The sequence below is a fragment of the Indicator indicator genome, chromosome 18, assembly GCF_027791375.1.
Source record: "Indicator indicator isolate 239-I01 chromosome 18, UM_Iind_1.1, whole genome shotgun sequence".
Lineage (NCBI taxonomy): Eukaryota > Metazoa > Chordata > Aves > Piciformes > Indicatoridae > Indicator > Indicator indicator.
The window spans coordinates 5,000,429-5,070,340 of record NC_072027.1 but is presented as its reverse complement, the minus strand read 5'-3'; the positions used below and the strand labels follow the sequence as shown (position 1 = coordinate 5,070,340).

General features: G+C 49.6%; 3 protein-coding genes across 7 annotated transcripts in view; 1 reads left to right on the top strand and 2 right to left on the bottom strand.

The window, feature by feature from the left end:
* CNOT8 (CCR4-NOT transcription complex subunit 8) overlaps nucleotides 1–4,804 on the bottom strand; it is a 6,210-nt gene extending 1,406 nt beyond the window's left edge. The window contains exons 1-4 of one of the 2 annotated variants that reach the window (XM_054389110.1): nucleotides 4,680–4,804; nucleotides 3,159–3,352; nucleotides 1,310–1,471; nucleotides 365–509 (exon numbers count right to left, since the gene is read on the bottom strand). In XM_054389110.1, the coding sequence (XP_054245085.1) occupies nucleotides 365–509; nucleotides 1,310–1,471; nucleotides 3,159–3,352; nucleotides 4,680–4,796 (618 nt within the window). In that variant the 5' untranslated portion in view covers nucleotides 4,797–4,804. The remainder of the gene's footprint in view (nucleotides 1–364; nucleotides 510–1,309; nucleotides 1,472–3,158; nucleotides 3,353–4,679) is intronic. The other variant, XM_054389111.1, reaches the window with a different exon arrangement.
* Nucleotides 4,805–10,927: 6,123 nt separating this feature from the next.
* FAXDC2 (fatty acid hydroxylase domain containing 2) lies at nucleotides 10,928–20,412 on the top strand. Its single transcript, XM_054389367.1, has 10 exons — nucleotides 10,928–10,943; nucleotides 11,585–11,649; nucleotides 12,754–12,801; nucleotides 15,583–15,674; nucleotides 15,773–15,876; nucleotides 16,597–16,718; nucleotides 17,045–17,250; nucleotides 17,700–17,805; nucleotides 18,833–18,999; nucleotides 20,219–20,412. The coding sequence occupies exons 1-10, from the start codon at nucleotides 10,928–10,930 to the stop codon at nucleotides 20,373–20,375; spliced, it is 1,083 nt and encodes a 360-aa protein (XP_054245342.1). The 3' UTR covers nucleotides 20,376–20,412.
* Nucleotides 20,413–27,236: 6,824 nt separating this feature from the next.
* Nucleotides 27,237–68,594, bottom strand: LARP1 (La ribonucleoprotein 1, translational regulator). Of its 4 annotated transcripts, none has more exons than XM_054389440.1 (19): nucleotides 68,243–68,594; nucleotides 39,059–39,120; nucleotides 37,572–37,637; nucleotides 36,646–36,817; nucleotides 35,861–36,034; nucleotides 35,565–35,708; nucleotides 34,690–34,852; nucleotides 34,302–34,446; nucleotides 33,904–34,078; nucleotides 32,969–33,138; nucleotides 32,327–32,686; nucleotides 31,072–31,195; nucleotides 30,266–30,471; nucleotides 30,085–30,191; nucleotides 29,547–29,698; nucleotides 29,088–29,232; nucleotides 28,735–28,844; nucleotides 28,067–28,194; nucleotides 27,237–27,479 (listed from the first exon to the last, which is right to left on the bottom strand). In XM_054389440.1, exons 1-19 carry the CDS (start codon nucleotides 68,592–68,594, stop codon nucleotides 27,261–27,263), a joined length of 3,174 nt encoding a protein of 1,057 aa, XP_054245415.1. In that variant the 3' UTR covers nucleotides 27,237–27,260. The 4 variants fall into 4 exon arrangements, with proteins under 4 accessions (XP_054245415.1, XP_054245416.1, XP_054245417.1 ...); XM_054389441.1 differs by having other exon boundaries at nucleotides 35,652–35,708; XM_054389442.1 differs by lacking the exons at nucleotides 35,565–35,708; nucleotides 37,572–37,637; nucleotides 39,059–39,120; nucleotides 68,243–68,594 and having other exon boundaries at nucleotides 35,903–36,034; nucleotides 36,646–36,801.
* Nucleotides 68,595–69,912: the final 1,318 nt, after the last annotated feature.

Genomic DNA, 69,912 nt, shown 5'->3' with positions numbered 1-69,912 from the left:
GTGATTCAGTAGATAAATTACTTTCAGCCCTCTGAGTGTCTGTATCAGTTACGTCATGTAGTAGTTCATGTAAGAAACTCCACCTTGAAAAGGGAAGATAAGTATGCTGAATTATGATCAGCCTCCAGAATTACACAAACCAGAAGGCTATGGAAATGTCCCCCATATAACACACATATTGATAAGCCTAGAACTGAGGAGGCCATATCCATTAGACAAACTTAGTCACAGATGCTTGTGTGACTGCTAGGCTTTACACACGTTCCAGTTTTAAGCCTTCACATGTGCAGCAGTTCTGCCCTTGGCTTGCTGTACAGTGACAGTGGTGATACCCATCACTTGCTTACTGGGGAGATACAAGTACCTTGAGGTTTTTGCAGCTCTTCATTAAGTACTTTACATCATATATAGATGGGAAGAAAAGGTTCAAGATATGGAAAAATTCATGTTCCTCTTCCGGTAGCCTGGAATCTGTCAACAACTTCACCATGTAGCCAAAGTCATAACCACTGAGAACAAAACCATAAAGAAACCAGATTAAGCAGGCCTATTACTGACCTATACTCAGTACCAGTATCTCACTTTTCACAAGAGTTTGACATGCTGTAGCATTCAAACCTTGAGATTTTTTCTGACATTCATAGAACTCGGGATTAGAGCCAGAATTCATCCTGATCATCTATCAAAATAAGACTTTTGAATGCTCCCTGCATGTCTCCACTAACCTCTTGCAAAACAGCTAACCCACTGGGAAGAACATACCTCTCTTCCCAACACTGCAAGTTTCTGTAGCTATGGGCAAGAATGAAAAGCAGGAAACCCTGTAAGTATCTATTGCCACCACCTCCTCCTCCCTCAAGACCTTTCATTTGCAATACCAAGGACTAGAGGCTTTGTAATCAAGTTGCTTGAAACACTACAGGCAAGACATCTTAACTACACACATTGCTTCTACGTAACACTGTAAGGAAAAAGAAACAATACACCTACTTCACAATGCACACCATTTATTACATGCAGAAATCCCATTTCAACTTGTTAACAACTGTTACTGTAGAGAAGACTGTAACAGTGAAAGGAACTGCAAGCAACACATACAAAAAATTCAGACCACATTAAGCTCTAGTACAAAATGAAGGGTCCTTACTGCTTACCCTTGGCCTTTGCATCTTTTAGCTTGTTTTAACAAGAGCAAAGCTGCCAATTTGTCTCCTTAATATCTGTCTCAGCCTCCATGCAGCACAGCAGCAGCATTTCAATCAAGAAGAGATTTCTCCCTTTGCAGTGTCATTGCCCATCTCAGACCTACCTGTGGAAGGACAGCCATTTCACACTGTCACTAAGGACAACCCCAGATGTCATAAGCAGCTCAGCAAAATGCAGGGTATCGATCCCTTCTTCTTCATGCTTCTGGAACTGCAGCCCAGAGCTGGCAAGGAGGTCTATGGAATCCTGAGAGTACATGTCCTCCCTGAAGGAGAAAAGCAGCTTTGTATTCAGGGTGTTACCAAGTAAAGCTCATTATAGAAAAACTCTCCTGACACTGTACTTCAAAACCTGGCATGACCACATTTTTCTCCCTAGAAAATTCCAACTGAATCAGTTTTACTACCACTGCTGCAGCCTCCTACTTCCATCACAAGCTGCTCTGTGATCATAACTAGCTAATTCTGTTGCTAGTGCAAATTCCAAAGAATTCACCTCCACAGAACTGAGTGACACTTTGAAAAATACCACTTCTGCAAGGTGAACAGATGCACCACATATGAGAGCACAGAGAAAAGGGGAGTTCTCCCAAGCAGGAAGACATGCAACTCTAAAGCACTCAGCATCATTCCCATCTTTTTCACTTCACAGCACGCATCACCTCGTCATCAACTTCTGTTCCATCACTGCAAGTAAACAAAATTGTGTAATACTTGACTAAGGACAGGAAGGAGTGATGATGTGCTTGGTGGAGAGCTGAGGAACCTGACTTGTGTTTCATTTGAGGGTGGCAGGGGAAGGAAGGACATGACTACACAAAGTAAAATTCATGCCAACTGAGACAGTCAACTGAAGTGATCGCAATGTGAAAACCACTTCACTTCTATTTTGTTATCTTTAAGAGGCTCACAAATTTGTGGAAATAAATATTGCAACTTTGAGCTTAAAAAAAATGCACAAGCTGCACATATGAGTTTAAAAAATGTTTTCCAATGACAATTCCATAAAAAAACTGATTTCTTACTAAGGGGTGGTTTCTCCAGATAAACCCTCTCTTTATTTCCAGGCAGCTCTAATGGTGATGATGCTGAGTTTGTCTTTACATTACAGGGGAAGGGATAATGGAACCTGTATGGAGAAGACAACAAAAACTGCCACACTCCATTTAACATTCCCCTTTTCATTCCCCTGAACAGCTGTGATGGCTTTTTATTTTAGATCCCAACTTATATTTAGCATGAGTCCTTAAAGAGATACCTTCTTCTTTGCTGTAAACTGTGCAGATTTTTTTTTAGCAGAAATAGGTGGAATTTACTTAATACATAAATTGGAATATATGGAATTTATGGAATATTGGAATATATATGGAATTTATATAATATATAAAAACATTAAGAAATAAATGCATAAAGTTTAAGACCATAGCACTGTTCTAGGAAAAAAAAAAGTTTAAGGTGATATATGGAATTTATGGAATATTGGAATACATATGGAATTTATATAATATATTAAAAAAAAAAGAAATAAATGCATAAAGTTTAAGACCATAGCATTGTTCTAGGAAAAAAAAAAGTTTAAGGTGATATATGGAATTTATGGAATATTGGAATACATATGGAATTTATATAATATATTAAAAAAATAAGAAATAAATGCATAAAGTTTAAGACCATAGCATTGTTCTAAGAAAAAAAAAAGTTTAAGGCGCATACAATTGTTGGGCACAAGCTATTTATCATAGGAAAGAGTATTAAGGATAGGACTTTAGCATGCCTTTAACTTACAAGAAACATTGCAAACTTCTGTCACACCAAACCAGATTCTACATAATCTGTGTTAGAATCTGGGGGGTTTTAATTATTCAGATGAACACAAGGACACCTGCATCTGCAAAAGGAAAGTGTCACCAGCTGAAGAGACCAGGCGATTATTCCCTAACTCAAGAGACTTACGTGAGGTTGAATTTGAAGTTGAACTGCCAGGTGTTGATGCCAGAAGGATATTCTCCTTTCTCATTTGTGAAAGTCAGGCCCAGCTGGATAATTTTCAGCAGGTCAACGTTACACCGAAGGAGCTGATATTGGTAGTCTATGGAACTGCGGAATTCACCAATCGGTCTTACAACAACTCCAGGAAACTCTGTGTCCTGGGAGAGGAGGGAAAAAAAACTTATTTCAGTACTTCATTAGGACTTATTAGTATCACTCTGTTAGTGATCACACCTATTCAGTTCCACACTGGCAGGCCTCAGCACTCCACTCTGACTTCTGCTTGAAAACGTACACTTTTTTTCCCCTTTTTCACAATCACACATATTTTAAACTGCCACAAGTCAGGCACTAAAAAACCAAAAACCCCCAAACCTACACAACTCATTAACTATTGCATTCACTCATTTATTACAAGTCTCCCTTCCTGTAGTTTTGTTACAAAGCCATCCATCCAAAGTCATCCAATATACACCACAGCATAATCTTAACATCTTCCTCACAAAGGATTGACCCCTTCATTTCCCCTTAGTCTACTAAAATCAGCTTTTATTTATTAAGTATTGTTTCCTGTTCTAAACACAAGTTAAATTTAGCACTCTGATCATCTTTCAATGGTTCAGTGTCCAGACTTTTTGTAGAGCTGTCAGTCAAGCCAGACCTTAACAGAGCAACTACGTATTAGATGAAGCACATTTTACTTGGCCACTGACTATCTGATGTCTCTGGTGAAAATCAAACTTTCAGACTATTTTTCCTCACAGTCTATGTCACATAACTTGAACTAAAGCACATGCAGAAACTTGTGTGCTGTGTATGTCAGAACTTATCCATTGCCCAAGACTTTTTTTGTCCACTCTTCCAGCACAGCCACTAAAACAGGTTCTAAGGACACTTTCAGTGACACCAAACAGAAGCAAGAAGCATCTGCCCCAACACATGGTTAACAAAAAAAAAAAAAAATCACATTCACATGCACAATGATGTCCTACAGTAAAATAAAAATACTGCACACTCTGCAAGGGTGTGTGGTTTTATGCCACACTTAAGGACTTTCATTACCTTGAGGTTTAGTGTTTCTAAGCAAAGTTGGCTTAACTTACAATATCATAACTAAAACCAGTTATTTGTGTAACTAACTGGCTCCTGACAACCACATACAGACTTGCAAGGGCAGGAAGAGATTCTTACCATGCTGGTTCATGTAAATAAACTTTCCAAACATACTGCCATACCTAAATACAAAGCAAATCCAGGTTTTTAGGGTGGTCTCGCTCTTCCTCATCTTCTGTTCAATCCATACTCAACACTACTTGTATTAAATTCTATAAAGTTTCTACTGAACTAATTTTTCACCATTGAACTTCTAGCTCAGTTTGAATAGGGGCAGGAAGAAATTATTTCTCACTCAGGAATGAACTTGTCCCTTATAAAAAAAAAAAAAAAAAAACATTGATTAAGGCAGTTAGCACATAAAATATTTACCATTGCAATGTAGCTGTAACTTAGAACAATCTCTCGAATTTTCCTCATCTCTTCTTCCAGATTGTTTGCCCATACTTCACAAATAACCTGGCTGTTCTCTGCAAGGGCTGCTGGCATCTTGCAGGGAGCAGAGTAAAGTCAGATGATGCTGAATTCAGACGACAGTGTAGAACTGCCAGCTGTGTGATCTTATCTGTGTGCTGCATTAAACAGACAAATAAATAATGCTTTATAGACAGAAAGAACTTATGTGTAGGAACAAATGCTCTGTTAAGTCAGACACACTTCCGTTTCTAGTTTCAAACAGCCCATTTATAGTTTACATCAAGCTGTTTCTTGCTTTTATCACTTCCTGTAAACGAGTCGAGTAAGAAAATCTTGAGCATCCGTTTGGGTTTCAAAAGTTAGATCACAGTTAACAGTCCAGTCATTCATTCTCCCTGACTTTTTTTTTTTTCCCGGCACAAGCTCTGAAACTTTGGGTGCAAGACGTACAAGCCGAAAATCCTCACATTTAGTATCCAACTATTGCCATGCTGTTAGAAGCAGTAAAACAGAATGCTTTACAGGCTTTTATCGCATCGGCTTCTCTGACGTAAATCGGAAAACACTGATATTTCAGCTGGTACTAGCAGCAGCTCCAGCACCGCCACACCAAGACCAGATCTCCGATTGTTTGCCGCTGCCTACAACAACGCGAGGGAAACGACCCCACGTTTCGGCAGGCCGGGCTCAAGCGCTCCAACCACGGCCGGACCCTGCGCGCCCTGAGGCTGGCTGCGGCGGGACTTAAGGCAACCACAACAGCCCAGCCCGCCACGGGGGGCGTCCCGCCTCCCTCAGCCGGCGACAAAGGCCCTGTTGCCTCTGGCCCGGGCCCGTCGCGCGGCATGGAGCCTCACGCCGCGGCCTCCAGCCCCGCACAGGGCTAGGCCCGCCCGGACGCGGCTCTTCCCGGTGAGGAAGCGGGAGGACCTGCCCCCTGATCACCGTCCCCTCAGCCCGGGTCCCAGCGTCCCAAGGCCGCCCCGCCCGCACCTGCTCGCGCGCCGCCAGGCCCCGCCGCTCGCGCTCCCGGGAGCCTGGCCGCCCGGCCGCTCTAGCCCTCAGTCCCCCCTGTGACTCGTCTGCTCCGGCACTCCCCATCGCCTTCCCTGCCCCCACGCTACCTGCCCGGAAGCCGGGGCCGGGGCCTCTCGCCTCGGCGCAGGCGCGATGCGGCCTCCGGGAGGGGCGGGACTTCCGGGAAGAAGCTTTTCCTCTCGCGAGAGATATGGCGAAGCGGCCGGGGCGCGCGGAGAGGTACGTTGCTGCGCGCGAGCCGGTCTCGGGGCCAGGCGCGCTCCCGGGGTGGGGCGGGGCCAGGAAAGAGGCGGGGGAAGCGGAACGCCAGGCGGGGTTCTGCCCGAAGTGCGCCTGCGCAGAGCCGCCGGGGGTGTCTGTCTGCCGCCCGCCCCCAGCACGGGTAATGGGTTCGTCCGGCCTCGCTGTTCCGGAAGCGGCGGGCGAGTCTAAAGCCCGCCGGTGGAGGGAGCGATAGGGCAGTGAGATGCCATCCTCTCTTTGCGGGGACAGCGGCGGCGAGGCCGGATGGCCGCAGGCTGGATGAACGTAGGCTTGGTGCCACCTTGGCAATATGGGGAGCCCCTAGCAATCCCGCAAATAGGTTCCTTGGGACAGCGATAGTGCTAGGCCCTGGCTGAACGTCCCCGAAAGAAACAGCATCCACCTCTCCCTCAGCAAAGGGTCACAGCAGAGGCCCTTAGTCCGCCGCCTCTCTCAGGCTTGGGCTGCTGTGAGACAAGAGGCTCCTCGCAGCTGCCAGGCCTTGTTGCACAGGCCCAGCCACGGACGCGCGGGGCTGCGGAGCCGGGTGAGGCTGTAGTGTGTGTTTTTCAAGGCCATGCTGCTCTCTTTGGCATGCGTTGCTCATACACTGCAGTGCGTAGCAAGCTCCTTAGTCGAGAAGCTTAGAAGCTGTTGTTCCAAGTACCTCTTGCGTCTGCAAACTTAGACTGACTTGTCCTGTTCTTTCATTATACAGAAGTGCTGTGTAAGTTACATTAGCCATAGAATTTAGTATCCAGTAAAGCAGCATATAATGCAACTTCTTGTGTAACAGCTACCAACGCTTGCTTTGCTGGCTGACACTGACGGCACATACTGAATTTCTTTGAAGCTCCCTGTGATAATTAAGCTTCGACAGTGTTTAATTCCTGTGACTGATAGTCTTCTGGACAGGGTTGCATCTGTTACTGCAATTCTGCAGTGCTGGTGCAGCTACAGCATTGTGATCTACCCACCATTTGAGAGTCTGTCACTGAATCTTAGTTCCATGCCTACCGTTTTAGTACAAGTATCTGGAAAAACAGATACTCTTGGTATCTTTTACACTTCAGACATAGTTCAATGTCTCAGGTTTAATGTTCATACCTCAGCAGAAACATGACTTTTAGAAAAGATGAGCTTTTTCTGAGTACTTATCTGTCCCGAGACCTTGGTGCTATCAGCATCTTATGGTATCCCATTATTGAGCATCATCTTGATTCAAAGTTTATCTTCATATCTTTACTGCCTTCTCAGCTCTGCAGTCTCTTGTGTAATTTATCTGTTATGCAACATGCTAGGTTGGCAGAAAGTAATGACCTTTCTTTCCCTTGTCACTTGAGTTTGGGACTTTGTGCAAGAAAACATAGATGGTTAGCAGATAAATAAAGTAGGCTGGATTACAGCACATTGTAAACACAAGGCTAGAATTATTTTTATTCCCAAAGAGTTCAGTGCCTGACAGTATTTGAACCCAAGGGAAAAGGGTGGATGAGTCTTCTCAGGACACTAGAGTACCTTGTTATTCTAATAAAAAATACATTGCATGAAAGAATCACTTGTGATAAATTTCATTTGTAATGTTTAGCAGTTTGCATGCAGTTAAACAAAAACACTACTTGGGGATGTTTACAAGCACTGGTGGTGAGAGCTGGCACCATCTTTTGCTCAAGCAGATCAGAATTTTTTTCAATCATGGGTAATGAAGAATAGCTGGAAAAGGCATGCTGCTCTTTAAAAAAAAAAAAGTCCCCAAATGCTTGTATTTGGAAGTTGTTAAACTTTCTTCCAAGTCTAGCACTCCAAAACAGGTTCTTGAAGAGTCTTCACCCCCTCAACATGGTTCTGTTAAGACCAGAGTAAACAGTTTGTGTGCATAGATCTGTTACATCATAAGGTAGAATAAAGGGCTTTAGCTCAGCATTTTGACATCAGTCAGCTTGAGCTGTATGTCCTGGGTCATGCCTCCTTGAAGCAGTTGTAATTGCTTAGTTACAGCACCACAAATGCAGAAAAGTTACTCATGACAATCTCTAAATGGGACTCAAAAGATGCAAACGTGTTTGAGCCATCATTTCCATTTGCCTGACCCTTCCATTGCTCCACAGAAGTTTCCAGAGCCTATCGCTGCAGTACTAGGTGGTGGCACATGTGTGCCCTGGCAGATGGCTGGGAAAGTAGTTTAGAATTCAGGGAACTGAGGATTAGGTGAGATCTGCTGAGTTCATATTCCTTTGTAATGTTAGAGGAACTGTCAGTGTGGGCTTGTGCAGTCCTGAAGGATAATTCATTGCTTGTCTCCTAATGTATTTTGGGGTTTGGTTTTGGTTTTCGTTTTCAAACAGCGAAACAGTGACTCTTACAAGAGCTGGTGAGTGAACAGAGAAGTTAGTTTATAAAGTATCTGATCAAAAAGCTTTTCTGCTGAGAGGAAATCAGGTGTCATTCATGCCTTAGCAAAGATTGTATTAATGTTGAAGGATCTGTGGTGAAGAGGCCTCTGTGGTGAAGAGGCCAGTGCAGAGCAGGAGCTCACCACCAGACAGAAGCAGCTTTTAGATTATTGCCAGCCTGCACAAGACAGACTTGCAGCAGAAGGTAAATTACTTTTACATCCTTATGACTGATATGCTGAGCTGTCTGCACCTATTGGGTATAAGTATTTCAGAGATGACTGAACAGTGGTTGAAAAGAACCACTGAGGTCTATGAAATTCACTGGTTTATCTCTTACTTCTGGCTATTGGGTGAGCAGCCCCCCAGGTGCAAGCCCAAGTACAAAATAGAGATGGGCTCAGGGCCACATTCAGAGGGCACTCCTCCTTTGAAATGCTAATTTCCACTTCCTCCTCTGCATGTGTATAAATAGTTTGAAGGAATAGCATTCCTCTCTGTTGAGTCTGCTGCCTCTGATAAATAACAATTAGTAGCACCAGCTAAGAACTACAATCTCTTTCCCCACTAGGGAATTGTTAGTCGAGAGAAAGTGTCAATGAAAACAGCAGCACAGTCTTAAAGCTGAAATGAAGCAACAGCAAATGTTTGCCACTCTAGGTAAACTAGAGGGCAACCAGTTTGAGGTTGGGAGGGGAGTTATGGAAATGCTCTCCTTCCAGGAAGAAGTTCATTGGTAAAAGCACAGATGTTATGGTGGGTACAAGAAACCAAGAGGGCACCACCACTATTCATGCTTGCAGATGTCTCTGCAGCTCTAGCTGCTGCTTGCTTGAGATGTTGTTTCCCAAACAAGAGTGTGTGTTGCTTCACCTGTGAGAGGCCATCCAAGGCTAACTGTGAGGCTGCTGTGCCTTGTTTTGCCTTCTGTGGAAATACAAATCTGCTAAATTATGGTAACACCCTCAGTTCTCAAAAGAGTTCACAGTAGAGCTCTGTATATTAGGCAAGTAGCATAGATTAGGGCTACATTTGCATAATAAAGACTGGTGCCACTGCAATTACACCTGGCTTTCTGCAGTCCCCTAATTACAGACTTTCTGGTCTGTAAACATCATATTTGCTAACCTATTCGCATCTTATCCTTACAGCTGGAATGAATACCAGTAACAGGTTGAGTGCACGATGTAGCAACAGCACTGGTGTCATTTGTAGACTTAGCACAACACCATGAAAACTGAGCTTCTGGGCCTTTTTTTGCCAGATTCCACAGTAAGCCTTACTGCTGTCCACAAATACACACCTGACCTGTGGCAGCAGCTATTTTGTGCTCAAAACATGAGTTAGTGCCTTATAAAAACTACTGACCTTTAAGGTGTGGATGGGTTTATCTTTTTTCCTGATGAAGCAATTAACTCTTGATAAAAAAGTCTTACCTGCAGAGATGTATTCCAGATGCTTAATGCAGTGACAGCATGCACACATGCCCAGGGAACACTGCCAGTGCTAACAGTGACATGGCACTAGCCTCACATGACTTGGCTGGGAGGGGACAGCTGGCTCCTGCTTGGCAACACACCCCTGTTGCCTTTGCCTAAACCCTCATACAGTTTCCACAGCAGTAGTGAAAGGTGAGGAGTTGAACTCTGGGCTCTGAATAGACGCAAAGGACCCCTCCTAGGCTGCTATCAGCAGGAGATGGGCAAAGAATTGGCAGCCAGAGTTCAGGAGTGTATTATCTTGAAAAGATATGATAGAAACTGAGGAAATCATTAAAAGGCAACATCACATGTCTGTGTAAAGTGCAATTACAAGCTTTTCCAGGCACTGGGGTTGCCTTCAGATCTCTGCAGAGCTTGGCACAGTGGGACATCCACCAAACACAACAACTAGCACTGTGCACAGTGTGGGTGATATGCATCTTTTCAGGTGACCAGGTAAGTTGTCTTTACATTTTCCTTTCTATATGCTCTATATTTCTCTCAGGAGAAATATATGCACTATAAGCGTTGATTCCAGTGAAGTAAGGTCTATAATAGAAGATTTGAGCAGGAGTGAAAAAGGAATACCAAGAAGCTGTGGTAGGCAGCCAGTGCCTCACAGCAGACATAACCTGTTACTGAGCTGCCCCTGCCAGCAGCAGGGCTGGCTGGTGTCAGGAGGAGGAGGCATTGCAGTACAGCATTGGGTACAATATCAGCAGAGGCAGGCACTTGGGCAGCCTCAGCCTGGGATTCAACTGTTCAAGGCTCTGAACAAACTGCTAAGAAAGCTGGAATGGAGCAAAGCCCCCAGAAGGAAGGGTTTATTTCACCTTGACATACTTTGAGCATTAGTACTGTTTTCTTGCAGACAGTGGGCACGACTACCTCTGTGACAAGATAGGTATACAGTGCACATTACATAACATAAAATGCATCTCTGTGGTTGGGAGATCTTTTGAAAATGAAGATAAGATCAATTTGTCCTGTGGCATGTTATTTAGGCTGTTCTGTTCAGGCTAGCAGCTTATTTGCAATTGCTACCTCTATGTGTTCTCCATCAGGTATGTTAGAGTACATTCTTTCAACAAGGTTATGGTTGGCAAACTTGATGTATTGGAGGGAAAAGCACCACAAACAAATCTCATCAACTGGCTCCAGTAATTCACAAAATCTAATGGTGAGGAGCTCTAGGTCTGGGGAAAGACACTGACTTCATTAGCAGATCCTCATGTGAAGCAATAGCACCTTAGAGCATCTCTCACACTACTGGTTTTGTGACCAGAGGAGACAAAGTTAACTCATTTGGTGTGTTTTTTTTTTTAAAGCTGCTGTTAGCATTTCCCACAGGAGTACATGCAAGCCTAGTGTCAAAATAAGGGGTTCAAGTGTCAGATAACGTTTTGCCTGATTTGGAGGAGCTTATTTCCCAGAGCAGTTTAACATCATTTTCCTTCCATTAAAATATGTAGTTTGGTGGACTGCTTGTCCTTTTCTGCCCATGAGTAAGCAGGAGCCCAAGCTGAAAAGTGTCCAAGGCTTTTGTCTCATGCCCTTTGACCTGCATACTGACACAAAACTTAAGGAAACAGAGCTGGAAACCCCTTTAAATGAGCAGAGCTTCTTGTCAGAGTGTGCCCAGAAAGCTGTCATTTCAAAGCTTAAGTGGAACCTCCTGGCTAATACAGGGACTTCTTTTTGGCAGTGTATTCCTCCTTTCTGAAGCACTGCAAGAAGAGTGCTCCCAAGAGGTGTGCTAGCATCATAAAGGTACAGAATACCTTTCTAAAGAATCATTTCCCAGCTGTTAGACTTCATGCTTCAGGTGCCTTTCTGCCTTCTTTGTGCTTTCCTTTATTACCTTAGGCAAGAGTTTTCCTGTGCTTCAATATTCCTGTGTGTGTGAAAAGCAGAAGGGCTTAAATTCTGCAGTCCTCAGGAATATGGCCTTCATGTTATTATAATGTATGTGTTTGTTCTTAGAGACTGGGTGAAGCCAAGAAAATCTTGAGGAATGTTGTATTAGCTTTTGCTAATTATAATTTATGGTAAAAGTGCAGCAACAAGAACCCAGCTATGTAATAATCCCTAGGACAGCCACAATACCTCCCGAAACACAGAAATCTTTCCGTAGCCATGGACAGCAGTGAAGCCCCAGAAGCTACTTAAAGCTTGGGTGTGATTTTTATATTTTAACCAAAACTTGCAACAAATGGTCAAGACAGAACCAAATGCAGGGAAATTTATTACTGGCCACCTGCCAGTTTAAGGACTTTAAACCCTCAAATTGCGCATAGTGGGATATGAAACAAAGATGATTTTCTTACTTACCATGTTCTCAAGCTGTAATTTACAGTTCCTCTGCCATGTGAGCAAAGGCCATGTGGGGCTCTACTGTGTTAATCCTTCATGGCACAAACTTGCATCCTTCTAGTCAGATTTTTTATGTCATCCTCATTAGTTTAGCAGCATGACATAGTTCTGGAAGAAGGCAGGTCTCATATCACCGTTTCCTTGCAGTCTGTGAGGGGCTGGAGCTCCTACTGAGTGCAATGTATTCCTGGGCCAGATCAAAGGAGGCAGCCATACCACACCAGTGCAAAATCAGAAGCTTTGGGTTTGGCTCTTCTCCCATTTTTCTTTGTTGCCCTTGTATCCCTGTTAGTCTTGTGGGACAATACTAACTCATCAGGACATAAGGAGATTTTTCTCTCAAGAGCTCAGCTTTGTTCAATGGCCAGCATGAAGGAGGGAACAGAACAGGACAGAATAGAGTAAATACTGCAAGTTGAGGGGATCTGCTGTTGCCAGCAGCATATTCTTCCACTTTCCAGCTATACAAGGTTCACTCACTTACATCACTTTTTATTTCAGAGGAAAAAAGACTCTGGATATTCCACCATGGCTGAGCATCAGAAGCAGGTAAAGACTCAAGGTCATCTTTAAGTGTTATGCAGGTGCTTTGGAAGGATGGGGGTGCTGAACCATCTTCCAAGAGAAGCGACAGGCACATCTATGCTCTGATCACTTTAGCACAACTAGGAACTCACCTCTTAGCACTACAGCAACATCTTCCCAGCATGTTTTCCCTTCCAGTGGGCTGCAGCTACAGCACCAAGTGGAGGAGGGCCTTTTACCTTTGCTTGCATGGCAGGAGACTACAACACCCAGAAGCAGTGCCCTCTAACTGGGCCCAGTCCTCAGAAGTGGTCCTGCTAACCATTGCTTCCATACTTAAGGAATTTGCCAACCTGTACATGCCTTTTAATGCAAAATGCCAAGCAATCCACAGATCAGAGCTGGAAACTGCTGTGCTGGAACTGTTGGCACGAAGAGAAACAGGGTGGTAGACCTTGGACTTGATGAGCAAGATTTGTTTGTGTAAACTTACCAGCTTCTACAGCTCATGTAATTATACTGTAACTCTACCATAATGACTTCATTACATACAATAAAAACACAGCCTCAAAACAAGACAGTTTCTACCCAAATGGCTTTTAAAATAGCTTTTGCTATTCTCTCTCCTGTCTCAAAGCAGGACACACGTAGTGTTTGATGAGTACCAGGAGTTACTAGTTTTTGGAACTTTGAGTTGTTCAGCTGTAAGATGCTGAAGAATCTGAAATACTAATTAGTCTAACTAAAACCTCTGGCATTTGCAAAATATCAGAGGTTTTCTTTGGCACATTCTTTCTTCATCCCAGGAGAAACAAGGATTCATAGGATACAAGTCTATTAAAAAGCTCTAGGTATTTGTAGCTTTTGTATCCTTTTTTCTAAAGAATATGGGGACAGTATTCCAGGGTCTACAGATTAAGAAAGCCTTCTCTCACATAAGCATACATGAGGCATAACATGAATGCAATGGAAAATATGAAACTGCTAAGAGAGCAGATCTCCAGTCCAGAATCCATCATGCACTGCCTGAAGCTGGAACAGATGGCTTTTGCCAGCCTTGCATTTGTAGCTCAGTACACCCAGTGATGATGCTGGCAACTGATTGCATCCCTTCTACTATAAACCTACAGGGTCACAGGCATCAAAGTGTAGGTCAAGAATCCTTCAAATTACCTCTTTCACAGTTGCTAATTTGATTTAAAAAAAGAGAGAGAAAGGATAAGAGGACATAATTGTTTGTTTTGAAGTTCAGTGCTAATGAGCAAAGTTCTGTTCTGGGACAGATAAATATTGCTGACAATTTCCGGGCAATGTTCAATGTTTAACGTTCTTTAGCTGTTGCATTATCTTAGAGAAGCTCTTATCACCATGTAGAGAGGATCCCTCTGTGTTGCCTTACCCTAAACAAACCTGCATTCAAGATTTATTAGTGAGCTGCCTCTCTTGTTTGTCCTCTGCAACAGGAGACAAGCAAGCCACAGCAACTATGAATCATACTATTTTAACTTGTCTGTTTGTGCAGCACAGTTAAACACAGTTAAGAAACAGGAAGGATGGAACAAGGCACTAACTGGTTATTACGCTGTATTATTTTAGAATTGCTTTGATTCTTTACAAACCATTTATCCTGCAGATAAATATAATCATAGAATCATAGAATCATGCTTATTTATCCAAGAAAACCCAAATTGAGGTTGCTGATTTCCAGAATCAGTTCCAACTTGAGCTGTTCTAAAAAAGACAGGCACTTGATGATACATTTGTCAGGGATCTGCTAAACAACTTGGGTTTGAATATTTAAATGCTCAACTATATTGAATACTGCTTCTTGAATGTAATTAATCCTGGAATCAGGTAGTCTTACTGGCAGTTTTCTGACTCTCTTGCAGTTACTTTGTATAGTTAAATTCCTTACTGTGGCAAGAGTCACACTAACATCACAGCTGCCCTTATGCTGTACACAGCAATACCTTCTTCAGCAGATAACATTTTGGTGTCTGAGAGCAGGGATTTAGAGAAGTTCATGCTTTTGAGAAGCTGAGTGGTTTAGCTCCTTGTTAATGTGCAGTTGTTCTACATGGATGGCACATGGTACCTGCTGGCCAAGTTGTACTCTCAGTACTAGAGCCAAGTTATACCAGCAATGGCCCAAAGGCACAGCAAAGTAAATGATGCAAGGAAAGGTAATATCCTGGATTAAACCTCTGTTATACCTGGGGGGGGAAAGGCAAGCTTTTGAGCATGTGAGCCTTACTTCAGAACCTGCCTTCAAAGCAAAGAGGAAAGTTGAGAGGAATGGTGGATTAACTGGAGCTGTTAGATCTCATGAACACAACAGTTTGACTGCTGTGGGGAGAACACATACTGTACACTGGCAGGGAGAAAACAGAGAGTGCGGGAGGTGATGAGATAGAGCACCATTCCTTACCCCCAGGTCTCCCTTTCCTGCTGCTCCAAGTTATCCAGAAGCAAGTAAGAGTGCTCCAGGTACTGATAAGTCTGTGAAACGAAAACAAAGAGGGAAACAAAACCATCACTGGGCTTTTCTCTCTCTTTAGTAATGCCAGAGAATGTCCACGTCAGTGACACTTTAGGTCTCTGTAGGCCTGGCAGACAAGATGTGTGTGTGCTCTCTGCCTCAACTACACACACTGTCCTCCAACAACTTGGTTACTGTGTTCTCTTGAGAGTTTGTGGAACAAAACCAGACCATCACAGGACTGCCTTCACCTCCTGCATTTCAAATGTGAACAGTGCTGGTGCAGGACACAGCAGCATGTGCTTATTCTTGTTGCTTGTTCACAGGAAGAGAAGCTCTGGAATGCCCTAAGTATCTCTGCCTACGTCTTTGGTACAGGCCTGCTCCTGTTCACTGCCTTAGTGAACTCTGTTTCTTGGTAAGCTTCTTCAAAGGGGCTCAAGGAGAAGCTTTCTGTGGAGAGGGTGAAAAGTGGATGATGAAAAGATGAGCAACTAAGAACACATGTTCCCACAGGTTTGTGCAGAATTTCTGGAACACTCCAGGCCGGTTCTGGCAAAACACATGGCTAAAATGCTACCACCATTACGAGGGAGATGAGTGGACCATCTTTCTCCTTGGTGAGTTTTAACAGCTCTCTGCTATAGGAGGAAACATCCATGCATTACCTCTGAAAAGGGGACACGGACATGCCTCCCTAAACTCACTCTCCCTCCCACAACACCTGTAGGCTTCAAAGCCAGCCCCGGCTGGTGTGGTCCAACTGTGCTGCTTCACCATTAGACCTCCCCTAGGCAGATTAAAAAGTTTATGTTTGCACTGCTGCTGAAATGGTTTCTCTGTGAAGACACTTTGCTCCTGTGAGAACTCAGTGAGACATTAGAACTAATTACTGCAAGTTAAAGTAAAATTAGTGAATTTTACTCTTGCTGCAGCAGCTATAGAACTCTTCTCTGCCTGTGCGTAACAGCTGGTGAACAGGCGTGGCAGGGATGTTGCAAGGTCTCAGGAAGCAACTCAACCTTATCCTGCTTGTTTTTAGAACCCACCCATGACAGATTCCCCCAGCCACCCAGAAAAGACTTGTCTTAGCATCAGTTGTGACAAGTTTCAACTTAAGAGACCTTTGTCTGCTCTGATCTCCTCCTCATTCCCTGGGTCATACCTGGATGTCAGAACTTACCCATATGCCATTTGAAAGCACCTCAGGGCAGGGGATATACACCTGGCATATCTGGGCCCAGCAAGGTCCTCTGGATACTATGCTGTTGTCTTTTGTTTCCAATGTAGCTATACCTCTCAGTTTACTCACAGAGCTCTGCCCTTTCCTCACACCACAGGGGCTGCCTTGGTGCCTGCACTGGCTTTCTGGTGCTTCAATGCTCTCCTTCTGGTGGCTGACGTGACAGGAAAGCCAACTTTCATTACTCGCTATCGCATCCAGCTGGGCAAGAATGATCCTGTAAGTACTTCTCACTCTGCCTCTTCTGCTGGCTAAACACTCCCTGTAATCTCTTAGGCTAGGAGTGGAGAGAAGAACCTGTTATGCTTTTCTCTTAGAACCAGACAGGACTCAAAGAGAATCAAGCCAAGTCTTGTATATCCCTTGCAGAGAGGAAGGCAGTTTTCATAATTAGGCTACTGATCAGATCTGGGTTGACTGCTTGTTAAATAGTTAATTCTAAAACTAATATGGAAACTGCCTGCAAATCTTAAAGCCCTTTATCCTTCCAACTCAAACCTGCATTGCTTCTGACTCAGTCTCAAGTCCTGACTTCTCTTTTGCAGGTGGACACAAAGAAATTACGCCAAGCCATCTACACAGCGCTGTGTAATCAGTTCTTTGTCTCCTTTCCCATGCTTGTGCCCATGTTTTATGTCATGCAATGGTGGGGCAACAGCTTCAGCAAGGAATTACCCAGTTTCCCATGGTTTCTTGTGGAGCTAAGCATCTTTACCTTGGTAGAGGAGATTCTCTTCTATTATTCACACAGGTGAGCTGAGCACAGGAACAGAACACTGTGGGGTTTTTTCCATGCCTTTAAGCTTATACCCATCTCCTGCAACAGCAGTAGTCATATTCCCTTCTCTCCCACCAGTCTTGTATTTATATGGGAATACTTAGAGAGAGGTCCTGAAATCCACCCATACAGCATGAGGCCTTGGTGCTACCATTAACTGGAGTTAGCAAAAATGGGTAAAATTACAAAAGTGGAACAGCTCAGAAGTGAAGGAACAAAACCAGCAGGTAGCTTTCCACAAAAGCTGTGACCCAGCATTCTTTGAGAAGAATAGGGCTGACTATCCTGAAAGAATAAAAAGTTCAAGAAGTCAGTGACTGTTCACTTGTCTAGTACCTACAAGACAGGGCCTGGCCCCTGACACTGCTGTATGTTCCTTCCATGTGGAGCTCAAAACCTGCCTCTCTCTTTTCTCTGCTTAGGCTTGTTCACCACCCAGTCCTGTATAAGTACATTCACAAGAAGCACCACGAATGGACAGCCCCCATTGGTGTGGTCTCCATTTATGCTCACCCACTAGAACACATTGTAAGTGCATTCCTCTGTGATAACCCTCCAGGTTCTTCATGGAGTGTGATTTCTGTGGGATGAGGAGTGGCAACTGAAGAAAAGAAAAAGCACCCTTAGACTCTTCTTCCTTGGGAAGAGGAAGCTAATTGCATTGCCAAGAAGCTTGGCCGTAGAAGGGTTGCAGTACTTGTTTATGCTGGACTCCACTGGCTTTAAGAGCACAGATCCAGGGGCCTGCCACAGATATGGAACTGACTGAGTGGTGCCTCCTTGAGCACAGAAAAGGTTGGGAGCACAGGCAGTGCTTTCAACACAAGATGCAACATTTACACAGTTTGGGTTACTGCATAGACTCAGACTTCTGTCATGAATCTCCTGCTGGTGGCTGGCATCAGTATTTGCAGAAGTGGCTGCCAGCACTGCTCCAGTTGAGATGTCTCATGAAAACACATCTCACACCCAGAAGATTCCATTTACAAGGACTGTCTGCTGTTAACAATAGCCATGGGCTGCAGCACCAGCTCTGAGAGTCTCCCTGGCAGCCTTTGGGCAGCAGACTGAGTAAGGCTAGTTGGTGCAGTAAGCTTGGCCTGGGCAGTGACAGCCACTGGTAGGACATAACAAAGCAATGCATCCAGGATCACTGCCCTACCTGCATGGGTCCCCAGGCCATGCTCTCTTACAGCTGGTTTTCCCGAGAGCCACTGCAGCATTATTCCAAGGGGAAGCTGAAAATTCAGACCTCTGACTCCAGGGTGATTCACTGAAATCCCTTACACCCCTAGTTTGATCTCACGTCTAACTTCTGCTGTGAGCTTAGGGAGTTTGTGACTATGTTTTAAAGTGAGTCAAACTCAGTTAGCTCAGAACAAATAATTTATTTGATGATTATGTAATTTCTGTAAGATATTTGCAGAGGGATCTACCCTGTATGCTGTTGCACAAAACTGATGCAATCTATCACCCAGGTGAAACAATTCAGCTCCCAGAGGGGAGTCTGGTTGTTGTGAACCAATTAATAAAGGAGTTTGCTTCTCCTTTCCAGATCTCCAACATGCTGCCTGTGATGACTGGTCCAATGATCATGGGATCCCACATTGTCTCCATTGCTGTGTGGTTCTCCCTTGCTCTCATAACAACGAGCATTTCACACTGTGGCTACCACCTGCCCTTCCTGCCCTCGCCGGAGTTCCACGACTTCCACCACCTCAAGTATGTCTGGGCACTGCTCAGCTCCCCCTTCCCCTCCTGTCTGCTCCCTGGCACCACTGATGGGCACAGCTCCTTTCTGAGGGGCAGGTGGGTTTGCAGAAGTCAGGTACAAGCAGGAGCAGCCTATCCCTCCAGCTTGCCCAACAGCAGGCTGGAAGCTGTAGGTTTTCAAAGCAGTTAAACAGAGGCTGGGATTTGAGAGGACTGCAGCCCACTGCCCACACAGACAACCTCACTGACATCTACCCTCCTCCACCAGCTGAGTTGGAAACTTTCTCCTAAGCACAAACACTGCAGCTGAGGCTGGGCATTTCAAGTTTCCCAGGCTGACACAGGAGGAGAACATGTAGTGTCTGAAGCAGCAGGTACCACTTGGACTTTCCCCAGCACAAGGGGTCAGAGACAATTCCCTGCAATTCTCTCTAGGTTAGGAGTTGCTGCCTGTGATGTAGAATAAAGACCAAGCAAGGCCAAGTCACACAGCTGAAATAAAGGTGCAGAGAGCCTATCTGTCCCCCTCCCCTACACCAGGATCAGTAGCACTGATCAGATAACACCTTGCCCAGAGAACCACAATTAACACTTCCTGGCAGAGATTGCCAGCCTCCTCCTACACTGGAGAGCAGTCTGAGTAGGTTGCACAGGGGTACCTACCATGGCAGTGGAAGAAGTGTTCCTGTCGCCCAGGTGCCCACCGAATGTCACACACATCCTCCCTTGAACAATTTGCCCCTCCTGCAGAAACAGCCAATGTGACAGCTTTATTGCCACCCAAACACTGGGCAACACCCAAACCATGGTGCCAGTTCTTATCACCTGTTTCCTCCAAAGGTCAGCTCATTCCAGGATGTGGGTCACTGCAGAGCTGAGATACTCTCTTGGCAGAGTGGCTGTGCTGGTGCCCCAGTGCTGGAAGAGGGCAGCTCTCTGTCCCAGACAGTAGGGTCAGACATAACAACATGGCTGTCCAGCTGCTTCTGCAGCTCTGAGCTGCCCAGGAGGGAGACAACTTGTTGAGTGTCACTATTTCTGGGTAATGACAGCACCAGAGAGGGGAGCTGCTGAGGAAGTTTCACCCAAGCTTTGCTATAGCTGCAAGGGAGATGGGTGCAGTGGCAGAAACCACATGGAGGCTTATCAGGGCTCTGCAAGGACATGGAAATAGCTAGGTCCAAGCAACCCCAGTCACTTCCAGTGATGGTTATTCTCTGGTTTCCAGGTTCAACCAGTGCTACGGAGTCCTGGGCGTGCTGGATTATCTGCATGGAACAGATACAGTGTTCAGACAAACCAAAGCCTATGAGAGACACAAGGTTCTCCTTGGCCTCACACCGCTCTCAGAAAGCATCCCTGATGCACCCAAGAAGGCAGAGTGACCCCAGCAGCCTGCAGTTCTTGCAGAGCAAGAGACAATGATTGATGCCAAATAATACTGAACTTGGAACAAGTTGTTGATGTTCACACCTAATGAAAGCTGAAGCTGAACATGCTGCTTGAATTGACTGCACTTTGCTGCCTGTTATTTCTTACTTAAGGCACAGCTCCCTCCCCTGCTCCAGAAAGCTATTTTTACATGAAGTTTAGAGGGTTTTTAGCCGTAATTACCTGCACTGTTCCCTGGCTCTAGCTGCCTGCATGCCAACCAGATGCATTTTGGGCCACGTGGCTTTGGGGAGTTCTCAGTATTAAGGTTTTAACACTTCAGTCTTTACAGGTCATGCCTTGACCTTTCAGCATCATTCCACAGAAATAGCAGCAAGATCACTCTAACTACGTGTGATAGGCTGAAATCCACTGTTTTTCTGAGACTCACACCTGGGATGTGGGAGGCAGCCCCCTGGGGAGTCAGCTCTGCCCTGCACACACACAGACCTGACTTCCCCTGAGCAGTTCTTCCTCATGGAAGTGGTCAGTGCAGGTCTGAATTAAGGGCTGTCATGTTCACATCTCCATAAACTATTTTCTGCAATCCTAAAGTTGTTTTCCCTCTTGTGGGACAGGGAAGCTGATCTGGGAGCTGATGGCAGAAGCTCTGGTACATCACCTGCTGCTCCTGAGCCTCACCTCGCTCCCCACACAGCAAAGGGGGCACAAACCAAAACTAACTGAACATTGATAAACTACATGAAGAGACCTCCCAAGGAAAGGAGAGTCCCTGCTGCCCTGAGCTGTGTGGAGAGCAGTGAAACCCAGTAAGAAAGCACCCAACAAAAAGTAGCCATAAGCACCTAAACAGCCCATCTGGAGACATGCTGCAGATCTCCAGGTTCTGTTTTAAGTCTCAATCCTCCCTAGGGGCCTGGGACAAAAACTAGACACTTGCCTCCCACCACTGCCAGACCCATGTCCTAAGCAAGTCCTCCAGGGAGAGGACACACAGGGCTGACCCACGCTGCACTCACCTGCTGTCAGCCCAGCTTTTACCCATGGAAGCCAACTCTTCCTGCACCCAGTCCCTACAAGCTCCCAGGACTGAACCCAGCTGCTCATCCACCCACAGCCCCTGGAGAGGGCATGCCAGCAAACAGAAAGTGCAGGCTGCATTGCCTTTTGAAGTTTTTATTTTTATACATTTTTTTTGTATTAAAAAGGAAAAAGCATAATTACCACAAATTACAAAGGACTAAAGCATTACTAGAATAATGAGAATCACATCAGCCTAGAAAGCAGATACTCTGAATAATATTAATGTTATAATACAAGCTCTCATTCAAGTATTTTACATTTTTCTCTTTTCCTTTTATATGTGATGATGATCCTAGCACATGGGTCAAAGATTATGTCCTATCGACAGAGGATGGATCATGTACAGCGGGCCTTATTAACAAGATTTTCCTCCCAAGTGATACATGGTCTGTGATGAGTCATTTTAAGTCTGTCTCTACATAAATGCAGCTGAAGAAGGTTGCACACACTTTCTAGTTTTGGGAAACAGAAGGCTGAGGTTGGGACACACAGGGTTTGAGAAGGGCCAGCACATCGAACCACCACCCCTTTTGCTCCAGGCAAGTGAGCAGAGGGCCACCCTCGCCAGGGCACAGCTCAGCAGGGGTTTGAGCCATAGATCAAAGTTTCTGACCTCAACGGGACTGGGACAGGCTGGGAGGAGGAGAGGGAGCAAGGCTGCACTGGGGAGGCTCATGGGACCAAGCGGTGTCAAGATCCCCTTCTTGTGAGGGGCACCACTGGCACGAGCCAGCCCCTGTGCAGGGCTGACACCTGGAGAGCAAGATGCAGGGGGCCAGCGTGGGCACCTGGGGGGTGGCCTGAGCTCATTCCACATGCTGCAAGGATCTAGCCAGTGCCCAGGGCGCTCCCTGCTCCTCTGGAGCCTCCCACTGAGGGATGTGCTTGTCACAGATACATCGGTCCTATGTTCAAGTGTCTGCAGAAAGTGAAACTGTAAACTACTCATTGAGACGCTGCCCTCCAGCCACCTGCTCCACGCCACCGAGATGAACGTTTCCTTTTGCAAAAGAAAAAAAAAAAAAGAAAAAAAGAAATTCACCTGTTACCTGTTTTGGAAACTTTAGGAAAACCCAGAAACAAGAGTCAGTGAGGCATTTAACATCAAGTGTAGCAACCCTCTCTTAAAAAGAGCCTAGCATCCATTCCAAACAGTGACAAAGTGATGTAACCAGTCTCAGAGGAGACAGAAGAAAATAAGCATTGCAAACACAGCTTTTTTTTTCCTTTTTTTTTTTCTTCTTTTTTTTTTAAATTTTCTTTCATTAAAATAACTGGAAAGGCATTAACAGCTAGAAGGCCCCCTCTGCACTGCCATGCGGAACGCGTGCGGACACGTGGCAGGATGCTGAGGTTAACGCAGGTCTGTTACAGTACAGTGACCAGTCCCAAGCAGGACAAGCCCTTGCCAAGACTCAAGGGACCCCAAGGGCTATAGTGACAAGCTGCCGTAGGGGGTGTGAGGGGGGCAGCAGGAAGAGGGACAGACAGGCGAACGGAGCAGCAGGATTATTACTTTTTAAACGTCCCCCCTCCCCAAAATGAGCGTGGCAAAGCAATGAAGCCTCCTCTGAAACCTAACTTCCACCTCCACTCCCGACCCCACGCCAGAGCTCTGTACCCATTGCAACCACCTGCATCCCAAAGATGGGCTAACAAGAGCTGGGGAGCTGTAGTGGCCTGGGATCTCCTGAAGAGAAGGGTGAGAAGGGGAGCGCTCGCCCTGCTCTGCCTGAGGGCCCAGTGGCCTCCCCCAGCCCTTCCAAAAGCAGCTGGAGCTCCCTCCGGCCATGCCAGTGGCTGGGCACCAGCCCCCACAAGCTGCAGGATGGAGCAGCACTGGCAGCAGTACCTGTGCCCAAATGCTCAGACCACCAATATTACAAAGAAAAAAAAACCATGATCATGGTGAAGCATCCACGCTAAAAGCAAGGCCAGACTCCCTCCTTGGCAGGCATGCAAGAGCTTCCTCAAAAGCAAAACCCCTCTCTGGACAGCTGTCCCTTTGTCCCATGGTGGTGCCAGCTGTGTGTGATGCTTTCCATACGCAGCTACACGGCAAGAGGCCAGAAGCCTCTGCAGACCTGATTCCATGCAAACCACAGGACAAGGGAAAGCCTCACCATGGCCGACCCCTCCTCAGCTTGTCAAGGACCATGGCCTCACCATGGCCACCATGCAAGCACAAGGGTACAGGATGCTGCCCTGTAACCAGAGCACTGTGGAGCTCCCTGCCCTCTGCCACCACCCACACCGTGACCTCATGGTGGGCATCATGTCCCAGCAGAGAGCAGAAGCAAACCACCCCATGTTCCCTCAGTTCAGGGGAAGACAGGCAAGAGCAAGCAACAGCTGCCTCAGGCTGTCACATCCATCTTTCCTTTGCTCCCTGCTACACTGTTGCCCAAACAGTAAAACAAGGCACAGAGTCCACAAGGGCAGCAGGATCACTGAGAGTGTTCTTCTGACCCATCTTCCTCTGGGAAATGGGGGTTTCACACAGGAGCCTCAACAAGCCACTGACTCAGCAGGTGGGGGGTTCAGGGAACCCTTCCATGCCAAGACTAGAGTCTCAGCTGTAGAAATAAAAAAGAAATAATAATTTAAAATTAATTCAGATTTTCAGAAGTTCTCTGGGAAATTTTTACCTCTTCTACCACCCAAACAATTCTACAGTCTGCTCCACAAGCAACAACTCTGCAGCAGGAGCTTGTTCCTCCTCATTTCCTACTTCATTTGTTGCTAAAACAGACAGTTGTCTTCAAAAGAGAACATGCACCAGCAAGACAAGCACAGGGACACAGGAGCAAGGACCACCCACGGCACATCCTGAACTGCTCCACTTGCAAACGACCAGCAAATGTCTTTGATCAACCCCATCTCCATCCTCCCAGGCTCCTTCTTCCCAAATCAGGAGCAAATCCAGCTGCATTCATAACCTCAGAGATCTGACTCCAGCTCACAAGGGGAAATCCAGAGATAACAGTCATAGCCACAGCACTGTACTAATGTTACTTGCCCATCTGGCCTAGTCTGCACCCCACAACCTCAGAGCACTGCTGCTGCCAATGGAGCAGGCCACGACTCAGACAGGTTGGCATGCTGGAAATGGGGCCTGCAGGTGGTACCGAGCTGCAGGGCAATGTGGCAGGGCTGCCTAGACCAGGACAGGATCACACCACCAGGAAGCAGCAAAGTAGCAGCGACCCAGCCTCACTCAAACCCAGCTGTGCTTTTGATTCTAGCAGCAGCTCATGAAGCTGCTCCACACAGACCAGTCCAGCCCCCAACCTACTAAAGCAGCACCTTCTACACAGTGTCAGTTTGGGAAAGTAATTTCAGCCAGGGCCCTGAGAGCATCTGCAGCTGCTACCAACCAACAACGTGCCCCAGTTTGCCTTCTTGATCTCAGCTTTCAGCTCCTGGCTGCTCTCATCTGCCAGCCCTGAAGCCATATGGGGACAGCTCTGGAGAGATGACTTCTCCTCCCAGCTGAGACACAGCACCGGATCATACTTTGGGAAAACGCTGCCTGTGATGTCACAGAGCTGCATCTCTGGGTAGCTCTGCACTGCACACAGGAGCAGGCTTTGCCGATCAGGAGGCTGGAGTGCCACAGCCACAACCAAGCCAGCCACAGAGCTGGTACCCCAGACCCCAAGATGAAGCACAGTGGCACCAAGGCAAGTGGCTCCCTTACATGCTTGGGGGGAGCATGACTTTTCAGCTACTTCTGGGCCCAGGAACAGATCTTGCCCCTCTGACACATGCCCCCTCCAAGGAACCCACCTCACGGGTCTGGGAAAGGTTGGCCTGCCAGAGCCCACCTGGTACTGGGCAGAAGAGCAGAGTAAAAACCACAGCAGCTCGGCAGCCACCACCCTGCCTCAGCTGAGCAAGAAGCAGCACGGTGTTACCTCAGCCCTTGGGGATGCCCAGGGACACTGCCCTGAGCACAAGACTCCATGCAGCCGCCCACCAAGATATGATGCACAAAGGCAAGCCAGGTGAGAGCCCTCCTCTGCCAGGCAGGTCTCCTGCTCACACCCAGCTCAAGTCCCACCAATAACCCCAGGCCAGTGATGGCTGCAGGAGATGGAGCTCCCTGGGGCTGCACCACTCACTGTCAGCCTACAGCCTCAAGTGGCACCAAGAACATGCCAGCCCTCCAGAGCACTTGCTCGCAGCAAGGACCAGTCCCTCCAGCTGCTGTGACAATCTCTCCACTCATGCCCCTGACCATGCTGGAGGCACAGACTGAAGCACACCAACCTCCTGCCCCAGGCTGCTTGGAGAGGGCTCAGGGGTGTGAGCGAGGCCCCAGGCCCAGTCGCTCCTGTGGCAGGGAGGATGCTACAATGGTATATACACAACACAGCGGCCTCAGCTACTTAGCACGAGTCTGATTTGACTGCCCTCAGCACCCTCCCCCAGGAGAATCTGGGCTGGCAAGGGGATCTCCATGATGGGGGAGGCAGCCGAGCAAGCTGCAGGGTCAGAGGAAAGGCCGCAGGGAAGATCAGCTCGGCAGCAATGCCGTGAGGAGTCTCTGGGCCGGGGGAGCTGAGAGCCCAGTGCGCCCCAGGGTGCAGGAAGCCACACAGCCTCCCTGGGCCAGCTCCACCATAAGGCAACTTCTTTTTTTTTTTTGTGTGTGTGGGGTTTTTTTGTTGTTTTGTTTCTTTTTTTTTCTTTTTTTTTTCTTCAATAGTATTTCCAAGGAAGAAAGCAAAGGAAGATGTGTCTTTTGAGAGTTTGTTTTTGTTGTTTTTTCTCTTTTTTTTTTTTTTTAAGAGGAGTTTGTGTTTTGTGGGGTTTTTTGTTGTTTTTTTTTTTTTTTGTTGTTGTTTCGTTTTTCCAAGGGAAAGGAAGAGAAGACCTCCTTCAGCAAAGTCCTGTCTTTGCTCATGATGGGCATTCCTGGGGCAGCAGGTGCACTGTCCATGCAGGCTCGAGTCCAGGTGCCTGCAGGCCTCCCACCAGCCATCCTCACAGGAAGGAGTCAGAACAAGCCTGTCCTTGGCAAAGGTCCTTTGGTTGACTTCCACATTGTCCGTGAAGAAAAGGAGAGGCGGGCAGAGGGAGAGCCAGACCCTCGGGAAGGTTGGAGGTGAAGACGCTGGGGGGGAGGGAGCAGGAGGATGAACAGGGCGATGCTCTTGTGACGGTCGGCGTCGGAGGGGCACCACCGTACGTGGAATGGGAGACGTCAGCCAGGGCGTGGAGATCAGAGGCTCCGCAGCACCGCCAGGCGCCGCAGCTTCAGTCCCCCTGCGGGGAACCTCACTCCTCCGAGCTTCCTAAGCAGGCTGCCCTGCGAGCCGAGGGGCAACACAGAGGGGAGTCGTTGGGACTGCACAGAGCAGACTTGTTTTGGTAAATTCAGACGAACCTCTAGCAATAATTTAAAACTTGATATATATATATATATAATAATAAAAAAATCTCCCCTTTCCAACCCAGCCAGAACATTGTTTTTTTTTTTTCTTGAAGAGACACAAAGACGTGAGTGTGTGCACAGGAGGGGAGGGAAAGCAAAAGGTGAGTTTGCTGGGAGTGGGTCTGGCTCTGGTCAGGGTTGTAATAGCAAAATGGTGGTTTAGATGCAGATCATCTTTGCTTTCCAGCCCCAAGACAAAAAATCGTGTGCGTTGAAGTTTCTCCCAAGCAGCCCATTCCTGGGCACCCACCTTCCAGCTCCCCTGCTGTCCCACTCCCTCAGGTCTTCCCTTCTCCAAGCCAATCCCCCACCAACCCACCCCATCCCCCAGCAGGAAGCAGACGCTGCAGCCTCTCTACTTCCCCACTGTCTGCGATTCTGCAGCCGATGGGGCAGGGGATTGCTGGCTCAGGTTTTTGGCATCCTCTTGTGCAGGCTGGCTGGGTGAGGCGTGGGCTTGGCTGGATGGGCACTGGCTGACCGTTTTGCTGGAAGACTGGGATGGGTAGCGCTTCCTGCCATCTCCTGACGTTGTAGGGTATCTCTTGTGTCCACCTTCCTCCCCCATGGGTGGCTGGAAGAGAAGCACCTCAGTATCAGCAGAGCTTCCCCAAAATGCAGATGCCCTCCCCCTGGATCAGGCAACAGCCCCCTGGCAAACCTCCAGTTGCAACTTCTCTCCCTGTCCCACAAAGAATAAAAGTACTTACCCCAAGCCCTCCTCTCCAAATCTACCACTGCCAGATTTGCTGACAGAAAGACAGACTGATTTCTAGTCAAGCACAACGGTGGCAACTTGCTCTTAGGCACCTTCTTCTCAAACAGAGACACAGCTTAGAAGTCCAGGAGCTGAAGCTCCACACAGTGCTGGCTCCCCTCAAGTCATCAAGGCTTGCTTTCCACCCCCTTCCTCAGGTCACTAAGGAAGATGGGCTCATCCAGCTCCCCAGAGAGCTGCTCCAAAGTGGACTTGCAACAGGCAAACCCTGTAGTTTTTCTCTCGCCCGGCTGCAATTACACGACACGCCACCAGGCGTCACCCACCCCCCCTGCTTGGCACGGCTTAGGGACCGGCCTCCAAAATCCTCCTGGCCAACTTAGACAGGGTCAAGGGCTGTTCGAAGGGGCCACCAGCAACGTGCAGCCATTGTGTCTACTCACATCCACTCGGAAGTCCTCGAGGCGCTTGAACTTGCTGAGGTATTCTTGCAGTTTGCTGTTAATGTCCAGATTTTTGGCTTTGGAATATTTTAAGAAGGCCCAGAACTTTTCCAGCCCATAGAGCTGTCCTGGAGGGGAACAAACCCAAACCAGACATCAGCACAACAAAATTAAAACCAGACATCAGAACCCTTTCCTCCAGGCTTTCCCACTGCTTGCCCCATGGACCCTTGCTTCTCACTAGTAGGCACAACCAAGGCAAGATGGAAAACCTGGAGGGAAGCAAGCTACACAAGTAATAGGCAGCCCTCCTGACAAGAAATATCCCACACTTGTCTAGCCTGATGTTGACAAGGTTCAGCCACACTGCAAGACCTTGAGAAATCCTAGAGGAACTGGTGTCTCTAGAGAAATGTTCTGATCCAGCTACAACCTCCCACTGCCCACCTTCGTCATCGCTCCCAACCTCCCATCAGACTTCAGGACAGTGAGCATCCAATCAACCCTCTCTGTGACATGAGCAAAAGAACATCCAGCCAGTCCCAGCCACACACATTAACATAACATCATGGCATGGCTTGCCCAGAGTCACAAGAAGTGGTCCAGGGGTGACTGTGCAGCTGGGCTACGTCTCTGCCAATCCCAGGGGAGGCCAATAAAGCACCTACCAGCTTCATAATCCTTGATGGTCTCTTCTTGGAAGTCCTTAAATATATCCGGCCGGAATTTCTTCTCCAGCCCGTAGCTGTAGTATCTGAAAAGGCACTCCAGACCGTACCTGGAACACAGCATCCACCACATGGTGCTCAGACATCAGCACACCCAACACTCGGACAGAGGCTCTTGAGCAAAGAGCCCTGCTTCCTGCAAGCAGCAGGAGGTGACTATGGATGACCCCACTCCTATACCTTTGAGCAAGGCAAAGATGTTGCCTTTATTTTGTTGTGAGCCCTGCAAAAGGCCAAACCCCTCCCCAGTCACTCCCCTGCCCGGAAAAGCCACTCTGCTCCTCATCTCCTACCTGTATCCTTCCTTCCCATCCTCCACAGCCAGTTGCTTGAACTCCTCATACATTTTCTTGTTGAAGTGATCTCGGAGGAAGAAGGACCAGAACCGGAAGAGCGTGTTCATCTCCTGGGACTGACCGATGCCCAGGCGTTTCCGCTCTGTTTCAGGGAGAGGGGACGGTTACAAGGCAGAGAGCTTCTCCCATGGAGCCAGCTCTTGCATGGGTCCTCATCTACAGGAGGACCCCGTGGCACTGTAACTACACCCAACCCCACTGCTGGACTCAAGACAAACTGGGGGAAGACATTGCTAGCAGCAAGGCTGTCCTGCAGGACCCTGCTTATCTCCGTGTGTGAGCCCTCCTGCAACTGCAGCCTGCTCCTGCTCCCCCAGGCAGCAGAGCACAGACACCTGCACAGACACCTGCCCCATGCCTCATGTGCCAGTGTCCCCGCCCTGCTGGTGTCCCTACCGTTAAGGCAGCGCCGACGGTACTTGTGGTAGACATGTTGCGTGAAGCCATTCTCCTTGAGCAGCTCGTGGGAAGGATGCTGAAACTTGGGCAGGGACTGCGGGGTGCAGCCATAGCTTCCGACGGCCGGGGTCCCCTCCGAGGGGCTGGAGCTGGGCAGGAGAGACTCCTGTCAATCCCCTTCCTTGGCACCAGCCAGCTGACAGCAGAGTGTGATCATGCTCCACCCCACAGCACGTGTCTGCTGGTCCCACCAACTCTCCTGTGACTATCTGCTCTGAGTTCAGGACCTGAGCCACAAGGTGTCCTTCTAGGAAGGGAATTAGTGTTTCCAAACAAGTCTCAACTTGTTATTCCAAGGCTCTGGACTTTTCTCAGTTCTTTCCAGAAGAGACAAGTTTGGTCTCAGTCTTTTCTGCAGTCACCTAACAAGAGACTTCCCCCTGCAAGTCCGGGCAGTAAGCTTCCCCTTTCCTCCCATGCTGACTCCTTTTCCCATTTCTGGCTCTGCCTGACCCCACACGCCTGTCTCTAGTACCTGATAGAGGCAGTTCGGGGCCTGTGCTCCCGGGAGTCCATCACCCAGCCCACGTGGCACTCCATGGGAGGGTTGGAGCTGTGCCTTGTCTTCCTCTTCCGCGGAGTCTGCAAGACATGGTGCATCAGGGCCGTGTCCCTTTCTTCTCCACTCCCACCCTGCACCTCAGCCCCGGTCCCACCTTGGCATCTATCGTCCTGCCCTCTTTCACCACGGGGTAGAAACGAGGCGTCTGTGTTGGGTCCTTCAGCTGAGGCGTGCGAGGGGTCCGGGGGGTCCTGGCGTTACGGTAGTTGGGTGACTCTGGTACAGTTGTAGGCAAAGACCGGGCGATGGTGGAAGGCTCAGGGACTCCAAACAACTTATTAGCCAAAGCATCTGTAGGTACTGTAGAGAGAACCACCCCCACCCCAGGTCAAGCTGAGCTCTGAGCATGAAAGTGTCACTACAGCCAAGGGACATCCACCTAGCCAGATGGGATCCAGCAGGGACACATCCCAGCTGTCTGGAGACAAGCAGCTGCAAATTCAGCATGTCACCAGCTTGGCCACACAGCCCAAAGCCTAGCAGCAGATCCAAGGACTGAGCTTCCAGTGATCCCACACAAGGTATCTCATTCCTAGTGGCTAACAGCAGTGACAAATCCCACCCCTGAGAGAAGGACAGGGCACAAAGTACCACACAGAAGCAGGCATGGAATAGCATGCAGCTGCCTTCCAGGTATAGAGAGGCTCCAGGAGGAAAGTCACATCCAGGGAGCTACACCAGTCTGCCAAGTTTTCTTCATGCAACTGGGATGCCTCTGCTTTTGGGCCTCCTATTCTGAAGCCTCTAAACCTTCTGATGGGAGAAAAACTGGGAAAGATAACCCTACATGCCTGTCACCCCAATTCTTTCTCTTCAGCTACTACCCAACCTCTGAGGGCCTCTCATCAAGCAGAATAGGAATAAATTCAGTATCACCCACTCATTCCCCCTGTCTCTTACCTTGCTGGAACCTGGGGGGACCAGGAGGAACTTCCTGGTTTGGATCCACAGGGGGCTCTGGGGTTAGGGTGTCAAACTGCTCTCTGCTGATCATATTCACCTTCTTGAAGTTCTCCACCTCTTGCTGCATTGGGAGAGGAAGACGATGAAGCAACCAATTGCCCTCTTTTCTCCCCTCATCCCATCAGCTCATCAAGACCACTGCTCTGCCTGAGCAACAGTTGAGCACCAAGCGCAGCCAAGGGGCCTGGGTGCCCAGAAGGGCAACCTGCTGCACAGTGGTAGGAAGGGGAGATGCAGCAGACAGAACTGGGCACTGCCATGGGCCAGATGTGAGACACTTCACTCCTCCTAAGCTTTCAGAGATCCTACAAGGTAGCTCCACTCACCACTGCCTGCCTTCTTTTAGGCTTTTACCAACTCAGGTCAGGATTGGTGCAACAAAGCTCAAGGCAAGCTCTGGAACTAATGACTGGCCCCCACCACCTTCTTGTGTCCCCAAAGCCTCCTCCCTGCATTCTCACAGCAACACCAGCAGTGGGGCACAATGCTCTTATATAATTGAGGGACCCAGCACACACTGTGCCACTGTCACCTGCTTTCCTCACACTCCCAGCTTCTGCCACCCCAGAGAGCAGCACAGCTTCAGCAGAGTGACAGATACCAGACAGGGAACACTGGGACCAGCTGGTAGCTCCAACAGGACAAATTAACTTCCTTTGGTGAACGAGTGTAAGCAAATCCCTAGCCAGTCAGAGTCACCAAGCTGAGACTCAAATGTTTCAAAGCAGCAGATGGGTTTTCTATATAAAGCCAGCGTCTATGCAAACTGGCACAAAAAATGGCGAACACCACAGGCCAAGTGCAGCCTAGCCAGCTAGCTATCTATGAACCTGTCCCAGTAAGTGCAGTCTCCAAGGGACCATGCCACGGAGCACTATAAACACTGCACAGACCCAGTTTCACCCCCTAGATCTACCACTGTCTGAAAAAAACCTGTCAGACAGTAGAGCAATGGGCTCCATGTTCCAGGACACCTCCTTACTAGCACTTTATTTACCTGGCTGCAGCCTTACACCATGCTACAGAGCTATGTTTAACCCTAATGCAGCAGGGCACAATGCTGGGGGCTAGAATCCCAAACTCTGCAACAGGACTAATCCCAGCTTAGCTGTACCCACGCCAAGGAGGCGGAGATCCTCTGCTGCACATGAGGCTCTCCACACGCTCCCTTCCTTGGCTCAGTTGCTCTCACCTTGATCTGCGAATACTCCGGCTCGAACTGCTCTGTCCACAGGTCCTGCTCGTAGTAGTAGAGCCCATCGTTGATCACCTTGGCCAGCTCCGAGCTCATTTTAGCCCTGGAGGTGTGGTTGCCAGTCCGATCGCCGCCGGGATGCCGGCGCAGGTAGGGAGGAGTCTGTGTCACGATGAGGATCTTGTTGACGTCGCGGTCGTCGATCTCGTAATCCGAATCCTCGTCCGACCAGTCCGTGAAGGTGTTCTTGCGGCCGTCCATCTGCTCCATCTCCTCGTCGAAGAGGAAGTCTAGCTCCTCAGGTTCATCTTGGTCCTTTTGCTTTTGCTGTTGCGGTGTCTTTGACTCTTCTGGTTTCTACAGGTAGAGGGAACAAGAGTGACACAACCCTACTGCTTAGAGGCCCAACTGTGGCCCCTAGTTTCCCTACTGCAGCGGGAAGGTGCCAGTCTGGGTAGAACACTTCATTTACACCACTGAGAAGTTCCAAAGTGCGTCAGATAGGGCCAGGAGAAACTACAACATCACTCCCATGACCAACAGATCATGTTTGATCTGAAATCCGCCTTCTTCTGATTCAAGTCATCCAGACAACTGGGAGACCCCCACCCCAACATATCCACCTACATATCCACCTACCTTGGGCCTAGCTGGGGAGGGCCGAGGTCTCTTCTTCACTTCAATCCACGTCTCTGAATCCAGGTCTGGCAGACTTGCAGACAGGCCCTTGGGCATTGTCTTCAGGTTACTGACCTCCTCTGTTTTGGTGGGGACTGGGCTGGCAGGACGTGGGGAGCCAGGAGCAGACTCTAGAGTAACAAAAGCCACAAAGTGCTTTAGAGGGAGGGAGGGAAGAAGCCTGGGGGTTGTGTAATTAAACAGCCTGAAGGTCTAGCTAGCACCCAGTGGCCAAGGCTTACCATCACATTGCCCACAAGTTCTGGGGTGGGAGGGAAGGGGAGAGGGTTAAAAAACAAAGCCAAACATCTCCAGTTAAGGCTGTGATGCTGGTGGTGGCCACGGAGCTCTGCAGGTGATGATTTCCCAGACACACAAAGCCCTAAAGCAGGTGCTTTGTTGCTCTCAGGGAAACCTTCACAAGACAGTCTGGAGACAGTGGAAACAGATTTTCTCCTACCAAAACTTACAGCAGCAGCAAGAAGATCCTCCACTTGGCTACTCAGGACCAGCTCTGGGCTTCTGCCAGCCCCACAGATGAGGTGGCAAGAGCAGGGGGCAGCCCATAAAAGACAGCAGATCCTTCTCCAGCATTCTGACAGCTCCATACCTGCTGCCCCATTTGTGCCCTCACTCACTAAGGAAAAATTGGGCTCACAAGTGTACCCTGCTCTGCACAACAGCAGTAAGCATGCTGATTTCTTTCAGCTTCCAGAGACTCAGTCTCATTCAGGTTTCTCCATGTGCAGAAGCAGCAGTACTCTGGGAGTCTGAGCCCATACCAGCTTCCACCACAAACAGAAAGCAAATGGTAGAGTCATGCCCTGGTGAACCCTCCTGTCTTGCAGTACCAACACTGCAGCCCACACTTCCCTCCACATTCCCCTAGTGCTCACCTGTCTCCTTCTGGAAGCTCTGCCGGGGCACAAACTCCGGGCAGTTGATGAACTGCGAGAAGTCTGTTTGTGTGTAGTCAGCCATGGGAGGGCCAGGCAGGGCCCATTTCTCTGGTTGCTCTTTTCTCCTAATCTTCTCATCCACAATTTCCACCACCTTGCTGTCCTTCAGAGCCTGGAACCAAGTGACAGTCTGTTAACATAGAGCTCTGCTCTGGCACATTGAGTGGCTCAGCCCCAGACCTTCTTCCAGAAAGGACCAAGAGGAGGAGGGATCATATCAAGGACAAGGAAAGGGCTCCCCCTGCATGTCACTCATAGCCCATCTAGAAAAACAGGCCTGACAGGAGTGTTAAGAATCAGAACAAGAAGAGAAGTCCGTCTTTCCTTGCCCTCACCTTAATGATGAGGCTGATGTCTGTGGTCAGGGCCTGCACCCGGTGGAAGCTGGCAATCAGGGTGATGGGAAGGAAGCCATCCGAGTCCATCTTGCGGCGCAGGAAGAAGTCTCGCTCCAGGTTGTCCACGCTGAAGTAGTATTCTCTGTAATGACAAACACAAGCAGTGAAAGCCAGCCCAAAGCCACTTTTCTCTGGACACCCTAAGGAAATCATCCCCACAGACACACTTGTATCCGGTGAGCCCAGACACAGGACAAGCCCGTGCTGTGAAGTCAATCTACCTCAGCTCTAGCCCTACCCACGGGGTTAGCTACGCAGTCTCCAGGAAGGGCACCTGCAAACATCCCCCCAGCCAGCAGTGCTCAGACAAAGGGGCGGTGCTTACATCTGCCGCTTGATGTAGTCTTTGAGCAGTTCCTGGTCCACGCTGTAGAGCTCAGCGCTGCTGATGTTGTCGAAGTAGTAAGTGATGTTGCTGGCATACTTCTGGGTGCGGGAGCCATCTGAGCCCTCGAATTTCCGGTACCCATACTGGTAGTCGAAGTGCCCTGTGGGACACCAGCAAGGGTAAGCACAGAGTCCATTTTACTGCTACACAGGCCAGGGCTGGACTCTTGCATGAACTGCTCCCTCTGCACTGGTTCTGGGGCCCTGGTGGCAGTCCACAATGGGGCAATGCTCATTCACATCCCCCACCCTCCTGATCTCAGCTTTTGCTGCAGAAGAGATCCCAGTGAAGCTTTGACAGACCAAGCTAAAGACAGGCCAGGAGCCCTCTGACCCAGGAGCAACTGGGTAGCCTAGGTGACAGAGGAAAGCCCCACACTGAAGCTTTCTCAGGGCTAGGACAGACACTGACTGCCCTTGTCAAGTGTTAGTGCAGAACCTCTTCCTCATCCAAACTATGACTCCTGCTCGGCTCTCAATGTGACAAAGCCTACGCAGAATATCAGAATGCTTCAATTTCTGCATATAGGGGTTCTGCAAGGGGCAGAAAGCAAGTGGAGAGCTTGGCCTGATTAGCAGAAAGATGTCTGCCTTTATTAAAACACTAGTAAGTGTAATTTGCTTTTGTTAAAAGCAGCTCAACTTACCAGCTGGGATGACCTGGCACAGTATTTCCCTGTATCTCTAGAATGCTCTGCCCTCCCCAGCCTGCTTTGGAGCCCCAGATCTCTCTCACACACACACAGAGCCCTGCACTCTTTGGCACATGCCCTGATCTGTCCTTCCTGTCACAAGACCACACAAAATGATCACCTCCTCTGCCTCGGCCACGGCCCCTGCCACGGCCCCGGCCTCGGCCCCGGAAGGTCCCTCGCACAGCTCCTCCCTCGCTCTTCACGCTGGAGGTTTCGTCGTGGTCCTGCCAGCTGCGCTCGTGCTTGTTGTCAGGGTGCCAGCCTGAAGCAGAGGAGGAAGGAGAGGCAGGAGCAACGTTAATGGTTGAAAATACCTCCCTGGAGCAATCCCGCTGCACCCAGGGCCCCTCGAATGGAGGACGCGTGCCCACCACCCCATGCCATGCCTGGACACCAGGGCTTGCTCTGCCCCACCAGCCAGGGCAGGCAGAGGGGGTTCCCAGGCTGGGCTCCTACCTTTCAGCTCGCTGCGGGTGTTGGAGGGGTGCCTGTGCTGCTCATTTTGCCGGTTGTTCCGAGAGGCTGTTTTGTCCCTAGGCACCTCCGACTTCATGTCTATCTGCAAAGGGACCCACTTGTGTTTGTTGCCTGCAAAAGGACAGGGTTTGGGTATGACACAGGTTCAGCAAGTGTCAGCTTCTTTCTCCACAGCTCCCTCTTGCCACACAGCACCCACACAGAGGGGAAAAAGCAGTAGGGCTTTTTGGATGAACTCTGTCCTCAAACATCCCTCCAGGCCTCATGGATGTAGAAAGGCTCTAACCACAACTCTACAACAAGCGTGGAGGGGCATGACACAAAACTCCCCCACTGCATCACAGCAGTTGTCCTTCCTCTACCCCTTTCTGCCCACTGAGGCTGGGGCCACACTAAACCCACGCGTCAACCACGGCTGATGCAATCCACAGCCAAGGGCCTTTTCTGTGCCAACATGGGAGTGCACGTGGGAAGAAAACTGCCATGCTCCCCACATGCACAGGTGCCCCTGCTTGGGCCCCGCTCCACCCCCTCCCACCAAAATGACACTCTGCCCCCAAGAAGTGTGCAAACACCTTTTCACCACAGCTGTCCCCACGCTGAGCCCATGTCCTGCATCAAAGCCCAGAAGGAAGGCAGTGGATGCTTCCATCTGACTGTGGGCTGCAGAGAAGGAAACCAGCTGAGCCCAGGGGACTGTGCCCGCCAGGTCCCTCTCATACCTTTCTTCTTCTGGGCTGACTTCTGGTTGTCATCATCACCATTCTTCTCCTCCCCAGACTCATCCGATTTGGTTTTCAGGCTCTCTTTGCCATCACTCCCATCCCCTTTCTCCTGCTCTTTCATGTCTTTCTTGATAGGCAGTTTCCGGAGGGATGGTGCTTTGTGTGGTTGCTGCAGACACACCAGTGCAGGATAGATTTAAGAGATGAGAGAAAAAAAGAGCTGGAGGCAGCCCCTAACAACTGGAGAGCCACGCACTAGGCTGGAAGCATCCCTGCTCTGTGCCTCCTAGAGGCATCCTAATCCTGGGCAAGAGCTTTTGTCTGAGCAGGGTAAGGCCTCCACAGACGAAGGAAGGTGCTCAAGCTGAGACACAAGCCCCAAGCACAGAATTCACTGGGGCCTGGTACTCCTGGAAGAAGGTGTCCTAACAAAGGACTGGACTACCGCAATGGCAAAAGGGTGAATGACTCTCAGGCACTGATACGGCCAGGAGCTGGCAAAGAAGCATTCAAAAATAGAAAGGTTTCAGTGACACCCACATGCATAGCAGGAGAGGAAGGCCATGCTCCTTGGGCACACTGGCCCTTTCTTACATATTTTCAGTTTCTCCTGTGCAAGTCTTGACTTTTGCTCAGGCCCCTTCTTGCACTGTGCAGCTTTGGGAGCTGCCCTACCTGTTCTACCCAGACCAGGGGTTCAGACCCGGCTTCAGACTCCCAGAATAGCACCCAGGAGGGAGCCCAACACACAAGAGAGCCCTAAAAGGAAATCCCCTGCACCCTGCATGCTATTCCTGGCTGCCTCAGTGCTGACACTCAGAACCCCAAATGGCCTGGCTCTGACAGTGCTCCCAGCATCGCAGAGGGATAGGGAGGTCTGCAAGGGCCTGGTCTTGCTTGCTGGAGCAATTTTGTGTTCTCACCTGGACACTCTTGTGGGCTATTTCTCCAGGTGTTGGCCAATTTGTAGCATCACCAAAGTCACCAACCTTGTATCCAAAGAGAAAAGTCACATTAGTGCACAAACAGTGGGTGCCATTCTCTGCATCAACAGTCAGAAGTCCTTCCAGCCACACTGCCACAGTCACCAGTGTCCTGCAAGATGGCTGTCTCCAGGTTTGGGGATGACACACAAACTGCACATAGACAGCCCCTTCCCCCACCCAAACAGGGCTCCTGAATTAATCCCAAATTAACTGTAGACAAGCTGCCATCAGCCTTGAAAGCTGCCAGCCACCCAGCTCCCACCTAGCTTTTTGGCCCAGCAGCAGTATTTGGGATAAAGTCACCTGAGGTAACTCTCTTATCCTAGGGACAGGGGAAATCACTCAGCTTTCAACACCCTAAATCCACCTGGAGCAACCACATCCCATTACAGAAGCTGCCTCCACCTAGTGGCAAGTTACAGCCAGGGGTAGCTTCACTAAGTACCCAACTGCTACCAAGTGCTGGCAACAACAGAGCAAGGGATCATGGAGTAGAACTGATGGGGAAATTCAAGCAGGTATCTGATGACCTGTGGGATGGAGGACAGGACCCAAACAGCTGCCCAGGTACATGATGAACAGACAGGCACTGAGTTTAAGATTAGCTGGGCACAGAAAATCCTTTTTGCCCTCATGGGGTTATTATTTCTAAATCAGTTTTAGGAAGAGTCACTGAATCCCCCAGGAAATCACATCTCTACACACAAGTGACATGCCCCTCTCCCCAGGAGGCAGGTTTCCTGGGAAAGCCACCTGCAATGCAGGCCCATGCCTGTTTTATAGACAGGAGCACCTTCATCCCCAGGGCCCTCCTCTCCCCGAGTGAACAGCTGAGGAAAGTCACAGCAAGTATTGGATGTGTCCTCACTGGCTGCTGGGAGCCAGCACTAACAGCCCATATTCCTAACTGTGCCCTGTCTCCTCAGAAACAACTGTCCCTCCATCCCAGGTTGATCCCTTGGGACAGACTGCCCTGATTCCCTCAGAGGAGTTACTTTGTTTGAAATCAATTACCCTGGCTCAGCATGTGCCAGTCAAGAACAAACTGCACAGGTAAGGAAGGCTCTGCAGACACAAGGCTCTGTCACACCACTGTCCTGTCTGCACTGCAAAGCAGGGCACTAAGCCCATAAGGGACTTGGGATATCCTTGGAATGTCCACATTCAAGTGCCTCCCATTAAGAGGCTGGGTAAAACAGCAGTCCAGAAAGCAGGCAAGACTATTCAAATGCTAAAGAGGAGCAGGAGAATCAGGATATTGTCCTCCATGCTCTTGCAGGAAACCAGGCCAGCATGTCAACCTTTCCACAGCCAGCCTTGTGAAGGCAGTGATCTGTCCAAAAGGCCTTCAAGATGCTCACGTGGTGTGGACAACTGCAGCAGAAGCTGGTGGCCAGCAAGGGGGCCAGCAGGCATAGCCCTACCTTGCTTCCTTTCCGCTGTCTTGGGTTGGCAGCCCTCACCACTTTCGCAGGAATTGTGTGTTCTGCAGAAGGAGGAGAACAAAGCTGTTAAAACACAGTGAAAAAGTGAACAGAGAACAAAGAGCTTCTGAACTGGGTATCAGGAGGGCCCCATCAAGATCAGATAACTCCTGATCAATCCAGGTTGCCAAGAAATGGACCTTTAACCCCATCCTGCCACAGGAAGGCACTCCCTGACTTAGGTCAGTGCTCCCCACTTGGTCTTGCCAACCAGGGAGGAGGGGCAGTGTGGAGCTCAGCTTCCTCTGTAAAACATCATGCAGAACTTGATCTGCTGTTATGCACAGCAAAACCAACCTGCCCTTGAACAAAGGCCCATCATCCCAGCACTGTGGACAAACGGCTCCAGAGAGCAGAGGAGGGCTCTGACAGAGGGACACACAAACCTGAGGCACAATGGGGGCAGCTCATCTCGTGCACAAGAGGGAACGCACAGAGAGAAGGAGCCACGGCTGGGTAGTGCCTAAATACTGCTACAGCTGTAAGTATTTAGGCATCTGAGTGCCTCTGAGGTGTTCTGAGATATCAGAGTGCAACTGCAGGGTTCACACCACTGTGGACCTCACCCAAGACCTGCAGCATGTCAAGACCTCAGCCCCACCATGACCCATCTCAGCTCCTGCTCACACTCCAACCTTCTTACAAGCAGAAAAAGAAATCTGGCTTGTTTTCTCCCTCCCAGATTTGGCTGCAAGGTGTCAGGTTTAGGAAATCATGCAGGGCACACTCACAGTCCAACAGAGCAGCATGGCAGCATGCTGCTGCTTAACATACATCAGCCCTGAAAGGACCACATATGAAAGTCTCCTACCTGACAGCACTGCCCCACAGGGAGAGAAGAGCCAGCTGCCATGCACTAAGCAGGAACAAGTGCTTCTGCTGACTCCACTGGCTGGGTTTCAAAGAATAGCACCCCAGACTGGGCTTGAGGTGGGGAGTGAGGGCAAACGGGAGATGAAGCAAGCCTTGAGGCAGACAGAGTCTATCTGGGGAAGCCCTGGAGAACATCCTGAATAGCCTACCCAGCTCCACTCAAAAGCTGGCTTTGATCTCCTGCATACAGCAGGACAACTTTGCCTAGATGATCAGAACTGGTCTCCTTCCTAGCCTTGAAACCTGTGACTCATTCTGCTGGCCCAGTCTTGCTCAGAGTCGGAGGCTTTGAAGTGTCAACGGAGCACAGTCAGATGCAGGAGGACAGAGCCCAGAGCCGTGTGCACTCCCCCTTCTTGCTTCCCTTCCCTAAGGCTCCTGCATGGGGATTTCACCCCTAGGACAGCCCAAGCTCTCATCTAGGTCCCCAGAACCTCCCCTTTTCCACAGGACCACCCCAGCCCACCTGCACTGCCTGTCCCTCAGTTAACTCCACAGTTACTGAGGGACAATAAGCAACAGTCCCATGTGTCCCTCAGTAACTCCACGTGCACCTCACTGAGAATCTCAGCTCCACAGCACAATGCTTGCCACAAGGCTTTTAAACTTTCCTGCTGCTGCAGGAGGAGCGAGCACTTCCAGAATAGCCCCTAAAAGCCTCCACTCAACCCCCACAGACGTCAACAACTATATATAAGCTTCAAAAGGCACCAAGTGCTACAGCAGAAACCCACAACCACCCTGGTTCTCCACAGGTATGGAGCACCTCTGCCTGATCCAACAGCACTCACATGCCTGGCACTGTGGGAGAAAAACACCTGAACTTGCTCTGCAGCCTGGTTGGGGCACTGATCATTCTGGATAAGGGAAGAGTGAGGCTCCCTCTCTCACTGCAAGCATCCCACAGGCTCCCAGCACACTGCAGCCCTGGAGTTTACAGCAATGGCATACAGCCCTTGACTCCAGCTGCCTTAGCTCAGGCACCTCATGACCATAGATATTCCTGTGCCTTTTTGGGGACCAGTCAAGGAGAGGCCCCTTCACACATGCTGCAGAGGTGGATCCCACATCATCTTTGCAGGGGAGGGAGGAGATTAAAACAAGTTCTGCTGCTTTCCTTATCTGCAAGATAGGAACAGGGATCCCTTATCTAGCTGAGGTGCTGAGAAGCCTAATTAGCATCTGCAGAGCACAGTGGAAGAAAAACACAAAGCAAAGGGCTGCAGCTTGGCAGGAGGCTGCTCTGGGGAGCACAACCAGGCCAGCACCACGGTGGGAGCTGCAGGAGGCTCTTGCCAGTGTGGACAGAGTTGAGATCTCCAAGTCCCGGTTGCTCAGATCAAGGCAGGAAACCAAGAGGGTATGATGGTGCTAGCAGGCAGACAGACAGACACAAGAGCCAAGAGCCACAGCAAGCACAAACTGTGCATGCCTGGCACCCTCCAGGGCATGCCAGCCTAACCAAGTGCCCCAGCTGCCACCCATCAGTGAGTCTGTAGCCAAGCTGCTGGAAATCACACCCTAAACTGCTCTTCATGCTCCTTTACAGACTCTAGCAAATCCATGTGGTTTTAAAAACACCAAAAGCCAAACCCAACCCATTCAAAACACATTTAGGCTAACACAGGTGCTCAGGCTTCAGAAGAAAATCTTCCAACAAGAACACCACCACATCTTGTGGTGCACAGCTGCAAACATCCCTACCAAATGCCATTGCAGGAAAACCCTGCTGCCCTTCAGCACATCACCCTGTGAAATAGGGAGCAAGTAGGTGTTGCTCATCCCCACACAGGAGCTCAGGACAAATAGTGCTAGCAAGGGATATCAGATACTGCCCTGGTTGGTAGCAGAACCCTTAAAAGCTGCTGACAGATGTCTCAGACTTCCTGGCATTTTGCAGACCTCCTTTTGCATTGATTTGGTGGCACTAAGTAGTTTTCAGTTGTGCTAGCACTGCCCAACAGCTTTCCCCCCACAAAAAGCAGGGTCCCTCCATGCAAGGGGACAGACAAAACAGAGGAGACAGTGGACAGGGAAGGAAGGAGCAGCCCTGCCTACAGCCACAGAGCAGATGCTGGCACAGTCAGAACAGAAAAGCAGATCTTGAGTTTTGATCTGCTGCCTGCAGCCAGAACCAAATCATCTGCCCATGGGGTTGCCCAGCATGAGGAGGTTCTTAACAACTGAGGGGGCAAGGCACAGATAGGAGCATCACAGCCCTGATGCCTGTGTTGCAGCCAGACCTGTCCCACCCCCTAGGCACAGTCAAAGCATTCCCTGGCTTTTGACGCTTGCTCCCCAGCGCACCAAGAAAGGCAAAGCTGTGCAGACACTTTGTGCTCTCCTTCCAGCCCACAGCTGCCCTCGAGGCAGGAGGCTCAAAGGGGCATTAGGGTGAGCAACCACCTCCTCCCTGGAAGAAGAGCTGCTGCACAAGGACCAGACAGCCAGGGTGACAGCAGCTCCACAGCCAAGCGGGATCCCCCATCCCAAGAGGTACACGTGCTGTGGGATCGCTGAGGTCAACCTAGGACACATATTTACTGCCTTACCTGAGAAAAATCAAACCTAATGCCTGCTGGCCTGGCTCCCTGCCTTTCCCTACACCCAGTGGAGCTTGTAATGGATTTCTAGAGAAAACATGAAAGTGGAATAAATCTGCAGGGGATGGGTAGAGACCTGGTGTTATGCTGCAGAAACACCTGTACCTCTAGCAAGAAAGCTCTAGTGCCTGCTCCTGATATCCATACCACTCATATGCAACATTAACCAAGACTCAGGAAACCTCAGCACCAGCTGGGACAGCCTCAGAGAGCAGCCCAGCTCCCTCCAGGTATGCAGAGTCCTCAGCTCCGGCCCTCGCTCTGTCCCCAGCACAGCACAGCACAGCACAGCACAGCCCTCCTTCCCCAACAGTGAAGTCAACAGGAGGGAGCCAGCCTGCCCCCAAGCCACTCCAGCCCACAGCCTAGCACCTAGGAGAAACTGCTGATGAAGGCAGTTTTGAAGCCAAGCACAAAACTGGACTTTGTGCTGCAGAGACTGAGGCAGGGGAACATGCTCTGTGCCACAGGTCCTGCTGGGGTTGGAGAGCTGAACTGGTATCCCCAGTTTTCCCAAAGCCCTGGCAGGAATCTGAGGGTACAAGCAGGGCAGCCAGCCAAGCACACAGCAGTCCAGTGGGATCTGCTTCACTACTTGACAGTTTCTGGATGATTTTCCCTCCTTCCTGTGCTCCATGGCACAGTTGTGGTGCACGTGAGGACTGCAGCTCATGAGACAGGACAGCTGCTCTGGCACTGCTTCTTCAAGGTGATGAGAAAGAGGAAGTGCAGCCTGAATCCTGAGCAGCCTGAGGAGCTGGGCAGGTTGCAAAGGAAGTGTCCCAGACAAAATGACATGGCAAGGAAAAGGCTTTGTATTAACCTCCTGAGAAAACCAATGGACACCCAGGAACAGCGTCTGAGGAAAGACAGAAACCATTACACAGCTTACACTGAAGAGGGTTTCACTTGCTCACACCATTTGCATGTACATGCCCCTTGTCCAGGCAAAGAAATCAGGCTGGGAATTAGCAGTTTCCCCTGGAGATACTTAGCTCCTTCAGAGTCCTTCCCAGATGGTAGGAGAGACACTCCCAGGGTTATGACACACAGGACAGACATGGTGGGACAGAACTAACCTGCAAGCAATCCCCATAAGAAAGAGTGGCCCAGCAAGCAGTCAGCCACAGCCAAGCCTGCCAGGATCCCACTGTGGCCCCAGAGGAGATCTAGGCAACCAACACAAACCTCTATCCCCAACTTGCCAACATGAGAAACGGAGGGCACCAACTCTGTCCCTGTCCTTCCTCTAGGCCCCAAACTCCTTCCAGGGCAGCCTGATCTGCAAAGCTGCAAGGACAAGACATAGCTTGAGATGCTCTGCTGTGGCATTCATCACTGCCTATGTGCTCCACCTCCACGAACTGAAATTTGAGCCTGACTGAGCCATCAAAAGACACAGCTGGTGAGCTTCATGCTCTCCACCACCACACCTTCTCCAGAGACATTTGCAGATCAGTACTGCAGGCCAGATGTGACCTGCAAGTTAACAACAGCCTATCCCCTCCCACCAGCAGCCTGCCTGCTGCAGATGGTGCTGAAGGATTTTCTTACTGAGAGTCCATCCCATGAAGGGTTCTCTTGAATTTAGAGGCAGAGAAGCCTTGAGGAACAGGCAAATGCTTTCTGTCCACCGCCCATGGCTGCTGCACCTGTTTCTTCATCAGCAAGATTGCAACAGCAGGCAACAGACCCTTACTGTCAAGGGGCTGGGAGGCACAGGCAGACAGGAGGGGACATCAGTCTCCCCAAGGAGTGATTTGGTAGCCTCTCTGGGTGCAGAGAGGTGTGGATATTCCCAGAGATCAAGTAGCAGCTTCCACCTCTGCCTCCCTCCCAAGGAACTGCTCCCAGCACTGGCCTCAGCCACATGTCAGAGGTAATGCCACACTGAGAGGAGAAACACTTGCCTCTGCAGTTCCCTGCACAAGCAGAAAGGCCTGAGATTTATAGCACTGACTGCCTGGCATGCTCAACATTTTGCTGAAGACATCATAAGGTCCACAAAAGCAGCAAGGTTCAGGGCAAACTCTCCAGGCAGACTGTACTTCCTCTATGTATGCCATGCTTTAGGGCTTTACTTCCCACCAAACTGCAGTTGTAGCTGGAGGTGGGTGCATGGAGGGGGAAAACAAGGAAGCAATGGATAGAGTTCTCCAAGAGCTTGAAATGAGATGTTATCAGAAGGACATCTCCCAGCATAAAAGAGTCCTCCCCAACTCCAACTTGCTCCTGGGAACTGCAGAGAATCACAGCTGGCCCCACTGCTTGCAGCATGTGGTCTCACAGCTCCCAGCTGTCAGCACAGCATCTGGCCTTCTTTATACAAAGAGGGATATTGGCAACACCTCTGCAGTATCATAAGTTTCCTGCACATGCAAGAAAAACTACAGTAGAATGGGCAAGGTCAGGACCAAGCAGAAGACTGGATCCTAAGCTGCATGGACAGGAGGGATTTGGACTTGTATGTGGGAAGCCTGTTCAGCAGGAGCAAGTGACAAGCTGCAGGCACCGTGGCTCAAAGCCTTCCGAGCAGTATTTTGCAGCTCCTCAGCACTCAGCTCCACCTTACAAGCCCTACTGTAAGAGCAAAGGAAGCAGGGAGCTGCCTACACTTCTCTGCAATGTAAGCTCTACGACTGCTGCAAAGATCACTCGCTAAAAATAACTTCAAAAAGGGCATCTGACAGCTCCACAGAGACCATGAGAACACTCCCACCTGGGTGCCCTAGGCAGGCTCCAAGAGCTAGGGAGTTTGCCCTGGAAAAATGCAGGGAGAAGCCAGGGGTACAGGGAAGCTCAACACAGCATGCCAAGGCAATGCTGTCACAGGCTGGCAGTGTGAGCACCTGAGTTACAATCCCAGCTCTCCAAGTCCTCACACTGCTTGGCTGATGCTCCAAAGAACTCCCAGTCAGGGGGAAGTAAAGCAGCTCAAGACACTTGAGGAGCTTGTCTCTGGTGGTAGGACTCTATCCACAGCACAGAGACCTTCGGAGCAAGCAGTGGCACAGGATGAAAACTCAGCTCTGGTCACAGGGAGCTTCCTAAATGCACACAACTGTTACAAGGTCTGCACACAAGCTATCTGCAGGGTCTGAACCTACCAAAGATGTATAACCATCCTCCCTGCAGCCTCCCAGTCCAAGACAGAAAGAAACTCTTCAAGTTCTGGCCAAGCTACACCCCAGAAGGAGCGGGCTAAGAAATGCCTGTTGGCATTTCTAGCATTAACAGCGTCAGCAAGGGCACCATGGGTTCTTCCTGGCATACACAGCTACTATTAAAGGTAACAAATGAACTCTCTTAAGGGCAAGTAACATCTTTCCACTGCCTTTCAAAGCCATGTTCTACCCTGAAGAGGATTTCTAGGAAACTTTTGACACATGATCCATGCTCACACTAGCACACCGATCCCTGGGATGCCAGACTCATGCAGAATGAGAGAACACAGGAACTCCTACAGTTTTCTATGGAAAACTGAGCCCTGAACTAAGGGGTTTCTGCTGGGAAAGCTAGTGGATGCACTTCACTGGGGACATAGCCAAGGTCACCTGGCTGACTGGTCTCCAGAAATGTGAAAATGAGAGAGCTGGGCTGACTCAGACCTCCACAGCTGCTGAACCACCCTGCTCTCCCTCAGCATGGAGGTAAGCACCCATCACCCCACTACTGCTACAGGAGAGAACACTCCAGCACCAGGGCCTGACCCAGCTTGTCTGGTGAAGATAAGTGTCCAGCCAGCAGAGCACTTTGCCAGCAATTCTTCTGCCATCACAGAAGAGAGAAAAGCCTCCAAGAACACCTTGCAAACACTCTGTCAGATTAAACAGTTCAGGGAGAGAGGCAGGAAAAGAGAGCAACACTCCCAGTCAAAGGCCACAGCAGGCAGTCACAGGCAGGCTGGAGTCCCTGAGAAAAGGCACAAGTTGATTCAGCTGCCATGCAAGGACACCTCAGCACCGGGAAAGGCAAGGCAGCAGGGTCCCAGGCCATGCAGGCAGGCTGAATTGTGGAGGAGCCAGAGGGTCAGGCTCTCCTACAGGCTGGCTTGGAGAACAGATGATTGAGCTCATGACCTAAAAAGACCAAATCATTGGTGGGGGAAAAGGAGGGGTGACATGAAGAGGAACTACAGGACAGCAAGGACAGACAGACACATAAGGCATGACAGGACTCACCTCCTTATAGAACACAGCAAACGCACCCAACCCAACCCACTCACCTTTGGGGACAACTGATTTGCAAATTAAAGGGGGGCAGTGCAGTCTCCAGGAGGAAGTTGGAGCAGTTTCCCTGCTCCTGCTTAGCTCTGCTGCAGGGCTCTGCTCGTTCTGCCAGGCTCTAATGAAAAGCTAGTTAACAGTTAATTATTACCCATTCAGACACACGATCCCCTACTCCTACCGACTGGGGGCCGGGAGGGATAAGACAGTCACGTGACAAAAAATCCTGCCCTTATGAAAGCACCGACAACTATATTTAGTTGGAAAAACGATGACCTAGCCAGCCTGCCCCTCCCTGCCCCCCCCTGCCTGGAGAAGCCAGCCTGCCACCTCCAGAGATCCTACCTGGGAAGTCCCTCATTCAGCCAGGAGCTGTGCACGGAGACACTGGAGACCCCTGGCATAAGAGGCAGCCCAGTGCACACATACACACATGGTCTGTCCGGGGGGGGTGGGAGGGATCAGACCAGTGCAGAGCCCAGGCTGGGCAGACCTTCCCTCCCCATCCTCAGTGCTGCTCAGTGGGTCACCTTGTCAGTGGTAAAAGATGATAAGCACCAAAAGCAACAAACAGGGTCCAGCCCAAGGTCCTAGACCTTATCTTGGAAGTGGGAGGCACACTGGGAATCTGAGCAGTGTGACCAGTGCAGGGGCAGCATTCAGCAGTGCCACTCCAGCTGCTGGCCTCCACACAGTCAGGGCTGGTGATGAGAGTTTGCCTCACCTGCATCAGCCCACCTCTGGATCAGCCAGCTTTCTCTCCATACAGTGGCTGGAATTGTCTGTCTTGTCTTGGCCTTGAGCAGCCAAGTCTAGCTGAGAGGCATCCCTGCCCATGGTTGGAGTAGATGATCTCAAAGGTCCCTTCTAACCTAAGCCATTCTGTGACACAGGCATGCTGAGAATGGAGAGGGAGCAAAGGCAGCGGTCCCATGTGTCACTACATGGAGAAGGCCCCAGAAAAGGGTGTGTGGCAATGAAAGCCAAAAGCATCACCCACTCCCCCTCACACTGCAGTGGAAGAACTTCAAAGGAAGAGGGATAAAAAAAAAAAATCCTGAGGACCAGCCATCATTAATCTCTTGCCATCAGCAGAGGGGTGCTCTCTGCTTGCATCCCGCTGCGGCTGATGAGAGCACAAGCAGTGCCTGCAGCGAGGTCACATCGCTGCCGAACACAGGGCACTGCGCTGACGTGATCCCTTTAACGGCTGTCAGACTCTTCTACAGCTGCATCTGGGGACTTGGAAGCTGACAAAACCCTTCCTGGGAAGCATCTGGTATGTCTCACTGTAAATATTTAACAACGAAGAGACAAGAACTGAGAGGCAAGAGCTTGCCGCAGACCCTCCAGCTCCCAATGTTTGCACTCTCTAGGAGTGGACCTCGTGGCTTCCGCCCACACCAGAGGAGGGGGGCAAGGGGTCGTACAAGGCAAAAGTGCAACCTCTGCACAAAGCATGCCTCTGGAAAACCTGTCATCCCAAAGAAGAGAGCCAGAGACTGAGTTTCGAGAAAGGAGACAATGATGTAATTTAAATAACGTCGTTCTTGCTTCCTCACCACTGTGACTCCTGCACAAGACTTTGTCTACTTCTGCAGAGGGATTTCCTCCCCTCCACAGTGGCCATTTGCAAAGCAACTGCTAGGCCTTGCCCTCAAATCTCGCACCAGGTCAGCTGCAAACCTGCCTCCTCAGTGACATACAACAGGAGGAGTCTGTGCAAAAGCTCAGCTCACACCCACCCCCAAGGAAGACAAAATCGCCGCCGGGCAGAAATGCAGCCCCATCACTTGGGCAGAGGAAAGCAATAGCAATTTGGTGGTAGGCCCAGATGCAGCGAACACTCCCAAGAATCTGGGAGGCCAGACCTTGGTCACCCACTAAGCAGCATGTCTCCAGAAATGAGCTGAAGAAATCCTACAGTCTTGTGATCCAGCATAGGTATGAGGGTATTCCTCTCACTGACAAATCCAGAGCACTAAAACCATGGCGAGAACAGGGCAGCCAAATATCCTTGCAATCTTTGCCAGCAGGCAGGAAGGCTCCTTAAGGTTTACTGTACCTCAGCTGAGCCAGCTCCAGGGCATGCTTTCCAAACAAGATACAACATCCTCATTTATTCCCCCCACCTTAAGCCAGATACAGTGAAACTGATACAACAAATGCTGCCAAACTCCTCACTCGGTGCGCAATCACACGGATCCTGCTGCATAAACTACTCTCCAATCCAAGTAACTCCACTGCTACAGGTGGCTGCTTCCTCTGTCTCAATACACAGCATAAAAAACATCCTAATCAGGGAGAGCTTTCCAAAGAAGTCCGGAATACTCAGCCACAAAAGTGTGACACAGCACTTTCTCTCCTGATTTAAAAGATCCACCTCCTCCCCTTCTCTTTAGAAAGGATTAAAACCTGCTTCCTTGCTGTGGGAGCATCACCCACATCTCTTTATGGAAAGCTTCATAGTGTTTAATTCAAAGTGGCATTTATAACTCAAGAAAGGTACTCAGCCACTGCTGACAGTTCTCCAAAATTATCAGCTCAGGGTGCAGCAGAAGATTTAAAGAAAATAATCAGGAGCAGTGAGCAAGGCAGGGCATCACTTACCACTCTGCTGAACACCAGTGAATTCACAGCTCCACCCTGCAGTCAGCTCTGGTCTCTGCAGCTCAGCAAGGGCACAGCAGTGTTACAGATGCACACAAGAAAGCAATTAAATAACCCAGAGGCAGCCTCTTAAAAGGTAAGGCTAAAGAAGCTGGGATACTCCACCACTGAGAGGAGGGGGGCAGGCTGGCAGGACACAGGAACGGCACTCAAAGCTAGCAGGAGATCCGTTTAAAGGAAGCAAAAGTATTTCCTTAAACAGCACGCAGCAAACTTCCACCACCACAGGTGGCACCAAGTCCTGGGAGGTGGAAAGCAAAGGCAGGCTCCCAGAGGGGCTAGGTGTTCATGGCCAACATGTCCACAGAGGTCCAGGTGGAGATGTGCCCTCGTAGCACTCCTCTAACAGAAGTGGCTATATGAGAATCCATCCTTCTGCTCTGCCACTACACCACCAAGCCGAGCCCAACCTTCCTTCTCTCAAGGGCATTATAAAGTCTCTCAGCTCTCCACCTGAACCCCAGATCAAAAGGTTTGAAGTGACTTCTTCTGAAAAGCACCCTACAGCTTGCTGGATGTAGGAGAGGAGAGGATGGAGGAACTGCTGTGCTAGCCAGAAGGAAAGTCAGTCACCTCCAAGAGCAGCTTTATTTCCAGACGCTGTTAGGTAACCAGGACGCAAACACTGCTGCCCTTCCACCTCCACAGCACCTGCACGTGACACAAGGCTGGGAGCAGAATGCCTCCAGCTTCCACAAACCAACAAGTGGGGACATGCTTTGGGCCACACCACAGCTCCTCTGCCTACAAAATGGCTGATTTTTGGCTCAGGCTCGCCACCTATGCAACTCTGTTACTGCAACTCAGCATCCTCCATCGCTGTGCTTGGCTGGAAGAGACTCCTCACCAAAAGAGGAAAGCAGCCATACAAACCCACCTGGCTTTACAAGATTAATCTTAAAAAAAAGAATAGTCACCAACATAGATATGGGAGTCCTGGCGATTTGCAGTAACAGACCTGAGCAAATTAACAACCTCAAAGGCAGTCGAGGCAGTCAAAGCCAGCGGCCCCAAGAGTGCACAACAACTCCAATGCTAAAAGCAGATGGGCTCCAGAAGAGCCTGCTGCCCCCCACCAGTGGTGCTACCCTGCCTTTGGCTGCTGTGTCCACATTTCACTGTGTTTTGAGATATCAGGGCTTCCAGATAACCACAGCGCATGGGAAGAAAAAGCATGGCACCAGTTTCAGGGCTTTTCTGAAGAAGGCATAGGAAAGACTAAGCAAGGTCCTGTGCAGCTACCCTTGAGAGGAATCCTGTTTAAGCTTTCACTTCTTAAAAACACAGAACTGCAACAAACCTCCCAGCTCTGGAAGCACCATTTTCTGCAATGCTATTGACATGTAGCATGCACCTAGTGGAATGTTATCATCTCCTGCAGATGCACACTCATGCCCCACCCTGCAGGCAGCTGTGAAGGTCCCCAGCAGGCTGGAGAGAATGGAGTTGTGCCAACCCAAGACATCTCTGGGTCTGCAGAACAAGCAGACAAAAATCAAACATCCAATGAAGGCAGACCTTCAGCAGGGTGGAGAAAAGCCTCTGATGATGTCAATACATGGGAGTATTTTGCTTCAAACCATTCTTAGTATTTTGCTTTCCACACATGTTCCAAAAGCAAGAGGACCATGAAAGACTTAGAAATGGGTTGGGTTACTATTTGGATTACTTATCCAACACCTGCAGAGGCACCTTCTGCAATGCTCCAGTGCATCTAGTGCTATACCATGGCTAGAACTCTGGAAACATGGACACACACACACACTGCTTCAAAACAATGGAGCTGATTTCCACTCTTCCAAATCCTGATCACACAATGCCTCCACAATCAGCAGCAATTTATTCTCACACTATCATGTGAACTGGGGAAATGGGATCCCATGCAAAGCCAAAGATGCAGGTAGGACTTGAACACAGTGATGCATTTGAGGTTACACAAGGCCAAGCCAGGCACTGACCCCCGTTCTCAGTGCTTTTGCCATGGGATGTCTCCACAAGGCAACAGAATCTTACTGACTGGTCTTGGTATCACTGTGTAAAACACAAACTTTTCCTTCAGTCTTGGTACTTTAACAACATCAGCTTGGACAAAGAGAGTCTGGCAATTTAGGAAAGGCAAGAATCCTCAGTATCTGCTTTAAAAATCTGTATCATCTTACTGACTTTTGGACCTGCATCCAAAGAAGCCTTCCCTCTGTCACTAGGACTCCAGTCCATTTCTGCAGGGTCCCTCCTAGAAAGGCTGAACCTTGGGGCCAGGAAGCTTTCTCTGGTCTTTTGCAGATGGCAACGAAGGGTGGATCTCAGTTGTCTTCCAACAGCAATAATCAGCAGCAGCACAGCCACCCCCAAAGGGACCTTCTCAAATATACACCTCAGAGACAGACACATCAAGCTGTATACAACACAGACTAAAAGCAGTGATTCTGAGTTACATTTGCATCTTGATGCATCAGTGTTGTCAGTTTTATGTGATGATCAAGACCTACAAATTCCCAAACTGGTTAACACTGGACACCCAAATCTGCCACTCTACCACATGAGGGAGGAAAGTAATCCTCCAACAGCTGTAGCCATTGCTACAGGACAGCATCAAACATGTCACTGCCATGCAACAATGGCCAAATACTAGGACTTTTTTGTTTGGTATTCTTTGAGAAGTGTTTTTGGGTTGGGAATTTTACATTTTTTTAATTAATGTCTGTTTCATAGTCCTGTAGCAGTCTTCTACGCCTGATCAGCACAGAAAGAAGTGCAGAGCTGGCGTGAGAGAGGGAGGTTTGAAGAACTTCAGTTAATACATACCAGACTGGCCATCAGTTGGAAATATATCTGTAAGAGACAAAAAAAAAAAAAGAGAAAAAAAAAAAGATCAGTATTGGTTACAGCTGGAGTGCAAATCATATTTAAAAGGCTCCTCCTCTCTTGATGTGTTTGCTTTAGCTAAACAGAGGAAGTATTTTCTTAGTATCCCAAGTTAAACATCAATCCAGCTTGGAACCTACCTCAATTCAACCACTTCTTGTGAGAAAGACTTTGAGGGAAACAGTGTTTAGCTGAATGTATTGTTCTCATAGATAATTTTCCATATTGGCTTCTAACAGAAAGCTGCACACCAAGACCTATTCCATGGCACTCTCCTATTCCCCTGGCCAGCAGTCTCAAATGGAAACCTGCACAGAGAACACCTAACAGGGTGACCCACTAGGGGATGCAGGTGGCAGCCAAAACAAAAGCAAAATGAGCATTTTCCTGATGGTTCTTGGTCTTCAGAGCCATAACATCAACAGCATCCATACCAGAAAAGAGGCAGCCAGAAGCATGCATCCATCACCCAAATGGATGCTCAGTGCCTTGGCACATCATGCCTCACTCTGGTGGAACGCTTTTGCCTTCCCCTTTCCATCTCATGTGGCTCTGCCAGCCAGAACAGCATGTTGAGCAGAGCTGCTGGAGTCTGGGCAGTTTCAGATGCTCAGACAGATCACTCAACCTTCCCATGCTCTTTCCAGTTAGAGGTACAGGTCCTTCTCCTGATGACCCTATTTACTGTTGGGAGGAAGAGTTCACACTGAAGTAGCTGGGAAAGATTAGTTGAAAGACTTCTAGGAGCATGTATGTGTGGAGAAACTCTCTTGATAGAGGCTCCCCAAAAGCTATGAAAACAGCACTTTGGAGAGCAATACACTGTTTTCTTCAAGGAACTTTGAAGAGAGGGAAGGGAGGCTTGCTGCAAGCCAAGGTCCTCCTAGAACAGGGGCAGGCAGGCCCCTGGCTCCTGCTTATCAGCTGCCCAAAACACACATTCAGCTGTAAAGTCATGAGAGTTGCAGTATGGACTAACCCCTTGGACAGAACAATGCTCTCTGGCCTGAGCTTAACTAATGCAGAAGCAGCAAAAATATGCCTCTACCCAAGAGCTCCCATCTGCCTTTAACAGTGCACCATGTTCAAGGCATCCTGAGGCAGGGATGCTTTCACCCCACCTATGAGCAGCAGAAGCAAGGGGGGAGGGAAAAAGAAAATGCCAAAACTCTGCTGTTACACAAGGTTATGGGCTGTAGCCACGTTGAAGGCACATCTCAGGGTAAAAACCAACACATCCAGAAAAGCCTCCAGGCACCAGACTGCAGACTCCACGTTCTACTGCAACCCTCCACCAACACATCATCCAGGTAGACCTAAACATCTTGTATTTCTGTGATGGTTGCTGAGGAGGTCAGACTCCTACAACAGTGAGTAGAAACACCCTGTACTTGATCTAAAGCATCCTAAACAAGAGGCAATTTCTGCATTTTCCTACTTGGATAACACTTAGAGACAACTTCACCACAGAGGAACCACACACTGGTTAATGCATGTTATCTGTTTGGACCAGCTATCTGGACCAGCTATTACCAAACCCCAAAATTACCAACTAAGACTACTACTACAGTGGCAGAGAACAGGAATTCCTTTGTGCCAGCCAAAAACTACATGCCTTGGCAACCAGCCTCCTTTCTATACCCCTGTCAGGTACAGTTCTCCAGTTTGCATTCCTGCTAGGCTGTCCAAGCAACTCTTCATCAAATGCACACTACAGCTTGGCCAACCATCTGCACAACCAGTCATCCACAAGAGACCCAGCTATCCCCTTCTTGAAATCACAACTACTCAGCAACAGATTTACCACTGCATGTTCTAGAAAAGCAGTGGAAGGTCCTCAGCTGCTTAGGTCAGTAGAAAGCAAGGACCACACACAATGACCACGGGCAGATGCTGCTCACATTCACCGTGAGAGGCTTGCCAGCACAACTCCTGTTGAGGAAAGACACCTGCCTCTAGTCTTCAGCTTTCCTGTTTGGGAAGACCGAGCTTGTCTAACTCATCACAGCTACCATGAACACAGATTTGACTCCAGAGTAGAGACCCAAGAGCACTGGGCTTGCAGGCAGCTTTCCCCACTGCCAAGAACAAGCAGAGAACAAGCAGTGTGCAGGAATAATAGGGAAGCCGAGAGGAGACAGGTGAGGCACGGTGGGTCAGGAACCATCAAGCACAATGACCCTTTGGGACACCTTCTTCCCTTGCAAGCACAAATGACTAGATTAGAAATTAGCCTGCCAATTAAGGGCAGCACCTGAGGTGCCCAAGAGAAGTCTAAATCAGGCAGCACTTTCTTTTCCCAAGAAAGCCATGGTGGGAAAGGAGGCAGAAATGTGTGTACCTGGCAGGGCAAAGATAAACCCCCTGGGCTGCCCCCCAAGGAGCCCATCTAGCATAATGCAAGACTTAAGGCTGCCTGTCCAGGTAAGCTCCCTTCCCAATGCTCCCAAGCTTAAAAATAAGTAAGCAAAAACAATCAAACATGAAGGACCCAGGCAAAGACCAGGCTGGGATTTTCCTGAGGCAAAGTCCCAGCATGGAAAACCAAAGCCAGCAACCAATCCCACTGATTGCTCCCACCATACACACCACCTTCCCACCTGCTTTTCCCACAAGGCACTCCAATGCCAAGTATCCTGATGCAGGCCAAATCTCAGAGTAACATTCCAACACAGCTATCCACCCAGCCAGCTGTCAAGCAGCAGGCACTCACATATGGAATTGAGCAGCTCTGCCCCTGCCTGCACCACACCTCCCAGCCAAATCCAGCCCACCACACCGGGTTAATACAGAATAGCCCCAGAATAGCCAAATGGAAAGGAGCAAAAAGCAATACCAAGGAGACCCATAAAATTTGGGCTCACATTTCCTTCCCCTTCCTGCATGCAGACACTTCTCAGCACAGGCTGAAAGAAGTAAGACTTGGTGTCTAAACACAGGGATTAAAATCCTCAGAGGAACCAGGGAGCACTTCATCACAGCACCAGCCTCTGGCAAGCCAGGTATGTCCTAAGCCCTTTCCTATCCTCCTCAGCTCTGTACATTATCCATAGAGCCTACATCATCTCACTGGAAACCACTTTTCATGAATCTCCTTGTTATCAGCAAAGGGAGGCAGAGGAAGGAGCAAGCAGGAGGAGGTCAAGGGTGCATGCTGCAGCCAGCAGGATGTGGGGAGGGGCACGGAGCATCCCTTCTGTGCTGTCATGTGAGGGTGCAGATGTAGTACAGAGGCACTTGCTCTGAACACCCATCCCCAGAGCTGCTGCAAAAAAGCCCAAGAGACAAAACCAAATTGAGGGCAGCCCTTATTTGAGGTGGTGCTGGGGGGTGGATACAGAATCCCAATTTTTCCTGATGGTATTTTTAAAACGCAGGAGACAACCATATGCTAAAATGGGGCATTTAAAGAGAAGAGCTGATGCAGCCACACACATACTCCCTCCCTAGGGGCTATCTGGCCACTGCTGCTATTCAGGTATCTGGGACAGGTCCAGAAACCCTACCCCATTTACAAGCTCAGATCTCTCCCACTTGCTCCAGAAGTGTGCTGGTAACTGGCCTCCTCCACCAGACACACTTCAGAGTCAAACCCAAAGCCCTGTCAGGAAGCCTGCCTTCTCCCAGCTCTGGTGCTACAGCTGGGAAGGCACCTCCAGCACCCCCTGCCCAGCCCTAGCCCCTCCACCACCAGCACCCCTTTTGTGCCACGGATGTTGCTTCTTCCCAGCAGGGCCTGAGAGACAGCAGCTGAGGAGCAGCTCATTAACCCTGATGCAAGAGAAACGCTGACTCGTTATTAAGCAACCTGCAGTCCTAACTGCCGAGAGGGGCAGGGCTGCCGGCAGTGACAGCCAGCTCCCTGCACCCCATTGCCCATCCTCCCCGCTACCAGGTAGCCTCTGCTCTCCAAAATGGGGGAGAAACGACCTCAATGTGCTTTATGTCATCTGCCAGCCACCAAAGCACGCTGACTGGTACCCCTGCACCAGTGTGCTGAGCAGGGGCTGCTCCTGGGCACACACAGGTACAAGCACACATGACAGGATGCTCCTCGGCTGCTCCCAGCAGGACATGGGGCTTGGCCACACTGCCACGAGAAGACATCAGCTGATTTGTTCTGGCTCTCGACCCATGCAGTTGTAACTAAATCATCCTCCACGTTTTGCAGACAAAAGACTCAGACATCAGCAAAAAAATGACCTCCCCAAGGTCACACAGGACTCAGCAGCAGAGACATGCCCAGAACTTGGTTGTGATAGCTCAAAAGCTTGCAGGGCTTTGCTAGCTGCCCAGGAGAGGGATGGGGAAAGGAAATGCTGGCGGATAGCAGGATCTCCAGGGAGCTTTCCTCCTAACCTGACCTGCCACTCAGCAAGGACAATTCAGCTGTTCTGGCTACAACAGCAATTCTCCCAGTGCAAACAGCACAGGCAGTGGAAAGGTCCAAATTACATAGCCCAGCATCTGCTGCAGAGAGACCAGTGCTGTCTGAATCTCTTCCCCATCCCCAGGCAACTTCTCAGCTCAAATCTCTATCACCCAGCTCCCCCTCAGAGGCCAAGGCAGTGTCTGCACAGGTTCCCAAGACAGTTACAAGCCTCTTCAAAGCAAGCTCAGAGAAGAGGGGGCGAGGCCTGCTATGAAAAAGTAGCAAAGCAAGAAACCCCAAACCCAAAGATTAGCATGGCCAATTATGTCCCTCCTGAGATCTTGCTTGCTTCCTGCTCCCCCTCCTTCACTACTTGCTGAGCAGGCTTGGGGAGGGTCCAGCTCTCAGCCACCCAGATCTTCCCAACCCTCTCCAGTTGCCAGGTCCAGGCAAACACCTCTCATGACTCTCAACAATGCTCAGCTTTACCTCCTCAAAGAGAAGCTTAATATGGGTAAAAGATTCAAGCCAGATGGCTCAACCTAACCTGATGTTGGGTAGATCCTAAGACACCCCTAAAGTCTGTGCAAAATAAAAAGCTATAGAAGCATTTATCAACTTCCAAATCACTTTCTCCACAAGGGTATCCAGACCATTAGATCCTTGGTAAGCAGTTTTATTCTCTCCATCCAGAGAGGTTTGGTTTCTTCTCAGACACCCTCATGACCTACACTAAGCTGAAGAGCTACAGCCAGTGTGAGCTGACATTGGTTTCCCACAAACCATGTGGAAACAAATGCTTTAAATAGGTTTTCAGTGTATAAGCAGCCATAGTTTTGGTGCAGCTCAGCTGGGGTGCTGCTGCTAACTTCACTTACTTGGAAAGGGATGAAGAATTCCAGTATCACCAAGCTGCAAGAGGAACACCCCGGGGAAAAAAAATAAAATCACCTACTCCCAAATCTGAGCATGTCAAAGATAGCTCCTTAGCTTTACCTTCATACCACACATTAAGCTAGTTCCTTAATGCTGACATTCAGTTTCTTCCAGACAGAAGAGGAGCAGAGCTGACCAAGCAGGGCTGCAACTGCGACTGAAGATAGTCACCACTGGGACCAGCGCTGCGGCTGGCAAAAGCACCTTTCAGAGATCTGCCTGGAAGAGGGTCCAGGTCTCTTGGCTGAGCAGCAGATGCCAGTGGAGTTCTGGGGAATGCACCCAGTCAGTCTGACCAGAAAACACCACAGAGCTCTCCAAGCAGACAGCCTTGCAAATCCCAACACTCAAATATGTACAGGCACACAAGGAATAACTGTAAGGTCACTGCTGTTTTTTCTCCCATCCACTTATCAGTGCTTGCACTGGAGAGAACAAACACTGGGTGTTCTCTCTCATTAACCCCTTCTCCCCCCATCTCCAAAGCAGACAAGCAGCAAAACTGCTGTTGACTGAACTCTCCAATTCACACGAGACAAAAGCTGCAGAGAATGTACAAGACACCTCAGAGGTGCCTGATTACCATTTTCCTGTAGCAGCTGGTGACCCAGCTCTCTGCCTCACATCCTTTAATCACCAGTAAGCCTGAAGTGACACCACTGGACACCTCCAGCCTTCTAGGAGACAACCTTACACGAGTCGGGGCCCAGTGATCAGAGTCACCTTCCACAAATGGATCTTTAAGGTACTGGATACTGAACAAGGACTAAAACTCCAAGTGTGATCAAGCAAAATCAGTGTGTCTCAATTTTGCTGAAATACAAGAACCATTTTCGTGCAGCCCAGAAGCCAGCTGGATCCCATGCTGTGGAAACCAATACAGACTGGCATTTCCCTCTGTCAGGGTCATCACACACTGCGCTGCAGCACGCTTTGTGTGCACATCAAGGGCAGGCAGCCTCAGACACCACAGCAAAGCTCTGCCTAAGGACAGCTCAGTAAGCAGCTAGCAAGACAGAACCTTCTCCCTATAGAGTATCCATTACCATAGACAGAAATCCAGCCTCTGCATGAAAAAGCATCCCTCCTGCTTCTCAAAAGCCCCAGTATCATGGGTATGCCCCATAACATCAGTCAGGGATGCCATAAATCCCTGTGAAAACCCCAGGAACCAAAAATTGCAAGGCACTCTCCACCTCAGGGCTGTGGGCAGAAGGCCAAGCAGGGGGTCTGTAGGCTACACAAGGCAGCACAGTGAAGTCAGCATAATTAAATCTCTTGACTGAAGAAATCATCAGATTCAGTCTGAGATGTTCCCCCTCTCCAGTCCAGCCTATCTGGTTGGTTTTAATCAAATACACAGCTTTTACAATCACCCTCCAAACTCCATCCTTGCTTGGTTCCACTTCTCTACTGTCAATTAGATCAAGTCTGATTTCAGTTCTCAACTGAAGTTCAGTGCTGCCTACTTGCAATCTGCCATGTCTCTTCCAAGTCATCTTCATAGTTGTACTTACAGATTTAATTTCACATTTGAAAAACATGGATCACTTACAGCAAATTCCTCCCTGCACAGCATGCAAACATCACATCTGTCATTCATCAATTAAAAAAGAAGAGGAGCCAATGGAGTTCACATTAGATTGGGAGGCCAAAAGAAATCAATCCCCCTTTTGTTCGGTGCGAGACCCTCTGCAGTGGCAGAGAACTTCTGAGCACTCAGAAGATGCATTAGATCAGATTAGGTATTCCCCTGAGCTCTCAAGGTTTTAGCTGGGAGCTGGGAAGTGAAATTTGATATGATTACAGCCAGCAAAATCTCATGCTTTGTCATTTGAGCACATGGTGGAGACACCTCCAATTCACTCTCCTGCCTTGTTGGGTGGGATCTCGTGCACAAATACGCTATCATGTCTGCTTCAGTCAAGAGTAAAACCTCTAGACAATATTTTTGGGACACATTTATCCACATTTCAGTATCTGCTGCTACAGTTCAAGAATTTCTCAGCACTACATACATTGGTGTCACTTTTTACACTTCAATCTTTGCTTTGTTTTTCCCTTTACTTTCCTCCTTCCATGGCCTTGTAGCTGATTTGCCAACATGAGCCCATTTGGAGGTACACAAGTAGGACAAAGTGCTTCAGTCACTCCTTTTAACAGTTCTTTTTGTGCTAGGTGAGGCCTAGAGCACTGCTACTTTTATTATGGTCAAGTCCTTACTTTCAGTAGGCTTGTTGGGGGTGGCTGGAAGAGCTGACATGAACGGACATTGCTACTCAGCTAAGTGGACTTTATGATTGTTTGGAAGGGCTACAGCAAAAGTTGAAAATTATTGTAGAAAGAATTGTAAATGTCTTTTCTTTTGTAACTTTTAATACCAAAAAATGGAAGATCTTGCCTTGGAGAATCTGAATAAATAAATTTCCAGTAGCTTGAAGAGAAGGTTGGCTTATCAAACATTTGAGTGTTGCTTATTAACCACAGGTTCTCAGTATTTCATTCCATCACTAGCTTCACCATCTGTAAGTATGCAAACCAGACAGCTTGGTAATTAACATTTGGTAAATTAATAATCACCCATTTGCACCACTGATCAGAAGCTTTCAAAACCACAGTTAATAAAGGAGAGGAAAAAAAAAAAAAGAAAAAAAAAATAAATCCAGAGTGGATTTAGTGCAAAGGCTGAATATGTATCACAAATAATCTGCTTAGACAGTGCTAAGCATTTAAAAATGTACTCACCTTCTGGCAGCACCTCCCAGTTACCAGGCAGGTAAGACACCAGTATCTCCACACACCTTTCTCTCTTACTTTCCCATCAACAACACTCTAACCTTTCCTCATTTTTGTGGCTTTTCCAATTTCATACTTGTTTCCCCACATATTTAGTCCAGAAAAACTCACCTCTTCTCTCAGTGTTTCAGACTTATTAAAACCTCTTAACATATCCTGCTCTGAAAACCCTCTGATCCCTCCATGCATGCATCCATCAGGCAAGTCAAAAAAAGTCAAATGACTACCAGGAAAGAAGAAGAGATAAGCAGCCCCTGCGCCCTCCCTGCTGCCGGCAGATCCCTTCCAGCGCGCAGCCATGCCCTGCAGACTGCAGAGTCACTCTGCAGGAGCACGGCACACGCTGCTGCTCAGCTGGAAAAACGTGCTCAGCAGTGTGCTCGGGAAGGACTCTGCTTCCTCCCACCACCCCTAGCCTCTGGGGCTGCACCCCCGTACCTGGGCAGGGAAGAGGGGAGCAGCACCAGACTGCCCCCAGGCTCACAGAGCCCCTCCCGGCTGCACTGGCACCCAGCAGGAAGGACACACTGCACATTTCCACCCACTGCCCAGCTTTCCAATCACGGTTTAACTCTGGCTCATGTGTCAAGGACACGTGAAGTTCACAAGTCCCATCCAAACCCCCATTTCTTCCCAGTGACCCCTAACTATCGGTCTCACTGTCACCAGGGCATCTCCACAGAGCCCACCACAGACCAAACAAACAACTCGGTGAAGCACTGCAGATACTCCACCACCCCCATGGCCTTCCTCGTGGGGCCGGGATGCCTCTCCTGTGCCTCAACTGTGGGAAGCAAGACAGGAGTGCAGTGGAGAGAAGCACCTGTGTATATGTGGCCAGGTCACAGGCCAGCTCTGCCTGCTACAGCATCAGGTTGTAGACCTGTTTCCAGCCACTTCAAGGGGTGCCTGGCAGGAAGCGAACATGCTTCCCTAGGAGCACAGGTTGGGGCAAGCTACATACCATGTGTGCTCCAGAGGGATCCAGAGCACCATCTTCTAGATCAAGTGAAGAAAAGGTGCCTGTGTCACCTCTGAATATCACCAGTGCCAGACTGAATGGCACTGGGAGACCTTAGTCACACAAAGGGCTACCTCCATTGGCCATTTCTAAAGCACACAGAGCTTTCCACCTGACCCCTCATGCCTGAGTATCCAACCCTGCCAGGGCCATCATGGTCACCTCCTGCAGACCAGCAGCCTCAAGCTATGTACAGCAGAGCTGTCTACCAACTCTTCCAACTTGTGACCATGTAAAGTAACAGGATGACTCAAACAAAAAAAAAAACAAAAACAAAATCACAACCACTGCAGCACACTGAAGCACTCTGTGTTCTCATACAGCGCTGCAATCCATGGAAGTGATGAGGCAAGCTGATGCTCCTAAGTCAGCTTTGCTCCAGAAGGACACTGAAGGTAAACCACTGATAATGCAGGTATTAGATCAGCCAGTCTGCAGCCCTTCCTCCATCTCCTTGCACGTCACAACAGAATATCCCCCAGCACACGCAGCTTTAATGCTGCAGGAAGAGCTCTTGATCCTGGGAAGATCCACAGCAAGTGTAACACAGAAGCTGGGCCAGACAACTTAGTAAGGATGGCTCTGGCAGCTCAACTAGCACCAGCAGCCTGGTGTGATAGAAAACACAGCAGAGCTACAGCACATCACACCCCAATGCACTCAGAAAGGCATTCCACCCAGGCCTGCCCACAGAGGGCTCCCAAACTGTAGCACCAGCACATGCTCTGATAAACGGAAGTTCAGTTAGGACGATTTCTGTGAGCCTGCAATTACAGGATGAGCCTCTGTTTAGAAACATGTTGGCACTTGCTTGACCACTGTTTCCACAAGCCTTCCCAAAAAAATCCCATGTATCTTGTACAGTATTAGAATTGCCACCAGCAGGCCTGTTTTCTACTCCACGGCTGTAGGACCTTCTCACGCATATCTGCTTCTCCTTTCAGCCAAGCAATCCAGACCAACCCTGACCTCAAGAGGTCTGATAATTGATTTACTCGAGGCCAAGTCCAGTTCCTATTTGTTCTGGTCACCAGTTACTGTTGCCTAAACATGCAAGTAGCCACTTTTAAGGTGTCACAACACTGCATTAACTTCTTCAAAGCTTTTCCTTTACTTCTCTGACCTGCTCAAGTCATGCAGCAGTATCACTTGCTACTAGATGTTCAGAGTAGCCAGTTATTTCAATGCAAGGAGAAAAGTCTCCCACCTCCAAAATCACTGGACTACAAGAATGAGTTTGGAACTGAAGACTGGTGTCTAGAGAGGCAAGGGAGAAATGCTGTGAGGGCCATGCCAGAGACCACACATTCACCGAGTACCCAGAGCTTTACCCAACCCCAGAAGATGACTTCTTGCCAACGCAAAGCTCCACCTAGATGGCATTACCACCACCCAGCAGGTATCACCAAGCTTGTACCACCTCTTTCCCCAGGCTCCCTGTGTGCACAGCAGACCACAAGACCTGACAGAGCCAGGAGCATGAAGACTAAAGCCATTGGTAAGAAGTCAGTAAAGGTTCCAATGCCAACACGACCAGGAAACAAATAACACTTTAAAGGCCATAAAGTAGATATGTATCATGGTTGGAATGAACGAAGCTCACCACTCCCAAGTGGACTTAGGGTAAGAACAAAAAAAAAAGCCTTCTCAGGTCTTCTACAGGTTACCTGCCAGATCTACAGTGAGGCCACCATACCTCCACTTATGTGGTTATTGAGATGGGAACGGAGCTCCTCTGTGAGATGCACCACCATAAAGGACCCCATAATCCTGTGATAATATTCAAGTGTATTTAAGTTTTCACTAAGATACTTTTTTTAACTCTTGCTGTCTGCAGCTGTAGTAACTTTAAGGATTCAAATACTCATCCCTGTCTAGAAAGGACAGCTTTCCACTAAAATGCCCACTTCTTGTTTAGACAAACCAGCAATACCACCAAGGCGGTGTCAGAGATTCATTGCAAAGGAGTTTCAAGTACACAAAGAGCGACCTAACTCCATCCAAACTGGCAGTTGGTGTTCCCCTGAGGATAATCTCACAGCAAAATCAAAAAAACACAGCAAAAGGATCAGGTGTCGTAATTTGGAAGGGAGAGCAGAGCATTGCAGCCCCAGTGCCCCCGTTCCTGGCCCTGCCTTTTGCACTTGATTTGTCTTCACAAGTGACCCCAATACGTTCTGCTTCCCAATCCAGTAATCCTAAATACAATCCCAATGGAAACCACCTTGGCACCACAGGCAATAAACAGTTTAAAAGAAGAGGGTAAGGAGGTGTTTGGTGAGAATCCTCTAGTAACACCTGGAAATCCAGAACTGGAGGTCGCAACAGAAGTAAGGGCTGAAGCCCAGCAATCAGGACCAGTGAGTCAGCTTTCAGGAGCTGTGCTGCATTCCCCAGCCTTCCCGAAACAAACAGTGCAGAACAGGCCAAAGGTCCAGCACAAAACTGAAGGGCAAAGGTATGCAGAGGAGTTAAAGCTTCACATTTTTTGGAGCAGCGAGCTCCAGTTACCCTCATCCTCTCATAGTAAGATGGGCAGAGTTACTCAAACGTGAGTTGTGGGATGGGAACAAAACAGTATTTCAGAGAGGAAACTTGGGGCAAGGCTGGGGGGTGGGGGAGGACTCCTGCTGCGATAGCTCTGTTGCAACAAACAGCCAGGAGAGGTCCACAATTACATGCCACGACAGAAAGAGAATTGCCCAACACTTTGGAAATAGGCGTGTGCAGCACTACCAAGCTGGATACCCAAGCAGGCAGATGCACATGTGTACTCTGAACACAAAGAAATGCCAAAGGTAAAATAAGTTTCCCATACATCTTATCTCCTGTACTGGAGGCTTGTTTCAAGGAAAGCCCTATGGGGAGTTAGTCAGCAAGGGGTGAGAAGCTAATGAATCTTCCTCTGCCTTCTCCTTAGTACTGGTAGCCAACGCAGCCTCTGCTCTGGCATAAATCAACACATGCTCTCTCTGAACAATAGTCAACTAACCTCTGGTGCTTGCTGCTAGCAACTAAGGTGTGCCTTCTGGAAAGTACTGTGTATCCACCCAGTGCATGTGCCAAATGGCAAGCAAGAAACTCTACTCAAGAAACTCAAACACATCTTGCACCTCCACTAGGAAATAACACTGATTTGTCCTGGTTGAGTGCTTGCAACAAGAATGAAAACCACCATAAAAGTTAGTGCAGGCAAAGCTTGGCAGTTGCAGTGCCAGGCATTAGAAACCTGAGTGTTCCTACTTTCAAGCTGTCAATGGCTTTAGAAATTAAGTGCCAAGTGCCTTGATGCAACATTTCTTGAAAAAACTCCAGCAGGTTTTCAAAACTGGGTGCTGTTAACACCTGTCTGCACCAATGCTTGCATCAGCACCAGCCCTGGTGCAGGGCACAGCAGAGGAGTACATGTTCCAGAAGGCTGAGCGGCCTTAACTGCAAGCCACTCTTCTCTGTGGAAGAACTGGAGAAAATACTCTCAGCTTGGTTTAAAGCCAAAAGTGCAAAGCTGTTTTTGCCAGAAAATGTTTCCTTTGCTACTGCAGACACACACACACTACCATCATGCCTTTGCCAGTCAGGCTGCTGGCTGCATTTATTTACATGATAAGAGAATGTGTAAGGAGAGGACAGTCACACAGGCCTTGTTACTAGATCATTAGAGAGTAAAAATGAGGCAGCATTACCAGCACCAGGATCCCCTCAAAAGCTGTAAGCAGTGTCAAGTACAAGCCTTGCCACATGGGATGGGTTATCTCAGGACTCAAAGGATCCCCTCTGCTCCCTTGTACCCCGACTCTGACAGGCACATGAACAGAAATGGAACATGTCTTGTCAAACCACCAGGAAATTCACTGGTGTACTACTTCAGCTGAGCCTCAGCCTCTGCTTACAGAATCAGCAGTATCACTGCTGTCTAACTTGATCTAATGGTTGCTCCACTTACTGCCACGCCACTGTGCTTTTGGGGGAAGGGATTATGAAGCCAGGAGTGGTTTTGCTTCAGCAGTCCTTCTTCCTGGAAAAGCAAAAACATTTACTCAAACACCCTCACTGTCAACCCTGAGCATAAAAATGCTGCAGCAGGTAAGCAAGACACTGACCTCTGAAGATAAATCCGTCAGAAGAGGACACTATTCTTCAGTCCCTACATCAGCCCTCCCATGCTGCAGCAAGTCAAACAGTTCAAACTTCCCTACCCATCTTCTGACACAGACACGCAGAAAGATCTCAAAGATGGCTGTTTCCTCTGGGCCAGAGCTTAAGGCCTTTCTTTTCTTTTGTAAGCAGCAGCTCCAACACAGACCATTACAGAACGGGTTAAAACCTAAGAGGTAGGTCTTGTCCATTAAATCTGCTCTATGGGTCTACAGTTAATAGAATCATTATAAAAAATTAGGGCTTTCAAAGCCTGTTAAACAAGTCATAGAGAGATCTGTTTATCTTTACACTGCTGTCCTCACCAGGCTCCTTGGTCTCCTCCTCAATACCTCTGGGAGGATCAGGGCTGGAAACATTTAGTGTCTCTAGCACACAAGCACTGCTCTGGGAACACTGCTGGATTGTGAGCCATGGTTTTCTAAGGTCTGCTGAAAACCCAGAAACATCCAGCTACGACTGTCCAGAATGTAGAAGCTCTCAACCTGCATCAAGTGTACAAAAGAGTCACTTTTCTCAGGCCTGGAGGGTCACTGCAACATGACAGTATACCTCACCAGCACCATCTTTCACAAAAACTCACATGCCAGATTTGTTTTTTTTCTTAATTTGTAAGCATCTGCCAAAAGAAATCCTCTACTCAAAACAGTGAAGGCACAACAGGAGACTGGGAACACTACAAGAAGGTATTAGGGCAAGGAGCTGCCTGGCAAGGTCAGCTGCCAACCTGCCTCTTGTGAGAGCTCACCAGCGGTGTTTATTTTACACGTTTTCTCTGCTGCTAACGAACTGGCAGCAAAAGAAACAATGCCCCAAGAGAGGGGAGCCAAACAGCAGCGTCTGGGCATTGCAGTTGCTGCTGCCAAGCATCCCAAAACACACCACTAACCAATTCCATTATTTAAACACCTTCAGGAACACCATGACAATTGTGCTCGGCCCAAGAAAACACTGAGTGTTGCAACATTACTCCCATGCCCTACCATAGGGTGGATGTGCTACTGACACACTCTCTCCCTCCAAAAAAGCCCAAATCACTCTCCTCCATATGATGGGCAGAGTGCTTCATCTCTGCTCGCTTAGACAAGCCACCCACCTCTGCAATAGGCCTGGTAATAAATCCAAACACACTATAAATTTGAGCTTCAAACAGAAACATTCAACCTTGCAGTTTTGCATCTTTTGGTTTATTTCTGGGGATTGTTACTGGAGCAGGCAGAGCAATGGAGCAGTGGAGTGCAGCTTTCACACAAAGGAGCAATGTGACCAGTTTTATGTCACACCACAAGAGACAAATGGGGACAGCAACGCTGTCCCAGATTTTGCTAGGCTTTGCTTATGTTGCTGTGTGGAAAGACAAACCACCAAACATTATAAACATGGACTTTTACCTGGCACAATTAACTTCTCCTCTACACTCCCCATTAAGATGACAGCTTTCCAGGTGCAAATTGCAGAGCTGTTCATCTTCCAAAGATCAATACTTCTGATGAATCATCACACCAGGCAGTAACAGTTCTTGCAAAATACTAGCACATACAGTAATTGAGAATCTGATGTCATATCTGGCAGTGTGATCTTAAAGTTAATAGAGGCAGAATGGAAAAATTAAATCTTTCCCAAACGAGGCACTCGGTGAAAACTTCTGTGTTCCTCTTAGTACCGATTGACTTGAAGCAGGTGTGAGGGACACCCTGGTAATAGCAACGTTTTATCCCAACTTCCGAGGAAATGGTTGTTCTGCAACTGCAGCTTTTGCTGATGGTAGCAGGTTAAAACCGCGATTTGGACAGCGTCGTCCCGCTAGACGCTTCCCCACGCGACTCCCTTTTGGGGACCCCCCCCCATCTCCAAGCCGTGCACGCTTCGCTGCTGACAAACCCTATTCGCAGCTGCAAGCGTGCAGAGGCAGAGCCGCGCTGGGCCGTCGCAGCAGCCCCCGACCCTGCCGCCATGAGTCGGCAGAGAAAGGCGGCGCGGCCTGCGCGCCGGGGAACAGCCGCCGCACACGTGGGCAGCGCCAAGCCACGGAAGGGCCTCCCGGGGGGGCGGTGGCGGGGTGCGGCGAGGGCCCGGCCGCGCTCCCGGGGGAAGCGACCACGTTGCCTGCGCTGCGGCGGAATGCTGGGAGCTGAGGCGGGGAAGGTGGGGTTGGAGCTTGGAGCGAGGTGGCTGCCGCGTGCCCCGCCGCCAAGGCCCGGCCATCCACCGCCTCCGGCCGCCGAGATCCTGGGCCCGGCGCGCCGCTGCCGGGCCCTCGGCGGCCCCCGCCTCACCCCCTCCGCCACCGCCGCCTCATGGCCGCTGCCCGGGCCGGGCCCAGTTCCCCTCCCCCGCACACGCGCTCCCCGCCTCATGGCCACGGACGGCGCTGCCGTTTCCTACTTCCACCGACCCCCCTCACAAACGCCCCGCCGCTCCCTCTCTTCTCCGCCCTCCCCTCATGCCGGCCGCAGTCCCGCTCGCCGGCAGGCCGCAGGCGCGGCGCCGTCCCCACGCCGTGCCGCATGGCGCGGCCGGCCGGGGCGCGGTCGGCGGTGGAACCAACCTCCCCCCCCCCCACCTCTGTCGCTACCCCTTCACCTCACTCCAACTCCCGGCACCCACCTGGAGGCGACTGCCCGTTGACCACCGGCGCGGCGGCGGGCGCGTTCTTCGTCCAGGGGTTCACCTTGGGCGGCGGGGCCTCGATGAACTCCCGGCGCCCCGCGCCGCCCACCTCGCCGCCGTCCTCCGCTTCGCCACCCGCCCTCAGCAGGCTCTCCTTCTCTTGGTTGTTGCTCTCCTCCTTCTGCTGCTTAGCGCTGGGCGGCCGCGGGGCCCCGGGACCGCCGTCGGGGCCCATGGGTGGCTCGCCCTTCTCCCGGCCACCGTCCTGCGGCGGCTTCAGCACCAGGGCGCGCTCCTCGGCGGGCAGCAGCGGGGCGCCGGGCAGCAGCGCCTCCACCTGCGTCGCCATCTGCGCGCCCCCGCCCCGCCGGGGAACTCCCGAGTCCCCCCCCCCCCGCCGCCGCCGTCGCCGCCGCGCGCTGCCCACCCCCCCTTCGCCGCCGCCGCAATATGGAGACGCGCGGGGACCACGCGACTGCCGCGGGGGCGCGCGCCGCGCCGGCCCGCCCGTCCGAGCGCGCCACCGCCGAGAGGAGGGGCGAGGAGCGGCGCGTCCCCGCGGGCCGGCCGGCGGCGCGCGCGTGCCTGATGCAACGCCCGGCCGCGCAGGGAGGGGGGACCCTTAAAGGGGCCTTGCGCGGGGGGAGTCCCCTGTTCCGGGCTTCACTCTGGGAATACGCCGGGGCTGCGCTGCCGGCTCGAGAGCTCTGAAACGCACCGGGGAGCGCCGGAGCCGCCGCCTCGGCAGCGGCGCATTGCTGCAGAAACAAGAGTAGAGGCGTGAATCAGGGAGCAGCGCGGGTGTTGCGACACGCTTCAGCCCCGAGCCGAGGGATGGGGATGCTTTCCGACTCACGCCCGAGTATAACGGACCAGCGGCTTCGGGTGATTCGGTCTCCAGTGGACGGGACTCGGTGCGTGTCATGGGAAATAAGCCTGTGCTGGGGAAACTCCCCGTATCCTGAGCTTGGCAACACCCACAGACCCTCGTGTGAGGAGTGCGTTATGTTTAACTGATCTCCGGCTGGTGGGGTGTCGCTGGCTCCTCACTGTCACTGACGTCCTCGGTATTTGTCCCCTAATTCTTATGATCGGCAAGACAGAATCCACACCCTGTGTGTAGTAGGTGCATACAAATTCCGCACATCCAAAAGCAGCCTGCACTGCTGGTGCCATGTAGCACAACCTTCCTCGCTCACCGTGGCCTTTAGTCTATGCTTCTTTTATTCATAACAAGCCCCTCCGGGCCTTTCCAGTGAGCATGCCGCTCCACTGCTCCCCGGAAAGGTCCATCTGGAAGCCCCAGCATGTCCTGCAGCCATATCAGTGCAAATCCCACAGGAGACTCAGCAGCATGACAAAGCACTGAAGCTGTAGCTGCTGGCTGATAGTGCGTGGAGAAGGATGAAAAGCTGATTTCACAGTGTTGCTGCTAGAAGGCAAGAAGAAGGTAAGAGGCAAACAGGAGCTCAGCACTCCATTTGGAAGGGCAACAGTGTCAAGATGCTGGCAGATCCACAGAGGGAGTCTCAGGCTGTTGAGATTGCTCCACTGAGCCCATCTTGGGTCTCCACATCCCTCAGGAGCCAATCTCTTGTCTCAGAGAGCACACACTTGTGTGCCATAGCCTTGGGGATCACCAGCATGTGCCACATCCTCACTACATT

What these genes read in the sequence shown, in the direction of transcription:
- FAXDC2 (XM_054389367.1), top strand. An exon ending in GGTGTGCTAGCATCATAAAG is followed by an intron (nt 11,650 to 12,753) that starts GTACAGAATACC and finishes TTTTTATTTCAG; the next exon opens with AGGAAAAAAGACTCTGGATA. An exon ending in CACGACTTCCACCACCTCAA is followed by an intron (nt 19,000 to 20,218) that starts GTATGTCTGGGC and finishes TCTGGTTTCCAG; the next exon opens with GTTCAACCAGTGCTACGGAG.
- LARP1 (XM_054389440.1), bottom strand. Translation starts at nt 68,594, where the DNA reads ATGGCGACGCAGGTGGAGGCGCTGCTGCCCGGCGCCCCGCTGCTGCCC. An exon ending in GTCAGCCCAGAAGAAGAAAG is followed by an intron (nt 36,035 to 36,645) that starts GTATGAGAGGGA and finishes GTCCTTTTGCAG; the next exon opens with GCAACAAACACAAGTGGGTC. An exon ending in GAGCTTCCAGAAGGAGACAG is followed by an intron (nt 33,139 to 33,903) that starts GTGAGCACTAGG and finishes TTGTTACTCTAG; the next exon opens with AGTCTGCTCCTGGCTCCCCA.